Source organism: Mercenaria mercenaria, chromosome 6, assembly GCF_021730395.1.
Source record: "Mercenaria mercenaria strain notata chromosome 6, MADL_Memer_1, whole genome shotgun sequence".
Lineage (NCBI taxonomy): Eukaryota > Metazoa > Mollusca > Bivalvia > Venerida > Veneridae > Mercenaria > Mercenaria mercenaria.
The window spans coordinates 84,158,333-84,230,421 of NC_069366.1; the positions used below are offsets into that span (position 1 = coordinate 84,158,333).

At 33.0% G+C, this 72,089-nt stretch overlaps 1 protein-coding gene across 1 annotated transcript; it reads right to left on the reverse strand.

The window, feature by feature from the left end:
- Window positions 1–21,152: 21,152 nt before the first annotated feature.
- LOC123555344 (uncharacterized) lies at window positions 21,153–38,527 on the reverse strand. The gene is made up of 3 exons (XM_045345994.2): window positions 38,327–38,527; window positions 35,511–35,660; window positions 21,153–23,180 (listed from the first exon to the last, which is right to left on the reverse strand). Exons 1-3 carry the CDS (start codon window positions 38,517–38,519, stop codon window positions 22,969–22,971), a joined length of 555 nt encoding a protein of 184 aa, XP_045201929.1. The 5' UTR covers window positions 38,520–38,527; the 3' UTR covers window positions 21,153–22,968.
- Between the last annotated feature and the right edge of the window lie 33,562 nt (window positions 38,528–72,089).

The window sequence follows — 72,089 nt, forward strand, 5'->3', positions numbered from 1 at the left end:
CTGAAATCATTCGTGCTCCACCTCTGATTCATGTGGGGAAGTTGGCAGTTACTTGCGGAGAACAGGTTTGTACTTGTACAGAATCAGGAACACTGGTTAGGTTAACTGCCCGCCATTACATAACTGAAATACAGTTGCAAAATGGTGTTAAACCCAAAACAAACAAAAAATCAAAAACAATAAAATAATCCGGTTATATTCAGTCCCACATCAAGGTAACTTAACTGACCTGTTCACCCTAAAACGTGCGACATTTTATTTACTTCTATATTTGTTCATATCACCTATAATAATTTCATTTTTGACGAATGCAGTCATCATCAATTTGAATGCAAAACGATTCGTATCCCAATGCAAAAAGCATTAGATAAATTAAAATACGGAGCGACCTTTTACGACCGCCACATGCAACAAGACTGTAGTATTACACGTCTATTAAATAATTTACCATTTTAGCTGATCAGTGAATTTTTCTATTTATCTCGTTGATTATTCACAATAGCACTGCTTGTTGTCGTCAATATAAACTTCGTATCAGTGTTAACAGAGTTTGCTGAAGTAATCAGTTTTGATCTTCCGCCATAGTATGTTCTAAGGTTGCTGAATATCCGAAGCTGTAATTGTCCGTTTTTTCATTACGTGTCCAATTCTGATTACACCCAGTTGAAAAGAGATTTGTAATAAAAATTAAGTGTCAAGTTGGCAATAATATATGATAATAATAATATAAATATAAAAATAATGATAAAACAGTTGTCAGTAGTAATGCAAGTGTGTACTTTGTAATGAGCTGGCAAAGCAGTTATTTTTCAAGAGATATGGATACCTCAAAAAGTAATCCCTGAATGTAAATCAGCATAAAATATGACGTTACACTCATACAAAAGCAATCTTTGACATACATTCTCAAAATCTATATACACACTTTCTTGCCCGTATAATTACTCTTGCAGACAAGAATTGCTTAAAACGTAACAAGTTTGTAACTCTTATCAGGGAAAAATCTGTTACAGGCGTTCTCTTCGTCCCATGGCATTTTACATTATGTTAATGCTTTCCTTGCTTGAACATTATCCCCAACTACATTCATCCATCTATATTAAAGTGTTTTGGTTTATAACTATCAAAAATTACATGTGTAAAACAAGTTCTGCACAAAAGATGTTTCTTTTACATTAGCACATTATATGTTTGTTACTATTTATTCGTGCCTGAAACCAACTCCTTAACTGTTCCCTGAGATGAGAACACGGGCTCCCACTATTTCTATATACACTGGTAAAAGTAAATGTGTTTATTTGAAGCAGGCCGAAAGATCAATAAAAAAAATGAAAAGCTTTCGATTTTTATGACAAGACTGGAAATAATAGTTATATTATTATTTCATAACTAAATGCTACTTTTGTACGTTTATACAGGTATAAACCATATTGGGACTGCTTACTAATCCATGCAAAAAGTCACAATGTGGTTTATGCCCGTATAAACGCACAAAAAAGTCAATTCTTATATTTACATTTCTTACGGTAGCTTGCTACAAACAGAAACGGTTTCTTTCCATGAGCTTCACAATATCAAAATAAATGTCAAAATACTGATCAACATATAAATAGAATAGCGAAAAGGACACGCCCACGCTCGATTATAATTTGCCGTCATTCCTGGATTTTGAAAAAAAAAAGTATATCGATAAATCCAGTGAAAAATCAAACAGTCGTGTCGATTCAATTTTCACCCATCACCCAGAAAAAATAGTTGAAGCTATAATCTAAAGATCTTTTTGAAGTTATGGCGTCAGATTTTGAAAATTTTTCTAAGGACGCCAATTTGTTAAGTTTTGTTTCAAAAATGTAAATTACGCCAGGTTGCGCGTGCAATCTCACAGAAAGGACCCTGTTTAATAATGTACATGTTACACCAATCCCGTTTATACGAAAATAAACGTCTTTTTTCTTTCCATACAAAATACATGGTGAATGTAAATATTATTATATGGTTGTTATAAAAAGTGATCATAAGGTAGGTAATATAATAATTAATAAGGAAGTAGGACGTTATTTTTTTTCCCTGTAGATTAATGTATTGCCAAGAATGTTTATATTGATGTTCAAGCGCTCTAGTATCTAATTTAAAATAGGATCATTTACACTTAAAAATAATCATAAATTGGCTCTATATTTGGAAATCGGGAATAGGTAAAAATAGAACACAGTAATTATAGTTGGTGAGGTTTTAAGCGTTATAGTCAAAGAAAAACGATACCCATTGAGAACTATAAATTACATGCTAGTTTACTTTTACTTGAATGATGTGATGGTGTTTTAGAACCACCGGCCTTCCGTAAGCCAGCTGAATTGTTTTCTCACATGAAGAGTTATCCACCTCAAGCGAGGTTTTCGAACGCACATCGGTAAGGGCAAATGATTTGAATTCAGCAGCCTTAACCACCCGGGAACGGGAGGCTCCGAATAAAGTTAAAATATCGCCAGCTCTTGATAGAATAGCAAATATCTTTCCAATTTCTTTCATTTATTTAACCCTTATCATGATGGACACCATTGATTCTGCCTTTGCGACCAGTGTAGATCATGATCAGCCTGTACATCCGTGCAGTCTGATCATGATCTGCACTGGTCGCCATTCAGTCAGTATCTTTTTGGTATGCACCCCTTTTAACAGTTAATGGTACTGTCCAAATTGAAAGATGGACAAGTTCATTTATAAATTTAGCAGGGTAAGGGTTAAACAGTAGAACTAGTCAGAACCCTTTCTTAAAGCAAGTTGACATTGCCTGTTACAGTTTATCTAATACTGTACAGGTAGCATATATTCAATATAATCCCAAACAAAAGCCGTTAAACGTAGGAATACTGAATTGTTTTCTCACATGAAGAGTTATCCACCTCAAGCGAGGTTTTCGAACACACATCGGTAGGGCAAATGATTTGAATTCAGCAGCCTTAACCACCCGGGAACGGGAGGCTCCGAATAAAGGTAAAATATCGCCAGCTCTTGATAGAATAGCAAATATCTTTCCAATTTCTTTCATTTATTTAACCCTTATCATGATGGACACTATTGATTGTGCCTTTGCGACCAGTGTAGATCATGATCAGCCTGTACATCCGTGCAGTCTGATCATGATCTGCACTGTTCGCCATTCAGTCAGTATCTTTTTGGTATGCACCCCTTTTAACAGTTAATGGTACTGTCCAAATTGAAAGATGGACAAGTTCATTTATAAATTTAGCAGGGTAAGGGTTAAACAGTAGAACTAGTCAGAACCCTTTCTTAAAGCAAGTTGACATTGCCTGTTACAGTTTATCTAATACTGTACAGGTAGCATATATTCAATATAATCCCAAACAAAAGCCGTTAAACGTAGGAATACTGAATTGTTTTCTCACATGAAGAGTTATCCACCTCAAGCGAGGTTTTCGAACACACATCGGTAAGGGCAAATGATTTGAATTCAGCAGCCTTAACCACCCGGGAACGGGAGGCTCCGAATAAAGTTAAAATATCGCCAGCTCTTGATAGAATAGCAAATATCTTTCCAATTTCTTTCATTTATTTAACCCTTATCATGATGGACACTATTGATTCTGCCTTTGCGACCAGTGTAGATCACGATCAGCCTGTACATCCGTGCAGTCTGATCATGATCTGCACTGTTCGCCATTCAGTCAGTATCTTTTTGGTATGCACCCCTTTTAACAGTTAATGGTACTGTCCAAATTGAAAGATGGACAAGTTCATTTATAAATTTAGCAGGGTAAGGGTTAAACAGTAGAACTAGTCAGAACCCTTTCCTAAAGCAAGTTGACATTGCCTGTTACAGTTTATCTAATACTGTACAGGTAGCATATATTCAATATAATCCCAAACAAAAGCCGTTAAACGTAGGAATACTGAATTGTTTATATGTCTGTGGTTTTCAATAGATCTTTCGTATGGTGACTATCAGATCTGATAAAACCGTACCTCTTTATAGGTTTTATATAAGTATAAAACAACAAGTTGTGATGATAAGACGAAAAATCTTACGTAAGGTAAATCTTCCCCAGAGATCTACAGGGCGCTTTGTGTTTCATGAGATAATATAAAGTGAATATTGGATCATGGTTTGCGTTTAAAGTTTCTTTAATGACATAACCAGATCTTTAATGGTATTTTAATAAGAAGCGTCTGTTAACGCAAATGAACAATTGAAAGCCGTATCATTTGTGTATAAATCGTAGATACAACAATGTGGTGATGTTTTACATTGTAAATAAATTTCTTATTATTTTAAGAAACAAAGTTTAAAGTGGGTACACTCTAGATTTGGTTTTTTTTTGTATCTACCTCAGTAGTCTCCTGCAAATCATATACACATCGCTTATATCATTTCTCTAGCAAATTACCTACAAGAATATGATATATTTTATATAGCTTAAGAGTTACTATTTAGTTAAGTCATTTGCTTTCATCCAATTTAGTCAAATTGTTAGCATTTTTTCCAAATCAGTTGCGTTATTCGCTCCTATTAAATTAAGCGTCGGAATAACAAAATAGAAAAAGTGGAATCTCCACAGGCCGCTCAACACTACAAAAACGAGAATGTTACAGGCTCGGTTTAATTGAGCCTGATCATGGAAAGAGCAGTCAAAACAGGACAATGTTTAATTTTTTCCAGAAAACTGTGCAAAGGATATAGTGGCACACAAGCAGGAAGATCAGGGTTCGAAGTACATATAGCTGATGTGAACTCCGTTTAAGAATACGATGGGAATTCAGAAATGTTTGAGACTGTCCATATAAGACATTGAAGCATATCACCTGAATATATATATCCTATATATTCACTCAAATCAATAGGAGCGCATTTTTACATCAGGGCTATCAATGACGTGAAAGCTACAGAGTAGTCAGCCCTTGGTATACTAGTATGCAGACACTGATACACTGTGGTACCTAGGGTGCATCTGAAATTGTAGTGACGCGTCAGCATTTTTCTCAGGAAAGGAAAGAGAAAAAACTTGGAGGGTGCAGCAATTGTTCGACATGTAGTCCTGTAAAAACTGCTGTACAATATTGCTCTTGTGTGCAGAGGCATTGCATTGAATAAGGCAGATGCCCCGTAAAACAGTTTGTGGGCGACGATTACCATTATGTTTTCTAGTTGATATTTTAACCTTGTCCCTGTAAAACGTTCCAGTAATAGGCCTGCCGGATTCACAGGGCCTTTGCAAAACAGAGCCTTTGGAATTATAGAAAATTGTGTAAGGAATCCGTTGGCAACTTAAAGTTGTTTTTGTAATAACTGGTAGTTCTTGCCGTTTCTTAAGCCACTGTTCTGCTGTTAATCCGCCTTGGGGTGCGAAATAATGTCTCAGTATCTGTGAGAAACTAATTAAACTAAACATCCTTCCATCTGCTTTTTATAGATTTTTAGAAGTTTTTTTTGCAACATTGCACCTTTGGGCGTCTTGCTCTTTGGATATAGTACTATGAGGTATACACCTTACACACACCTTCGACAAGTATTGAGACATAATTTCATGACCACGATAAAGATGCCCACTGATACAAAAATTTGAGAAACTATATATCTCGAGTCTTTTGATACAATGGCTGCTACAGCAGCAATGTTATGAAAGTACTGCCTTTTAGGGCGCCCTGCATGAGATAGTTCTTAGACCCTAAATTCTCCCTAATATCGCTTATGTCACCGTTTTTGCAACTAGATTTTCTCATCTTGCTTTTAATACCAGAGACTGATCAGAATCGTGCCAAACAGTATTAAAAATTCTACATATGTTGCTTAAACATTAAAATGAGGTACATGTGAAGTTCGGATGTCTTAGATTTCTCTATTTAACAAAAAGCTTCTATGTCTATGCATCAAATCTCTCTAATTAGTTGTAACTGGTACCGCCGCCTACGGACGGAAATATGTAGTTATGCAACTTTTTCCAGGATAAATTGGTCTATCGCTCATAAATGACAGAAACTAATGCCAAAACGCTCGTAAAACTTACTTCTGACTACTTCCTAATGCATTCCCATTTATAATAACACATTTAAAGAGTGAGTAAAAATATTTAATCACGTTCATGCATTTTGATTTTTCTGCATCTTATAGCTGTCAGTCCTGAATTTCTGACAAAATTTATATTAGCCAGGAATGACTTGCAGACATTTTGAGAAATTGTAATTTCCCAAGGTTCAACAACATTTCGGAATTATACCACTTGCAATTTGTGCTGTTGAATTCTTCATTCAGGCAGTTATGCCATTTTGTTACTGTAACGCATGAAAAGTTCCATTGTTATTTTGTTGTATCATTAAGCACCTCAACGACTAACGTTTATCATATGTAGATGCATTATATGGTTTTATTTATGAAGTAAGTTTTATTCATCTGATTCCTACACTGTGTGTACCAATTTTGGTCTTAATTGTACATATAGTTTTTACTTTTTATCTTTTTATCTTAACTGGAACACGGTCTTTTACTGATGTCTATCTATTGGTTAAGTATAAAAAGGTACAATTTTCATGGTATTGCTGTGAAAAATATTTGTTTAATAGAAGTACAGTATATTTATTCTTCAATTTTAAACAAAATAATGGGTTCATTGTGATCAAATACAAGAACTTTCTTCTTTTTCTTCCAAATTTCAATACCTTGAACATAGACTAACAGACAAAAACTGCATAATTTGAAATGTTTGCAAAAAATACGGATACAAAATTAAACCGCCTTCCTTATTTTACAAAATCAAAAAACTTCCAAATGCTTCAATTCATATCAACGAAGTTTCATACTAGGTTTTTTAGTATTGTTGAAGAACATCTTAATATTAAAAATTACAAGGTCAGTAGGAGTCAATAGGAGTCAAATATGGCATCAACAAAATTATTTTCAGTCATAAGAATCATTTGTTGTTTCTGTTGTTGTTGGGTTTAAGTCACACCGACGGAGGCGGCGTCTTTGGAACGTGGATTTCCCTGTTGGATATTTATCTTAGTTTGTTTTATTAAGTCTGTTCACGAAAGAAAGGCAATGAAACGTGCAATACCTCTCACGCCCCCTAACACCGCCTGAAGATAAACTCTATTACACATCTATTGAATAGACCCCATGATCCCAAAGGACCAGAAAAAATATAACACCACTAAATCCAAGTATGATTAGACATTTTACAGCCACTACACGACACTTAAAAATCTGTTGTTGTTTCTTTCTACAAACAGCAGGCGCTCTTTTACAATGTATTTGTCCCCTAATATTAAACATTATGTTAATGTTATCCTGTGTATAAATCCAGTATGACTTTATTATCTCCATTTACCCAGTTATAGAATTTTTTGTTTATTGATATCAACAACTACATGTGTAAAACATATATCTGATTTGTTGGGTTTAACATCGCACCGACACAATTATAGGCCATATCGCGACTTTTCAGCTTTGACGGTGGAGGAAGACCTAAGGCATTATTTCATCACGGGCGGGTACCTGGGTAGAAAAACCGACTCCGTAAACCAGCTGGATGGCTTCCTCACGTAAAAAATTCAACGCCTCGAGTGAGGCTCGAATCCACATAGGTGAGGGGTAAGTGATTTTAAGTTAATCACTCGGCCACGGAGGCCACTGCATAAAAGAAGCAGCATGTAAAATCATCAAAGAAATATGAAGATTTCGCGTTATATCTCGAGATTTGAAAAAATATTTTGTGAATTCAGGTGAGACAGAAAGGGGATTCTCAAACAAGAAGCGTTCGGACGAAATGAGGTAAGACAGTAAGGGGGTTCTCAAACAAGAGGAATCAAACGAAATCAGGTTAGATAGTAAGGGGATTCTCAAACAAGGAAGAATTCAGACGAAATTAGGTAAAACAGTAATTGGATTTTCAATCAAGGAAGCATTCAGATGAAATCAGGTAAGACAGTATAAGGATTCTCAAACAATGAAGCATTCGGGCATAGTCAGGTAGGACAATAAGAGGATTCTCAGAAAAGGAAGCACTAGGACGAAATATGTCGTTATATTTTTCCTACATATTAATGTGTAGATTATATAAAATAGAAGAATAGAACTGGTTTCTACCATGTTGATCATTTATACTTATTGAATAGATATATATTTGCTCTTGACCGTTTTGGTATATTTGTAAATGATGTGCTAGTAAAGGAAATGGGACACTTAGATATAATCGGTGATGAGACTGTAAGCGTGGTAATCAAACAAATATGATATCTACAAGAATTAAATATTACATGCTTGATAGAGTAAGGTAACTAGTATTTAAAATATTGTGGTGATATTGAATATTATAAAGTACTTCAATATCTTTTGAACAATCTTAAATATGCACTGTATTACTTAAAGCTCAAAGGTTTTATTATGTAACAGATACAGAAAAATAGCGTATCTTATCACATTTACGATAAGTCTGTATGGAAAAAATCCTTGAGATCGACACTTTAATTTCAAAAGCTTTCAAAGAAACAAAATATATCTAAATGATATTGCTATTTTTGCTTTTTAAACAAATGTTTGTACACCTGGGATTCGTTCAGATGATGATGTAGGTTACCGGCTTAAACGTTTATCATTTATCTCGATTACTTTGATTATTTTTAAACTCGGTCATAAGACTGTCATATTTTTTTTAAAAATAGGAGTGATATAATAGTTGGTTTCACAAGCTCAAACATATATTTTTTGTTTTGTTTTTATTGGGTTTAAAGTCACGCCGTCCTTTTCAGCCTTTGTTGGTGACGGAAGACACCAGAGGCTTCTCCGGGCATCATTTCATTATGAACGAGCACTGGCTAGAACCACAGACCTTCCGTAAGTTAGTAATTTGTTAGACATTTTTAATAGCTATTACATACGGTGACTATCAGATCTGATAACGTAGCACCTCTTTATAGTTTTTTTGTAAGTATGTAACAACAAGTTATGATGATTAGACGATATTTCTTACGCAAGTTATATCTTCCCTAGAGATCTACAGGACGCTTTATTTTCAACAAGATAATATTACGTGAATATTGAATCATGTTTTCTGTTTAAAATTTCATTAATGACAAAAACGGATTGCTTGATGGTATTTTAACAAGCAGAGTCTGTTTAAGCTATGGTAATAATATACAGATTTTTGTTCTTTGGAAAGAAATTGGATAAATATTTGAAACCTGTATCTATTGTACATAAATCGTAGAGGAAACAACGTTGAGACGTTTTACATTGTAAATTATCATCTTATTATTAAGGACCATACTTTAAAGTGGTTATACATGCGAAATGCTACTAGACTATTATGCTGTAGACACATGGAAAGACGAATTCGTAAACTTTGTTCTAAGAAATAAGAGGGCAAACTGGATCGTCTTCAATGCACTTTTGCTCTTATCATTTACAGATCATGGCATTGTTGATAGATTTAGCACAGAAGTAGATGCAAAGCAGAATTACAGACCGATGCCACCATTTCGGTTCAACGAAACGCCTAGACGAAATGCAAAGTGTTTCGGGGACATTTATGCAGCGATTGGCACTCGTAACCGCAATAAAAGTACATAAACTTGAATATTTGCCTTGTTGTATTTTAACGAACAAGACTGATTGTCACAGTAATTTGCCCAATGCTGTGCAGCCAGTAGCCCTCATATTGTTCAAAAAATAGCCAAAAACCCTAACCGCACCTAACCTCACCTAACTTTTCCTAGCCATACACCTGGGACCAGACACCACCAAAGCCGATTTCGTTTTGGAAAATTGTTCAAGACTGTAGGTGAATGCCAGTAATTTTCCCAAGGTTAGACAGTTAATGCCCCTCGTTACATGTTGTGAAAAAACATAAAGCTAGTTGATACATGACCTAAGGTAAAACTGACGGTACATAATTACTGTGTTTATCGTTTTATCACTAAGACAAATTTTAGACGAACCTCACAGTTTTTGTTTTTTTTTAACAACTTTTATCAAATTGATCTCGAACAACTTGTCCCAGCCCTTCGTCAAGGACCAGATGCATCAAGAGCCGATTTCACTTTGGTTTTTCTACATTGTTTAGCATTCCCCCTGCATGCACCTTACACTATGCTTGCATCTTTCTGATAATGCTCCAAGTCAATTTTAGTATAATGTATCATCAGATTTCAATAATATTCATGTGCTCATATACATTTGTAAACAAAGTGTTGTTATACAGTTAGTCTGTGTAATTCAAATGAAATGTTCAGTATGATGTTATGTTGTGTACACTAGTCAGGTAAGTACATCAAATGTCAAGGTCACAGACAATGGCACTAGTATTACAAGGTGTACTTACTTTGTGTCTCGGCAACAATATGTAGGCAGTTCAGTCGATTCCAATGAAAATTTAAACAAAGGTTAAGCGTAAGGAGAATGTACATTGAGAGTCAGGTCTGTTCCTCAAAGATTAGGTCACAGACAACAGCACCTTTTTCATCCAGATTCATCATATAACATTTTGTTTCAGAAATAACTTGTAAAGAGATTTCAATGAATCATGATCACATGGTGCAATTCTGAAAAGCCTGGTTACCAAATTTGGGGTACAAGTAAGGTGGTAAGTTGGGCTGACAAGCAAGGTTAGTCTGGACTGCAGTTCAAATTGATATTTTGTCACCAAATTTGGTGTGAAGCAAATTTATGTTTAGTCCTAGCTTTGGATTGTATTGAGGCAGTTGGGATCACCATTTCTAAGGTAGAGAAGAAAACAGTTTTCTACAAAATATTTTGTTTGTTTTTGGTATAATGTCGTGTGACAACAATATTTCAGTTATGTAACAGTGGGCATTTAAACTAACTAGTTTTCGAACTCACAACCCCGCGATCCGTAGATCTACCTTCTCCCTATTCAGTTAAGCGGGCGAGTATTTCTGCCAATCACGGATATTGGACTTAACATCATCAAATGGGGTTTCAGGTCAATAATTTTAGTTCAATTGACATATTGTCACCAAACATGGTGTGTAGCAAGTTTGAGATTTTATTTAAGGCTCCTCGGTTCAGGTCCCAGCAGTTAACTTGTGTTTGTCACCATGCATTTTGTATAGCAAAGATATATGGTGACCTAGCTTGAAATTTATGTAGGGAAATTAGGAACAAGATCAAGATTGATGGTTTCTTGCCAAAAATAGCAAAGATGCTTTTTATTCAGTAACAAATAATGGACGAGATATTGCAATGAAACTTGATTGGAAGCTTTTCAGGAGAAAAAGATTAAGATTGGGGGTCTCCAAGGCCTAAGTCACTGTTGCTAAAATAGCTTCCGGCCAGTAAAGTTATTTTGGAATGACCAATTCTGACCAGTTTTCAGTGTCATTTTATATGGGATCAAGGTCACGGTCGCTGTTATTAAATAAGCGTCAAACTTGGTGTGTAGCAACTTATACGGCTACTGGAGTCTGGTCACTGTACTATAACAGAAAAAACACTGGCGCCAGATCAGAAAGAAAATGCCTCTGTACATGTTATACCCTACCCCTAGGTATTCTATAAGAACCATGGTCGTGAACGGGAAAATATACTAACCCATTTCAATCGCGTATTTCATACCTAAAACACGCAGTTCAGTAAATGCGTACTACTGATATTAAACAAGCGATAATTTATCTTCCATCGTGCACCAGTCACATTGTCTCAATATTCCATATTGCAGAGATGCTCTATATATTTTATGCTTTAGTCAACGTTACAGAAAAAACTTGCGTGAACTCCCCTAATGAACATCCGGTCTAGAGGTCACGGCAGTGTGCACATGTTAAGCGAAATGTAAACAAACAAAAACAGAATGCAGTATATTCACAGTTTTACGATGAGACTCGAAATGATGAATGAAATTCATCTTGTATATGATTTTGAATTTGAAATCATACATTGGTATACATCTATTCTGTTTATTTAATTCATTTTGCACATTTATGCTGCGTATAAACATTTTAGCGTACACGTGTAGTAAAATGACGACTGACATACATTTTCACACCAGCCAATCAGAGTGTGACTGTAATCTAGACCGGAACTTCACCAGGGAAGTTCATGCAAGTTTTTTGTGTACCTTTGAAAAAACTGTAAACTACACGTTGTTTTTCTAAGATAAGAAGTATTGAAGAAATGTGACGGGTACACAACGGAAGATAAATTACCACTTGTTTAATATCAATAGTACACATTTACTGAACTGCGTGTTTTAGGTATGAAAAACGCGATTGAAATGGGCTAGTATATTTTCCCGTTCACGACCATGGTTCTTATAGAATACCTAGGGGTAAGGTATAACAAGTACGGAGGCATTTTCTTTCTGATCTGGTACCAGTGCAGAAAAAAGACAGTTTCTGGTTAATATTCACCTGGTAAAGAGGTACTTGGTAAAGGTTTATAGTGTCTTACATTGCACTGAAGAAAAGATTCATTTATTTTTGGCTATATACTGGTTACACAAATATTACTGAAAATTGACTAGATTCTGTAACGTACAAGAAAGTGATCTAGTGATATTATATATAACCTAGTTTTTTTTTAATTAGCTCCATTTATTATACCAAGTAAGGCTTGTCCGGAGCATTACTTGAAAAAATGGCATTCCATTGATTCTTCGCAAAATGATAGAAACCATCCAATTTGACGGAAAGTGCAGTGTTAAAAGACCATAATACTACCTTACCTAGTTTTTTAATTATCTCCCTTTATCATAAAGGTTTGTCCGGCTTGCCCGGTGTATTACTTGAAAAGTGTTAATGTCATTTGATTGAAACTTCATAAAATGATAGTAGCCATATCTATTGAGACAAAGTGCAGTATTAAAGAATCGTAACTGTTCCTTAACTAGGTTTTGAAATATTTATTATAAAAACTTGAAAAATATTATTGGCATTTCATTGAACTTCACAAAATGATAGAGGCAATTGATGGAAAGTGCAGTGCCAAAGAACCATAATTCGACCTTACCTAGTTTTTGAATTATCTCCCTTTATTGTATAAAATAAGGCTTGTCCAGGGCATTACTTGAAAATTATTAATGGTATTTCATTGAAATTTTAAAAAATGATAGAGGCCAAACCGCAGCACATTGGACAAAATGGTGTCATTAAAAATACCGCTGCAGAATGGTAAGCGCTAAATCAGAATCCAAAAATTAATGAAAAAAAAACACGTCTGTCGGACGTACAGACGACAAAAATGAGTACGTAATGAAGAGGTTCTATCTTAATATAAATGATAAAAAATTCGTGCCTAGCTTCCAAAACAGGTTGTTAAACTGGTAGTTTACAAAGGCTTTTTTGATCTGCGTTACAAATACAAGTTCATTTTCGGTACGGTGGATTGTTTTTGGATCCGGCAGATTTTTTAATCGGCTAACGCTGAAATCGTTGAAGGTTCCTTGCTTTTGCCCGAATTTCTCATTAAATGGACCGAAGAACACAGTGCAGTGATGTAGCTCTATTGGAATGTCTCAAACATCTAATTTCGAGGTACCAGATTTAGTGACCCTAACTATACAACAAATTAGATAAATTCTTGGAAAAGAGCTAGTCTCATTTATGGATTACATGTACTATAGTGTAGCTTTTTCCCAATTCAGATGATGTAAAATAACGTGGAAAATCTTTCAGCAAAAATATTTGGTACTGTTTATCACATCCATACGGTGCCCCTAAAGTGACATGTTACGCACATTTTTTCCACTTAGGTAATGTGAGACTTTTTTTATTTCGTTTAAACGAAATCATTTCGTTTTAACGAAATAACTATTTCGTTTAAACGAAATCATTTCTATTTCGTTTAAATGAAATCATTTCGTTTAAACGAAATAACTATTTCGTTTAAACGAAATAACTAATTCGTTTAAACGAAATAACTAATCGAAATGATTTCGTTTAAACGAAATAACTATTTCGTTTAAATGAAATCATTTCGTTTGAACGAATTAGTTATTTCGTTTAAACGAATTAGTTATTTCGTTTAAACGAATTAGTTATTTTATGTGTTATATTATTAAACGAAATAGTTATTTCGTTTAAACAAAATGATTTCGTTTAAACGAAATGATTTTGTTTAAACGAAATAGTTATTTCGTTAAAACGAAATGATTTCGTTTAAACGAAATAAAAAAAGTCTCACATTACCTAAGTGGAAAAAAGTGCGTAACATGTCACTTTAGGGGCACCGTACATCCAACCCGACAAGCCTTACAGATTTTCTGTGGGACCTGTTTCAGTTACCCCTACCTTATTTCTAAACTAGTCAATATAATCTGGAAAGTAGATCCCTCGGAGGCACCGAGAACAATGAAACCAAGGTTGCCAGTAATTGGCCTTTTGTCAATGTCAACCTCCACAAACTAAACAACAAACCAAGTAAAAACAATGTTAGGCCTTGTTCATGATAAAGTACAGAGCAAAGCGGTTACTGGTTATGCGGCATAAACATTCTATGGATTATAAGGGGGTGGGGTTCGAAGACTGGGCATTGTATGCACATTTGTTGGTAATATTCAAACATACTGTGTTATATTATTCAACAAGATGATGTTTATCTTATTTAATAAAATATGGAATCACTGGCCACCTCATGTCAACAGTATCGAAAACGAAATTTAGTTTTCATTTTTCAGACTAGCCATAATTTCTGGTTAAAAGATATTAAATTTTAAGCCAGTCTAGATTTCGAAGCTGTATATTTCATAAAAGTAAATGTAATCAAAGTAAGTTGGACGGTTCTTTCTGCATGAAAATCAGACAAAAACAAGATGACATTTGCATCAAAACAGAAAATAAATCAAAATGTTCCTTATAAACAAAGAACTAGATCAGAATTTGAGAGCTTAAAAAGTACTAGGAAAAATGTCTTGAAAATAGCAATGCCACCAAACTGACCTTGTCAGCATAAAATTTTATTTGTGGGTATCGAAAGCCGAAATGGTACTGTTAAGAACCCTACTATAATTAGTTGCCTGAAAGATTCCACGTGGAAATGACAACAGATTATCACAAGGCCACAGAAACAGGCCATCCTACGAGAAGTGTTTACTGCATCAGTTAACTTAAATTATGTCAATTTAATTTCAAATGGCCAGAAAATTGTATGTATTTTTTTGTGTTTTTTTTTCGAATTTTTGAGGTAACGTCAGATACTTTTTAGAAAGATTGCAAATTATGAATATCTTGCTTTGATTCATTAACCTTTACCCTTCTAAAGTCCTAAATGGACTGGCCCATCATTCAATTTTCCCAGTACCACTACCTAGTCAAAGGGATGTTCACTTAAAATTTACTGACTGAAAAGCGAACAGTGCAGACCATAATCAGCCTGCACGGACATTCAAGCTGATCTTGGTCTCCACTGGTCGCAAAGGCATAATCACTTGCCGGCAACAGGCTAATGGTTGAAGTATATATGAACTAGAGACAATGTCTACGTTATTTTTAACAGCCCTCGTACACTAAAGTCTAAATGGACTGTGTACCGGTCAGTAGTATACAACTATCTACAGTACCTTTTCTATAATAGTTTACTGGTCAGTAGTAGACAACTATCTACCGCTAATACACCAGTCACACAAACGGCGCGGATAGCTACGTCTAGCCACTGATAGAAACGTAGTAATCCGTAGCGATCCGTACCTGAGCCGTCCGGATTGGTACGGATTGATACGGATTACTACTTTAAGGTACGGCTCAGCTACGGATCGATATGGACTAAGTACTACGTTTTATCCGTGGCTAGACGTAGCTATCCACGTCGTATGTGTGACTGGGGTATTAAGTGGCCATTGGTGAAATTTGAACAGGCAAGGAAAACGATTATTGTCACTCCTCTGGAAACTATTGACCAGGACAAACTCAAATCAAATCAATCAAAATTTATTTATTGTAGGAAGAAAGTTCTACGTTATTCTGCGCCGCTGCACTTTTTTCGTATACGATGACGTTATATCACTTCCGTTTATTATTTTGACGTTGTGGTTATTATAAATACGTGTCTGATAGTAGTAACTTAATCTTAAGAATATATTAAATATTTTATCTAGATCCTTAGACATTTACATATGCGCAGTCTGCATTTCTTCTACTTCTTCACGGAAGGACCAGTTAACAGAACATTGAAAAAATGGACTACTAACTTAATCTCCAGATAAATCCGATTTCAACTGGATAAGTGATCATTAGTCAATTAGGAAAAAATAAGGGACCAAAAGCTAATTGTGTTAGGTCGCTTTCAATCAGTTTTCATCCACTCAGATTACAGCACTCATAATGATATTTAATACTGTGATAGGCTGTGTTGGCTTGGATGTTTGCGCTGAAATGTTTGACGTTTTTTCCGCCTATATTTCAGAGCTAAAAGACGATCTAGCTGCCTTCTACAAAACAAGATACAGTACAATACCACTGTCACCGTTGTTCAAGGAACACAGCACTCCCCTTGTAGATTTCTACATTTTGCCTGAAATGAATTCCATTGAAATTACAAAAGAAATGTGGGGACGAGATTAAAACTCGTCGAATCATTGTCGGACGTATACAAGTCTGAAAAAGGTTGTGAAACATGTTTACGTGCTGATGCTGGATTTGGGAAAACTGCATTCTCAAAATATCTTGCTGTCATATGGTGCCAGGCTCATCATCCCAAAAAAAAGAATTTCTCAGTAGATGCCATAAACGCCATGCGTAATTTTGCTAAAGCGGAAAAAAAAAAAGAAAACTGGCCAGACATTATATAGATTTGGTGCTGGCTGAATTGTTTCTTTGCGTCACAAATCTCATCCTTATACGGCTCATCGCAAGAGAGAACTGGTAATGTTATCACAAGCCTTAGTAATTTTAGTAGTAATTTTAACATTTGTTTTGATATTTCAAAGAAAATATATCCTTGCATTAAGATTATTATTTGCACTCGGAAAAAAACACAGTCCCCACAAAGGTACGTAATGTATGGAGAATTTTGGAAGTTCGTCGAATCGTTCATAGGGTATTTCTGACGTTATCTAAAAATGTCATTTTATTCCTCGAATGTCAGATATTTTCATATTTGAGAGATGCAGACTTAGGCATTTCAGAAATATTTTCAAAATTAATTTCGTGTGATAAATATTGATTGTAAGAAAGCGTCAAAAAGGCGTCCAGAGGCTATTACGTTTAAGTACGTTACGGTTATGGAAAGGATACGCTATGAAAATGTGAATGTAAAACATGCTGTAAATGGAAATGGTGTAGCTTATGTTCAGTCACAATGTTTAGCGTAGACATGTATTTTGCAAGTTATTTGCTTAGATATTCAAGCTTCTTTCAATATGACAAAAGATACTTGCACATCTGTCCAACTGACATTTGATTCATTTTTTATAAAATTTTGTTGCCATTTTACTATAGTTTATCTGTATTCAAATGCCAAATGTGATTACTGGTGGAAAGGTCGTCACTTTAGATTTACAATGACACCCTGATCATAAAACTGGTTTGTTTGTAGAAGTCGTAGGGGCTTGTTGTCATGACACGACTCAGGAGTCCAGTTAACAGATTTTTTTGACTTAAATTGCATACATTGATATTTACTATAGAACAGAACATTCCATGTGCGCTCGTACTGTTAGTCAACATTATTGGTAATGAACAAATTACTAAATCTTGCATCTTACGATACTATGACTTGATTGTATGGGTAATATACCACTAAGATATTCTGCTCTTTGTATATAGGCTTAGCGTTTTAATTCAGGGATTTTTGGTTTACTTACCATAATTTAATTTATTTTTAGAACTTTATTGCGCAAGATCTATGTTCCCCTTTCAGCAAAACGGAACTGACGATGAATCAATTTACCATACTTCGATTGTTTTAAGCTTGTGAATAACAATAAGAGATGTATCGCTTTGGAATCGGTGCAGTGGTAAGGACAGGATGATGTTCTCAATTTAGACAGAAATTAAAATTTGACATTGCAAAAGTTTAAACACATGAACTATTAAATAAAATTTGGTGCTGGCTGAATTGTTTCTTTGTGTCACAAAACTCATCCTTCACTTCAAGCGTAGTCAGCAAATAACAGTGTCTTATGAGAATAAAAATTCAGTTACGCAAATGCACTTATAATCTGCCTGAAACGCTGTGCCCGCCGATAACTACTATGGGCCTGTCCGGCACTGTTACACGGCATAGCATGAAATGCGCCCACAGTAACATATTAGGGACGTAACGTCATCAATTGCGAAACAACATACAAAATTTATGTAAAATGCACGGACTTACTTCATTAATGTTGCATTTTATGATTAACCAATGCGTAATAACACTTTTGCCATTTTGCCCGCAATTATACTAGTTCTTGCTGGAGAACTGGACGCTTTGTACATGTTTTATTAAGCTTATAAAGATTTCCAAAGACACGTGACCTCTCTTTATCATTAATTTTATGTTAACAACGTAATATGAGCCGCGCCATGAGAAAACGAACATAGTGGCTTTGCAACCAGCATGGATCTAGACCAGCCTGCGCATCCGCGCAGTCTGGTCAGGATCCATGCTGTTCGCTAACGGTTTCTCTAATTGCAATAGGCTTTGAAAGCGGACAGCATGGATCCTGACCAGACTGCGCGGATGGCGCGGCTCATATATGGAAATTGTTACCATCAAAATGTCTTTAGCTCGGTTGTAATCTAATCAGTCATATTATATATACATTCTGTGTCAATTTCATGGAGTTTACAAGAGATATGGCCTCTAATGTGTTAGCAATAATTTTAAGAACCATGACTATCTTGACTAATCAACTAAAGAATTATAAGTAAGTTCTTTTAGATAGTATTTTCAAGCTTAATGGAGATTAGTGGAAATACTTTTTGTCTCAAGTAATTGCCGACAGCCAATGGGCGGAAGAATGACGGACAAACGAATGGTGACAAGAGATTGGGGATCAGGAATGTTCACATTTATATATATTACTTATATATGAAAAATATTGCTCAGTTTTGAAAGGGAATTAAAAATATAAACAACACACATAATCAGAGACGATTTCTCAGGTTTGTTTACAATGGTCATTCAATACATATTACCAACATACATTTCTACGAAATCTCTAAAATTTCATATAAATATACCGGTATGATCTAATTCATATTATCATTGTTCCATTGAGTGACATGATGGTGTTTATCCTGGCACTGAATGGATGACTATACAATAAACAAGTTAGTATGCAGAATTATAAAGCAACGCTAATATTTGTGTTAATATTTCTCTAGTAAACAAAAATTACGAAATTCTAACAATTGGTGCAACTCAAGAATATAATGTCATAGTATATGTTTTATCACACAAAACTAAATCAGAATATTAATACCAATTTAAAGGAGTTAATAACTTTGTCTAAAATATGTTACTAAGATATATATTTTAAAATATTCAAATAATAATCAAATCAGGAAAAAAAAAGGTGACCGCGTCGGGAATTGAATCCCGGAACGCCGCGGCAACGAATAAAGACATTTTCCCGTCGTCGTAACCAATAGTGCTATAGCTGAAGTAGTGAAGTATGATTTTAAAATATAGATATTTATAATCGAGACAGTTTACCTTGAGTGAAAGCGTGACAAACGCTTTTCGATTATCATCGTAAAAAGGAGTAAAACAGCAAATTCTCATGTGTTTCCGTAACATATAGTTTCATTGTTAAAGCCTTCTAAGAAATACAGCATATATTTCAAGATATCCGTAAAAAATTTGTTTGTTGTCGAACGATCTGGAGGCCAGTCGCTTTAAGATTCCTTTAATTTCATCGGTTAATCACATCATCCCGAAACGATACGTCTTCTGATTGGCTCGACCAACTCGACCAATATCAGGATCCGTTCCTGCCAGAAAGACTGACGCAGTCTTGACTTTCGTCTTCATTTGAGTAAATTCACTGATATTATATTAAATGAATACAGATGAAGAATCATTTAGTGCACTATACCCAACATTAACTTTGTGATCAAAACTATTTGGTGCACTATACCCTACAGTAATTTTGTGATGATAGATCATTTACTGTACACTACCTTGCAATAACTTTCTAATCAGAATCATTTAGTGCATAAAACCCTACATTAACTTTGTGATAAAAATTATTTAGTGCACTATACCCTACAGTAATTTTGTGATGATAGATCATTTAGTGCACATTACCCTGCAATAACTTTCTAATCAGAATCATATAGTGCATAAAACCCTACATTAACTTTGTGATCAAAATTATTTTGTGCACTATACCCTACATTAACTTTATGATTCAAAATCATTTAGTGCACTATAACCTACATTAACTTTGTGATGATAAATCATTTAGTGCACTGTACCCTACATTACCTTTGTGGAAAAATTAACGGACGACTGAAAGTGTACAATTTTCCGTTGATCGAAAATCTAGCTTGGAATAACTTGATTTTAAGAGAACTGTCTATAAATTCATATTCTAGCATAAAACTGATCTTCTTGACACTATTCGGGGGCCGGAGAATTATGGTTCTCGCCCTCACGTGCTGTTAAAACACCTTTCGATATGCGCGTTCTGTGGCAAAAGCATAAACGCATTACGGCCCCAAAAAGGATAATTCAAACAGAATTTCAACGTGAAAAGAAAACAACGCAGACGTCACAGCGCGTTTCGTGAAAATTTAATGACGTTGATGGATAATTTATTCGTTTATTAATTTTTACGCATTTTATGCTAGAACAGTATTAACGCTTGTTCATTTTGTGTTGTTACATCTTCAGAATCCCTCGGGAAACGTTGGTACCCCCGCTCTACCGGGCTCGGGCATCAACCAATCCCTTGGGATTCTGCAGATGTTATAACACGAAAAACATCTGTTATCCCCGGATTTAGAAAAGGATATTCATTTACTAAGTTAAGCGGAGTTCTGGTCAGTCAAATTGAACCAGGCTTTATGTTTACTATGTTGTGTACGGGCGCCAAATTTGCAAGCTGACCTTGGTCGAGATGGAATCGTTTTCTTTCATTGCATAGAAGACAAGTTTATCATTATTTAAAGTTTAAGCTCGAGCGTTTCTTCTTTTAAAATAACCAAGATTAGAAATCAAGACGGAGTTTACATTAAGGAATCATAAATAACTATAATTTATTTTTTTTCGTTTGTTGCACACATCATAATTTTATAACGAATGATGATTGTTTCTTGTTTTGTAAGAAATAATGTAAAGATAAGTTAATAAAGTAATCATTAATCTGGCAAGTACAACAGTTCTCGACCAAATAACAAAATCAAACATCAAATCAACTATAAACTAATAATTTTGTAATATTTATATTTGAGCATCTGGTAAAGTGAGCTTATTATTAATAGTAAACTTACTTTACTTGCTCATAGCTCATACATGTTTATTTGTGTCATGTTATGTGATTAAATAATGATTTCATCTGTTTAGAACTCTTCGACGACTTGAATGATTTCTGGTTGAAAAGTCATTGAAATTTAAATGTATGATAGACAAAGCCTATAAGGCCATGAGCCATACAAAAAAATACAATAATTATGTGTAAAGGAGGGAATGAAGAAATAGTGGTGAATGTAACAGAATAGGAAAGATCGCCGTGACGCATTAACATCTGTTTATCTGGCGGTGGGCAAAACAAATGTTTTAACATCATTTGTGTATGGGATCTGAAATTTTAATTTTCAATAACTTTTTCGCACATTTATGGATTTTCAAAATTCAAAAAAGTTTTAAAATACTTACAATTTTCATATTTTTGCATTCAGATATATTTTTTAAATGAATAGTCGTTCCAAATGACATTTACTGGCTGCGGGTTTATCCCGCTACCAAAGTTAAACTGTATTTATGACAATCATAGCATCTTTTTTTTTATTCCGAATTACATCCAAAGGATGTTCATGTGCTACACAAAATTGTCCCATTCATGAACAATGTGGATAAATTTTCAATGAACAAGCAGTTCTTATTCAACCTGTATCCACTCGCACTGACCATTTAGATTATATAAGATCTATCAATGAACATGCTGTTCTTATTACCTGTATCCACTTACACTGACCATTTAGATTATGTAAGATCTATCAATGATAAGGTATTCCAGCCCATGTTTACATCACAAGCTTGATCGGGCAGAGTTCATCTTTGATATGAGGCGAATTAAATTTGTGTTTCTTTCTAATTCATGTATATTCATAGACTGGCATTAAAACAGGAAATAAATCTACCAAAAACCCGCAACCATCAAACATTTCTATGCTTTGATTTTTAATAGCGGCGTAGTGATTTTCAAACTTTTGGTGAAACACTAAGTTAAGCGTTTATTATCAGTCCATTTTATTTCGAAATAATAATAAAAAGTAACCAACAAATTACCTGTTTTATAACATTTCCATTGATCCAAAAATTATTGATAAAATTTATGTTTTAAGAAAGTTTAGGCCCTTAGAAAACATCACTGTTTACAAAAAAAAAAACAAAAACAAAAAAAACATGGACGTTCGGCGTTTGCCCATCCGATCACTGTCTTATCTGTTCTAAAAATAGAATATACAGCAGAGTTGTATACAAACACGATCTCTCCTTATGCTTGTTAATAAGCTTCCAGTCCATGTTCAGTCTGTTTTTTTTTCCATTACATATCATTCATTGGAATTTAAAAAAATCACTATAATCAGTTACATTGTATAAACAACGTAACTAACATGTTCGCATTTGAATGTGAAGCATTACATTTGAGGCGCGCCCTGAGAAAATCAACATAGTGTGTTTGCGACCAGCTCAGGTCAGGATCCATGCTGTTCGCTAACAATTTCTCTATTTGTAACAGGGTTTGAAAGCGAACAGCATGGATCCTGTCCAACCTGCGCGGATGCGCAGACTGGTCTGGATCCATGCTGGTAGAAAACGCACTATGTTGGTTTTCTCATGATGCATTACATTTAAGCTTTTGACAACGTCATCAAGGGTTGATTGACAAGTAGAACTTCTTCCGCACTGACAGCTCCCTCACCTGCCGTTCTTTGATGATAAATTTCTTTCAGTAATAACAGCACCGGCAATCTGGAAACGAGTGCCGTCCAATAAGAGTATCCGAAATTAGAAGGGTCAGTGACGCCAATCAATAAAAGTAAGCTGAGCAAGGCGAGAACAGCTGAAATTATAATATAGAAAACGGGCTACTATTGACCTTACGCCAGATAGCCTGTAGCCACGCCTACCAGTTTTCAGGGGGAACAATTCATGCCAGGCCCGACAAACAAAGGAATCAAATGGCGACGGCAGAAATATTTTGCCGGACATTCTAGTTGATTTCGGCGTACGCTACCTCAATTCACACGTATTTCTAAAGTGAAAAGACAAAACACAATCGTTAATAAGTGGATGTTCTGTAGCGAAACATAAATTCTACAAAAAACAACGATACGTTGTTGTTAAAAGCCGGGAACTGCACCCGAGTATGAGGAAAACTAAACAAGGCAGGGGGCCGAGCGGAAAACACGTAAAAAAGACGGAAATCTCTGAAACCATTATAGCTGATTTTGTGGGGTTTTTTTAATTGTCCGTTTCTTTTTCATTATAGAAACGTCAAATTTCGATCTCCCGGAAATCATGTAGGGTATGACTATATTAAGCAGACTAGAACATTAATTTTTATTAATTAAGGTTGAAATCAGACTGTGGATTCTTAATCCTATTTCAAAATAATTAGATAAATTAAAATAAGGTAATTTACATGTAAAAATCGTCACTTGTGTCATTTAAGAAACGTCGGATTTCGAAATACCGGAACTCATTTAAGATGCTCATATCATTGTTCAACATTATTCAGATACATAGCATTTAATGTGTAATACTTAGACATGATGTGTTTTAAGTATAAGTAAACAAAGTTCTCTTATTAGAATTAAAACGTGTAAATGATAAATAAATAAGATATAGTCCAAAGCGATGATATAGTCCATACTCAAATTTCAAGACATATACCGGCGCATCGCAGCTTAAAACAATGTTTGAGCCTACCAAATTTCTTTATAAAGTATACAGAATGAATGTATAATTTTTTGTTTAAGAACATATCTTCTTTATACGAAATATGCTATTTTTTCTGGAATTTTAGACGAAGTTTACGCTGTCTATTAAAATGAAATTTAGAACGAAATCACACACCGAGTGCTAAGTCAAAACTTTGAGCACCTGGAAAAATGTTGATTAGACTCATTAAAAATAATCTTATATTAATCATAGTTTTTATCATGTTTATTATTTGTTGTATTATCACCCAGGTATGACTTAACATACACCAGTGGGAGATTGATGTAAACCTTAAAAAATGCATAAATCATGTTTCCGGTACATTAAGGCATAATATTTACACGTTACCATTCAAATAATATAGAACATCAAATACTTGTGTTTTATCAGTACATACCAGTTACTCTGGTAACTGATGGAATATTTTTACTATTGAATAAAGAATACTAGGCACTTTTGTTAAATAAGAAAGTTAATTTTCATAGAATTTTACACTGATTTAAATGAAATAATTAAAACGTTATAACACAATGAGTGCTAAGTCGAATTGCTTTGCTTTTAAACACTCTTATAAGATTTTTAAGATCAACTATTCTTGAGGACGTCCACAGAGCCTGATACATCGTTGACAATATTCGAGGTCCGAGAGTGAATTTGGAAAAGGGAAGCGCTCTAGTATTACACTATCTTCCCTGTGTCTGATGTAAAGGTGTCGTAACGTCACCTTTTTACCATTATGGACATTTTTCGGTGGTATTTATATTCTTTGACTGGCGAGTCCGGCACTAAGTTTGACGGACAAAATGGCGGCTAACAACAAGGCTTATCATGTCTGTTATCTGATTGGTCAGTTGGAACCTGTCAATCAACACTGGCGTAAGGTCAATTGTTACACTGAAACAAGATTATACTCTTGCCAGTTGGTATATTTATAACAAGTAAAAATATTTACAAATAAATAATAATCAATACAGGTATACGCTACCATGCGAATGTCTATTAGTTATGAATGCGATAATTTTTCTCATAAACAAGAAATGGTATTGACTGATGCAAGTAGCAGGAGAAAAGTCTCATAATTTAAGTGTTTTTCTAGATACATGTGCATGTATTAGGAACTGCGCATATGCATACAAGGTGACTATTAATATATGTTAGGATATGATCAAGTACCACAGATATCATTTTGGTCTTTATTTAAATAAGTAAGAAAAATTAATGGTTTTGTGTGACGCCATAGGGACGACTATGACGCCATCAATGACACCACCCTTTCAGTGGAATTCCAGGTTTGACGACCATTCAGAAATTGGAAAACTTATTCTCCGTGAAGTGAGCAATGAGGGTCATGTAAGAATGCTATTTTGAACTTTTACATTTGAGGTATGTATCGTCAATGTGCGCATCTGCTATAGACAGTAAAAATGCTGTGTCATGAATGAAACATTACAGTAAAATATAGATGCGCATGATGTATATTCTTGCATGATAACCATTTACGCAATAATACGAGCCGCACCATGAGAAAACCAACATAATGCGTTTGCGACCAGCATGGATCCTGGCCAGCTTGCGCTTCCGCGTAGTCCCGTCAGGATCCACCCTGTTCGCTTTCAAAGCCTATTGAAATTAGAGAAACCGATAGCGAACAGCATGGATCCAGACCAGATCTGGATCCATGCTGGTCGCAAACGCACTATGCTGGTTTTTCTCATGGCACGGCTCAAAATTATGGACTGTATGAAGGTAAATGACACGTAATGGTAATTGGCAAATTATTTATTCTCCGTGATTCTCCGTTTGTTATACGGAAAGTACGATGTTCCGTTTGGACAATCGTGACTTTTTCTTTAATACTAAACCGCGATGCACGATGGTACGATGACGAAAAACGCGATGGCGCGATGGCACGATGATGAAACAACGATGGTACGATGGTGAAAATGCGATGGCACGATGATGCAATCGCTATGGTTCGATGGTACAATGGTGAAATGTCGATGTAATATCGCGTTTTCATCATCGTATCATCGCGTTTTTACCATCGTACCATCGTGTCATCGCGTTTTTTCATCGTACCATCGTGCCATCGCGTTTTCATCATCGTACCATCGCGTTATTACCATGGTACCATCGCGTTTTCACCATCGTGCCGTCGCGTTTTCACTATCGTGCCATCGCGTTATCACCATCGTGCCATCGCGTTATCACCATCGTTCCATCGCGTTTTCACTATCGTACCATCGTGTTTTCACCACCGTACCATCGCGTTTTCACTATCGTGCAATCGCGTTATCACCATCGTACCATCGCGTTTTCACCATCGTACCATCGCCTTCCGCTGGTCATGCGCAATGGTACAGTATATGTGTCAGTAAAATACAGGCTTGATACAATCTCATTTTCACACTATGTACCTTCTACATCCTAACAAGGATAAGCTGAGTTTGAATAATACCATGTGACTATCAAACCCAGCTTTTTATTTACTTTCATGCATACATAAAATACAAAGGACATGGCCTTGAAGATTTTACAGTTTTAATGAACTGAGCAGTGAACATTTTGTAAAGCATTTTGCAAAACAGCAGAATCTAAATGGTAAATTTCTTCTCACAAAATACATTGAAATACATTCATCTATTGTTGACAAAAATACAAGTACACGGGACTACGCATGTCTAACCGGAAGGCGATGGTACGATGGTGAAAACGCGATGGTACGATGGTGAAACCACGATGGTACGATGATGATAACGCGATGGCACGATGGTGAAACCGCGATGGTACGCATATGGGAAAATTAGACCCATCGATTTTTCAAACCGTTGAAGTGAAAATATTTTATATAGCGCAAATAGTAGAGCAGCAAAACCTAATAAATGGCTTAGTTAATGAGTAACCTATCCACAAAAAGTTACAAAACATGTCATATACCAAAATGTTTGGCAGGATCTGAAGTTTATCGGACTGCCAGCATAAATTGCAAATTTTTGGTGCGGACCGAGAAATCCAAGATGGCGTCCAAGATGGCCGCCACTTAAGGATTTTATAGGTAAATTTAAAGATAAGGATGTAAATAATTTATGAAGAAAAACCCTGTAACTTAATTGTATACAAGTATTTAAACTAACAATGTTTAAAAACATATTATATATTTGAGGTCACTCAAGGTCAGTTCAAGGCCGTAGGCAAGGTCAAAAGGTCAAAAATGGTCTAATATTACTATTTTTTCTGCAATCTTTTTACATTCTCTCCAAAGTCTGTGACATAACTGGTCATTTTTCATATTAGAACAGGTTTGTATGCATGGCAATTTGTAGAGGAGTACATTTGGCTAACATAGTTACCATGGTGAAAAAAATGGTTCTAATATTTCTGTTATTAAGATCTAGTTGGTGGATTCACATACATGTGTGCTAAAACACATTTTACAAACTCCCTTTGATTTTTTGTGGTGAAAGATTTGTTATAAAAGTAATATTGTTGGGAGTGATCAGCATCATTTTCAAGGATGTATTCAAGGTCAGTTGGTCAAAATAGCAGAAAAAGAACATAAAGAAACCACTTTTTTAATATACCGTACACACGTTTTCATTCTTTTTTTAAATTGTACGAATTTTCATTTCAGAATAGACGTATGTGTTTGACAATTTCATTTGCAATTTTAATTGAGATATATTTGCAAATAGTTACACTCAATTGTTAAAAATATGTTACATTCTAGGTTAATCAAGATAAATTCTATGTCATAAATAAGGTTAAAGTGTCAAAATGACAATTATATCAGTTTTCAACTATACAAAATGACATTTATATCAATTTTTAAACTATCTAATTGTTTCGCTTCCAAAAGGACATATTCTTATATTCGCATTTTTCATTTTTAAGCTGTATCTAAGTTCCAACGCTTAAAACTGACGTAAACATTTTTCTTTTTTTAAATTTTGAAAACCTTCTGCCTGTAGCGAGACAGAAAATAAGCTAACCAAGGACTGGGTTTATACGTAGATATAATGATATAAGGCTGTTTTGTAACATTATTCTGAAATATATTTTACACTTATTTTCAATCTCTTTGGTAATGCCATTTTTGAAGCCTCTTTCAGGCTTATTAGTTATGGGTATAATATCAGACTATGTGAGAATGCGCAATAAGATAAAAAATCTGTTAAAGTAATGTATGTAATTTTAGGAAATAAGTACGATTAAAAGATAAAAACATTCCTTACAACGCAGTGTTTTTTTTTTAAATTTCATTTTTCTATTTTTCAAATCAACTTGTGGCTTCTGAAAGAAAGTATAGCAGGAAAATTCACCAAATGGGGATGTGGAGCCATTTCAATCTTGTGTGTGTTAACTTGAGTGTATGGGTGCAGATGGTAGGTGTATATTCAATTTATGTCATGTATGGGTTGACAAAAGGTTTATATGGTAGAGCTTTGACATTTTCGTTGGCTGTTGTGATGTTTCGTTTTATGAAGCCTAAAGTTAAATTTGCATTTGAAGCTATTCTAATGATACGTCCATGTTTTCAAACAACTATTTGACATATGGCTTTAAAACTTTGAACACTTGTTTGTATATATTAGTTTCTACCTCTTGGCAAGAGTACATAACTCTGTCAAGTAATTTGGCTGAATTATGGCTCTTTTTGGACTTGAAAATTTGTTCAGATTTCGTACAAGTCCATATTTAGTAAAAAAATATTTTGCATGTGTCTTTTAAACTTTGAACACATGTTTAATATAACAGTATCTACCAGTAAGCAAGAGTACATAACTCTGTCAAGTCTTTTGGCTGAATTATGGCCCGTTTTGTTCTTGGAAATTGGTTCAGATTTCGTACAAGTCCATGTTTTGCAACAGCTATTTGACCTGTGCCTTTGAAACTTTGAACACTTGTTTGTATATATTAGTCTCTATCTGTAGGCAAGAGTACTTAACTTTGTTATATACTTTGGCTGAATTATTCCCCTTTTTGGACTTGGATATTGGTTCAGTTTTCGTACATGTTTTGTCGAAACTACATGTATTTGACATGGGGCTTTGAAACTTTGAACACTTTATTATCATTATGATTTCCATATTTAGGCAAAAGTTCAACTATTTTGGCTGAATTATGGCACTTTATGGACTTGGAAATGAGTTAAATTTTTTTTATACCAGTCCATATTTTGTCAAACATGTTTGTCATATGGCTTTGAAACTTTGACCACATGTTTACCATCGTAGTTTACAAATGTAGGCAAGATCACATAACTGTGACATGTACTGTTGCTCAGTTATGGTCCTTCTTTGACACAGAAATTAGTTTACTTTTGCATGCCATTCCATATTTTGTCTAAACTGTTTAATATATGGCTTTGAAACTTTGAACACTTGCTTACCATTATGGTCACACATTGCCATATAGTACAAGACTCATCCAAATCCACAAATAGTCTTATCTATTTTTCTCCTTTTGTCTGAAAAATCTCTTGCAATATTTTGACCCCATACTTCCAAATTTTTTTTCGAATAGTCTAGCGCGTTGTCAACAGACAGCTCTTGTTGTTTTTGTGGTGTTGCATGTGGAAGGATTTGACTACATGTCCTACTCATTTACCCATTTAAACTTGTTAAGAAAGATTGTGTAAGATTGATTACAATATCAACAACAATGTGTCGGATTTGTTACTTGATAGAGATGGAAGATATATATATATAAGGACAGAGTCTTGTGGAACACCAGATGTCACAGGTACTTCACCTCCATGGCTACATACTGACTTCTATTGAGTAGGAATGCCACAGGCCACTCGAGGAATTGCATGCAAACACCTTTAGAAAAGTTTGAGTGGTTTACCTTTTCAAAAACTAAACTTAGGTCGAGGAAGATCAAGTTTGTTTATTAATGGTAATGTTTCTAGTGATTTCATCTGTCAATACTATCAGTTTAGTCAGAAAAGACGTTGTCACGAAAGCCACGTTGGTGGTCTTGAAGAATGTTGTATTACGTAAGGTGAGCAAAATCATTGGACACAACTCTTTACCAAAACTTATGGTATAAGCCGATAGTCTGCTAAGTTACTTGGGTCTCCCTCTTGGGGCTCCCTCTTTGAAAAAAAAACGCTGACTTTGTTCGAAACTGTTATGTTTCTGAAAACACTTATAGATTCTTTCGTTTCATGTGTTTACTTCAAAATTATTTTTACAACATAATGATATAATTGACAACATTTTAAACTCCACAATTGTTTTTTTTTTGACGTTATAATAAAATTTCTGCAATATGTTGTAATATAATTTAATGATTAATATGTTTGAAGAAGACATGATAACAATATTATAACAATCGGACGTAGATTGTTTACCATACCAATTACAAAATCAAAAGTTGCATAAGTCATTAAAGTAATTATGTAATTTCTATTATTACATACGATTTTCAACTTTGAAAAGGAACATCTGTCAATATTGTTGTTAACTTTTGTAAATTTCAAATCACTAAAGGCAACCGTGGTGTTAAAACGTATTATATACTTAGTATAAATAGTTCCAAATTTACGTTAAAAGTAAACAAAAAACCTTCTGACTTGCTCAGCTACTTTTGGTAATTTGTTGAACATGATATTGTCAATAAACGACTTAGGTGTGCGTTCTGCTCTAAATGGGATAGGTCTAATGGTTAATGTGTCAACCGCTCAACCCGGGTCTCTGAGTTCGAGCCCTACTGGGGTCATGACCATGCAAGCTTATATGACACCGGTAGATATACTGTTTTTTCCAGGAGATGGACTCGAGAGTGGCTGAAATAGGCTTTAAGCTTTTATCATAATCAAGCTGAAATAAATTAGTTTTTACTAATGGTACATCTAGATTCACAATGGCCTCCAGGTCATTATGGCCAGAAGGCATACCGAAACCATATATTAACTTCCTGATCTTGGCACAGCCAAACGGGCAAAATATGTATCATTTTATATGTTTAACCAGATGTACAATCTTTAATATAAACATTTATGTAACTTAAAATATTGAAAATGTGTACATGGTTTAGGTGGTTTTAGGCTACTTTTACCCTTTGACCTTGAATATGACCTTAAAAATGGCCTTGACCAGTCCCAAAAATATAATATTTTTTAAAAACATTCTTACTACAAAGTGCGGTTGTAACATGTGTATTCTTCAAAATAAAAAAGTCATGATATTCAGTTTGGAGTCTCAGAATGAAAAAAAGGTTGCAACTGAAACGGTAATTTTAGACCGTTTTTGACATTGCGTATGAGCTTGAAATGACCTTGAGTGACTTCAAAAATATAACATTTGTTTTAAACATTTCAAGTTCGAATACTTGTATGCCGTTAGGTCACATATGTTTTCTTCATTTATATTTAATAGCCTTATTTTTAACTCGACCTATAAGGACAAAAAATGGCGACCCTCTTAAAACACTGCAATGACATTGACCATGAACCAGAATATCATCTTTGTTAAAAACTGTCTTTGAGAAAAAACAACAGGTTTTCTGTTACATGCGTTTTCTTCATAGTATATCTAAATCTGCCTAATAGAGATTAAATGCCGGTGTAACATTAAATACTGACCCCGTTGAAAATTGACCGCATGGATCCTTTTTCAACGTTGAGATCCCCGTCAACATTTCAACATCAAATTTTGATCAAATGGTCCTTTTTCAATGTTGAGAATTGTCCCCGTCAACATTTCAACATTAAATTTTGATCAAAATGTCCTTTTCCAACGTTGAGAATTGATCCCACCAACATTCCAACATTTCAACATTATATTTTGATCAATGGGGTCAATTTTCAACGGGGTCAATATTTAATGTTACACCGCGCATAGTAAAGAACATTTAGGTGTTACTATAGTTACCAGAACTATCCTCATGTAAATTGCTGATGAATATGTCGAAGACCTAGGTCTAGTCTGATATAAATGGTATATTTTCGAAAGAATGAAACAATTTGTAAATAAAAACATGTAATTTTGCGCTATTTTGACCTTTTGACATTGACCTTGAAATGACATTGACCAGTTCCAAAATCATAACACTTCGTCTTACTACACACAATAGAAGAAAGTTTGTAACATTTGTTCTTTTCAAAGACAGTTTAAAAGCTTGTATAATTATGAATCCACCATATAGATCTGAAATAGCGGCTATATTGAAACACACTTAGTTCAACTATGGTAACCATGGTAACCAAATGTACTCCTCTGAAATAGTGCAAATGAAATTGTCATACACGCAGATCTACTCTGATATGAGAAATGACAAATTATGTCATTCAGTTTGGAGACAATAAAAAAAGATTGTAGCTGAAACAGTGATTTTAGACCGTTTTTGACCTTTTGACCTTGAGTATGACCTTGAAATGACCTTGAGTGACCTCTAGAATATAACAATTATTTAACACTTTCTTAGTTTAGATACTTTAATGTGGTTAAGTCACTTGTGTTTTCTTCATAAATATTTACTAGCCTTATTTTCAAATCTACGTATAAGAACTTAAAATGGCGGCCATCTTGGACGCCATCTTGGATTTCTCGGTCCGCACCAAAAATTTGCAATTTATGCCGATAGTCCAATAAACTTCAGACCCTCCCAAACATTTTGGTATATGACATATTTTGTAACTTTTGGTGGCCAGGTTGAATGCTAAAACTGAGGGTTAGCTGCTCTACTAAAAGGAGGAGCCCTTTACTTTATTTAAATTCACGGAAAAAGTACTATAGGTATTTTAGCTTTGCAAAAGATGTGATAATATTCAATGTATTGTCTTTCTTTTAAATAGTTTATTTTTAAAATGAATTTAAAAGAAAATGGTCTTTTTTTGCATATACTTTATGTCTGTTTATCTACAATTAGAAACATAGTAAAATATGGATAATTTGCTGAAATTTCTTCTGTATAACAAAGAATAAATAGATTCTTATGTGCGCTTAAAAACCTTTGCAAACGACTTAGTAATCTATATTCATTTAGCTATTGTTTCATACTAATTTGGACGCTCCATAATATGATTGGTTTACAGCCAATAGTCAATTTTAAACAGCTTGAGGATCGAAGTTAAAAATTTAAAAAAGAAACGTTGAAATTTGAGGCGGCATATTTTGGGCAAGTTAGAAGTAGAAAATCAGAATTCAGATTTTGAAAGGATGATGTTGAAATTCGCTTACATAGAATTTCGCACAGACTCGGAAATTGAAATTAAAATAAAAAGAATTCGTCGAATTTCGAGGCAGAACTGAAATTAGATCCAGCAGGATGACCGAAATTCAAATATTGTGAGGGAAGCGGTCGTCCAGTGGATAATGTGTCGGCCGCTCAACCAAGGGGTCGTGGGTTCGAGCACCAAAGGGGTCACGACCATGACTCTCATATGACACCAGTACTAGTTTTTCCAGGAAGCTGGCTGTTTAAAAGATAGTTTCACATTCAATACCAGTTTTAAATTCTGTTGCTTTGAAAATTCGAGCAGGCTTGAAATAAAGTACCGGGAATAATATATTTAGATTTTTAACAAGGAGCTGTGTTCAATAAACGCTTGATACCCCCGGTGGCATCCTTGTCGATACAAAGCAACCTAAGTCCAAAACGAGGTCAAGTTCAAGGTCAAGGTCAAACTGAAGTCAGGTGATGTTTTAAGATGAGGAATGGTCACAGGTTACATCTGCATTAGTATCAAGTCATTCTAGTAAGGGGTATTGATGCTAGACGAAACGGTCCCATTTGGTTAACCTCGTACGGACGGACGAACGACGGACGAACGAACGAACGGACGGACAGGACAATCACTATATCCCGGGGGCATAAAAACTTGAATTTCGATGTATCCAATCTTGCACGATTTTTAATCTTTGAATCTTGAGCAGATCGCATTTTCAGTATTATACTGAAATTCAGCTTTTCAAAATTTGAAGTACGATTTTCGAGATGGCTCGACACTTATTGCTTGCTCGATATTTGACTTTCTCATTTCAATATCAATCTTGGAACAGGCTGTTCATTCAATACGAGATCGAAATTTGGCTTTTGGAATATTATAAATTTCGATCATTGAGCTGGCCCGAAATTAAAAGCTATTTTGAAATTTGACGTTTTTTCGATCTTCAGGTGCAGCTTAGGATCAAAATTCGATAAGTTATGAAGTTGAATTTCGATCTTCGAGCTGGCATAAGGTTCTAAGCTAGTTGGACACCGCTCACGACATAATAATAATTGTGCAGTTATTTGATTACATAAAAACTACTTAAAATCTTTTTTTCATAATTAATTAATGTAAATTAGACTTAACAATATCCCTAAATCCATATGATCAAAAGTATTAATGTAACGGTACATTGGCGAAGAAGGGTTAGACATCGGCCGGAAATACAGAGTAGGCCGAAAACTAGCGAACAGTCTTGACAGCCGATTTACCTGGCCAAACGAATTATCGGCTTTTGTTGTGATTTTCACGATGGGTCTAATTTTCCCATATGACGGTGATAACGCGATGGCACGATGGTGAAAGCGCGATGGCACGATGGTGAAACCGCGATGGTACGATGGTGATACCGCGATGACACGATGGTGAAAACGCGATGGTACGATGGTGATAACGCGATGGCACGATGGTGAAAACGCGATGGTACGATGATGAAAACGCGATGGCACGATGGTGAAAACGCGATGGTACGATGTTGAAACCGCGATGGCACGATGGTAAAAACGCGATGGCACGATGGTGAAAACGCGATGGTACGATGGTGAAAACGCGATGGCACGATGTTACGATGATGAAAACGCGATGGTACGATGGTGAAAACGCGATGATACGATGATGAAAACGCGATATTACATCGACATTTCATCATCGTACCATCGCACCATCGCCATTTCATTATCGTGCCATCGCGTTTTCACCATCGTACCATCGTTGTTTCATCATCGCGCCATCATGCATCGCGGGTTTAGGATTAAATAATAAGTCACGATTGTCCAAACGGAACACCGTAGGAAAGTGATGTGCGCATTCATGATCAACTACACTGATGCCCGAAGACTGCCGAAACTTGCAAAAAGAAATTACGTCATCCACGGAAATTGCCCAGTGTCATTACGGATCAATAACCTTTAACCTTGTTATCCTGTCATATGAGCCGCGCCATGAGAAAACTATCATAGTGACTTTGTGACCAGCATAGATCCAGACCAGCCTGTGCATCCGCGCACTCTGGTCAGGATCTATTCTGTTCGCTAACAGTTCCTCTAAGTCCAACAGGCTTTTGAAAGTGAACAGCATGGATCCTGACCAGACTGCGTGGATGCACAGGCTGGTCTGGATCCATGCTGGTCGCAAACCCACTATGTTGGTTTTCTCATGGCGCGGTTCATTTGATTTTTACACAATGACATTTTCTTTCTTTTTCGCAGTTTACCTTTTCTTCATTCGACTTACCTACAATGATGTACACAAGAATTCCGACGAATACATGTGTTCGAACACTTTCCTTTTTCCAAGCAATGATCATAAAACATAGATTGAGAACATATACACTGAAGGCGAATGCTTCCATAGGTAGAAGGTAGTTAAATACAGGAGGAGGGACTGAAAAAGAAAATAGAAAAAGTGACAATTAAAATGCCACAACTTGATAGTTATAATACTTTTTACGAATATAAGATCTAGTAGAAATTATGAAAACAGAGAGATATCACACAGACTAGTTTGGTTTAGAGTAGATTATACAAAATAGTGATCTGAACTAACACCAGTTTTCAAGAGTTTTTTCGCGAAAATTATGGCGGTTTTTATCAAAAAAATTCACATGTTTGTATGTATGACAGTCATACAAGAGGTGCTGTTTTCGTCTGCATTCAAGGATTACATAACATTATGTTGTAACATAATGAAATGAATGAATCAGCACAATGATAAATGCTATTCAAATATTCCAAAGGAATATATAAATATAAAATCGCCCATGTACGAACATACACAGGGAACTTGGATACTCAACTAAATGAGCCGTGCAATGAGAAAACCAAATCTTGTCAAGTCTGTAAAGGAAGGCCAGGTTGATGTCGCTATAATGGATTTTAGTAAAGCTTTTGATGTAGTAGACCATAGAAGACTCCTCCACAAGCTTAAATTTTATGGTATCAGAGGCAATGCTCATCACTGGATAAAAGCCTTTCTCAGTAATAGAACGCAGAAAGTAGTTGTTGATGGTGCTATGTCGTCTGTAGCCACAGTTGATTCTGGTGTCCCCCAGGGTTCCGTTTTAGGGCCTCTTCTATTTCTTCTCTACATAAACGACCTCCCTGCCAGTGTTCGTTCGGATGTGAGACTGTTTGCTGATGACTGTATCATCTATAGAGTAATACGCTCAGCTGTGGACTCACATACCCTTCAAGCAGATCTGGACAGACTGGCAGGGTGGGAGAGGAAGTGGAGGATGGCCTTCAACGTAGACAAATGCCACATCATGCACATTACCCCACCTAGATCTAAACCAGTCATGACTGACTACTTTCTTCACAGCCAACCCTTGTCTGAGGTCAAACAAGCTACCTATCTCGGTGTGGAACTTTCATCTAATCTCTCTTGGTCTCCACACATTAGCAAAATAACAAATAAGGCCAGTCAAAATCTTGGGTTCTTAAAACGAAATCTACATTCTGCCAAACCTGAAACTAAAGCAGCAGCCTACAAATCAATAGTCAGACCTTCCTTGGAATACTGTGCTTCTGTTTGGGACCCTTATCAATTAAATGACAAGCAGAAATTAGAAAATGTACAAAAGAGGGCCGCTAGGTTTGTTACCAACAACTATTCAAAGTCGCCGGGTACTGTAACACAATTACTACAGCAATTACAATGGGAGTCCTTAGAGCGCAGAAGACAGAACATCCGTCTTAGCCTCTTCCATAAAATACATTATGGGCTTGTTGACATAATACCTTTACAATATATGGATCCACTATTAAGAACATCCAGACATCACCATCAACTAGCATATCATATACCACACTCATCAGTTGACTACATAAAGTACTCATTTTTCCCTAGGACAATAGTTGAATGGAACTCACTGCCGGTGCACTTAGTCAGTGCTGACTCAAACGCTGTGTTTAAGTCGGGACTGACTGTGTTACCACACATCCCCTAGACAGTACATATATGCTTTTATCTTTTAACAGTACTAACTCTCTTGTTTCTTCACCATGTACATAGTAGATTATGCAATGTATAGGCTTTAAGGGCTTGAGTAGGTTTTTGCACTATTTTTTATCACATTGTCAATGTCCTCCTGGGTGGATTGAGTAGCTTGGGAGGCTTGATAATCTTTCACTTTACTAACCCCCACGCATGGCCATTATAGTCCAACAGGACTGCTTGCCATTATCAAAGATGATGATGATGATGATGAACCAAAATAGTGGCTTTGCGACCAACTGTTCGCTTTCAAAACCTATTGTAATTAGAGAAACCGTAAGCGAACAACATGGATCCTGACCAGACTGCGCGGATGCGCAGGCTGGTCTGGATCAATGCTGGTCGAAAAGCCGCTATGTTGGTCTTCTCATGGTGCGGCTAAATTATTTAAAGGCTTTGTACAATTTTAAGGGTGAATATCAAAAATCGTCAATTTTGAGGTTGTCAACGTAATGGTTTTTCCTGCGAAATAATAAATTATAGATTTCAGTCGTTTGGGTGTAATACGTCCGACCAGAGAAATCTTCATGTAGTACAACTTTTTATAGAAACCTCGAAGAAGAAATATCAAATTAGGATGTTCTAAACACCGCCACCGCACCGATGCAGAAACTATTGTATAGTTTATATGGAGACTTTTCAGATTTGATGGTGCAGGAAGACCACCGTTACCCCTCCATGCAATATTTCATCACTGGCAAGCACTCTGGTAGAATCACCAACCTTCCATAAGCCAGCTCAAAGGCTTCCTCACATGCAGGATTCAACGCCCCTAGTGAGGCTCGAACCCACATCGATGAGAGGCAAGTGATTTGAAGTCAGCGACCTTAACCGCTTGGCCACGGAGGCTCTAGAATGTTTTTGTGAAAGATATGACCAAACAATGTATAAATATATTGATTCACATAAAATCCTGTGCAATTAATCATTGTTATGAAAAAAAAGAGAGCAAATTCTGGCTTTAAATACGTAATCTAACTCTATCCAACATTAAAAACAGTCCCATTGAATATATGTTGTGATCAAAGTTAGATTTTAACAAATGTACAACGCACCTATATCTGTTCCAGTTTCATTTATGTTATACAGTCCACACCGGCCATCACTGAGACAACAGTGATAAAACAGTCCACATGAATCACACGTGTCGGTCGATATCCATTTAGGTGTAAAAAATGCTATAGAATGAACAGTGAAAACAATAGAAAAGAAAGCAGACCACCAAAAAGTGTCAGATTTGTTCACCATTGTGAGTATTTATCATTTGTGTTGCGCTAACCAGTTTTGATTCGAGTGTAAAGATTATATAGTTGATTATTAGGCCAAAAAAGATCTGTCGGGTTAGGTTCTTAACCTTAGTTAGCCTGCTGGCGGCAAGTGATTCTGCCTTTGCGACCAGTGAAGTCTGATCGTTGTCTGCACTGTTCGCTATTCAGTCAGTAAATTTTCAGTAAACACCCCTCCGAATAATAAAATGGAATTGCCGAAATTGAATGAAGGACCGGTCCATTTTAGAAATTTAGCAGGGTAAAGGTTAATTTGTCATACACATAAGTTTTACCTAATTAAGCTTATAATATATAAACATCATCCAGTATATTCGAATTGCTTCATCCAACAACATAATAATTTGAGCCGCACCATGAGAAAACCAACATAGTGCATATGCGACCAGCAATAATCCAGACCAGTCTGCGCGTCCGCGCAGTTTGAGCAGGATCTATGCCGTTCGCTTCCTAAGTCTGTTGCTATTCGAGAAATCGTTAGCGAACAGCATGCGCAGTCTGGTCTGGATCCATGCTGGTCGCAAATGCGCTATGTTGGTTTTCTTACGGTGCGGCTCATTTCACAAGAATCATGTACAATAATGTGCTTTAAAAAGAAATAGCATTATGACATTTGGTTTCTCTGAAAAAATGTTTCTACATTTGATTCATGTACAAAAGAAATACAAAATGAATTGTGGTGTTAGAATGTATGGGAAAAATGATCATGCGTCCGAACACTCCTCACGTACATTAAACAAAAAAAAATATTTATCTCATACCATACCAGAATAAAATTACCTATAGCTACGTGTCATAACTTATATCTACCGTTTTGTCATCTGACATTTACATGATAGAAAAATATTTTTTGGAGCTATATCAATCTTCAACACTAGAAAATCGTTCATTAATGCTGATTGTTAGAACGCACGCTTTATCACGACAACGTGCGGTAAAAATTCACCGCTTAGTAGATTAAAACAAGCGCAGTCAATCTAGTATTGTGATCTTGGGTCCACATGCAATTCAATGAATCACATTGACCACGGAAATGTTGCACTTCACTAATTCATACTCCAATGGAAACCATTAACATAAAAAGCAACCAAGCAAAATTATAGCAGACTCGGTTTGACTGAATCTGTTCACGAGAGATATGGGTAATCCAGATACATGTACAATTTGAAAAAAAAACAACAACAACATACAATCGCTAAATAAACTTTAACGCTTTGTAATGCGCTATCGTTAACTTAATTTCAGACGTTTTGCGTTAGACAAATATTTTAGTTTCCCAGAAACGGAATTTTGGGCTCAGTTGATTTCCATGCATATGCTTTATAAATTACTTGATAGTGTTTTTATTTTGTACAAATAATTTTGAAACATAAATCAAAATCGTATTGCCCTTTAAGTCGTTATCATTCCTGTTGATAACAATAACCAAGTTACCTCAGCAAGTAATACGGCTATTATCATAAAACATACTGTTGTACAAATAAAACAATAAGTAATATTTATCAGCAAACGAATATTCATTGTTTCAAGTGATAAACGTATATTTGCTTCCTTTTTGAAAGAGTATAAGGCCTACAAAAGTGTTTGTTTCCGGATTCCGACCTATCCTAAATTTTAGCCCGACCCTAAATGTTTTTATGGCCTTGGAGAATTTTTGTAAAACCTGCACTTTTTATGCTTTAAACATGGTCAGTGATGTTGGAAATCAACATACTGATGCTTTAAAGGCATAAACCCCTTATTTGTATTCATGTTTAGACACAAAAATAATTTCCGAAAGGCCCTACTTAATAATAAAAAAATAAAAAATGTATAAAAACTGACCTACCTACTCTATTTTTCCGAGCATGTTACCGGAAACAAACATTTTGTTTACGCATAAAAGGTGTAAAATGTTCATATCATTGATCATTGACAATTAAATGATTTGAAATCATTGTTTGATTGCACTTATCTTGTCTTCCGTATTGGGATGACGCATCTAGGTGTACAAGGTCCTTTAAACCAACTGCTTCTGGAAACATCCATTCCTCAAAAATCTAAAAAAGCAACAAGAGGCTGGTGCATTTTGTTGTCGAGTTAGACGTTGTGAGTTTATCGACGTTTTTTTTTTTTTTTTTTTTTTTTTGATGATCTCTAACGTGGAAACCGACAGCAGCATTTTATATTTCCAAATTATAGTTCTGTCACTAAGTATTCATATCAGTGTACAGTTCGATCTATAGCTATAGATCTGAATGACTTCGACTTGGGTTGCGACACGCCTCGGGTATTCTCATCGCCCTAAGTATTCCGACCTTTTACGACGTTCGTGCATATAGCATAGGTATTTGTCTTGCATAAAATGACAGCCATTTCCGGAAGTAAGACATGCTAAACGTCGCTTTTGCATTGGTCGATTGCCAAGGGTCATGCACAGAGGTCACCCCGTCAAAATATCAAAATATATGCGCGTGGACTTTATCTTTTAAATTTTATTTATTCATTTTTTCTGTTGATTGACTGATTGATTTTGCTAATAGGGAGTCAATTTTCAGCATTTTCTAACAATTTGAAAATACCCGGTGGGTTTTAAGCACGGCATGTCAGCATTCCATCTACGAACACGTATTTGAACTCGGAATAAACACATATCCCAAAGGGGTCCGTAACAAAGCAAGGGTACGCAGAGTTTTTGGAACTTCATCAAATCGCTGAAAAGATCCTTTTTGATGTTGTCTGAAAGCGCCAGTATATGCCTCAGATACAAGATATTTCCGTATTTGATAGCTGTAGACCTAGACATTTCAGAAAAAAAAACAAGAAATGAATTTCGTGAAATAAATGTTGATTCTACGGAAGCGTGAACGGACCATCAGACGCTAATACGTTTTATTACGTTACATGTGCGGAAAGGATTTAGCACTCACTCTTGGAATGTTGTTTGTTTCCTATAGAATATATATCCTTGCTTTTCAAATAGCACTACACGTTAGAGAGATATTATACTAGCATAAAGAACAAAACATCATAAAAATATTACAAGTTAAAAAAATTTTGTACATGTAGGTGTCTGCTACAAATTTTCGAAGGCATGTTGCAGTGCTGTCTGATATTAGTCAAACTTGATCTGACTTTTCTGTATTTACTTTATGTAACTCAAAGGACATTCACAGACAAGAGGAAGCTAATAGCTTATCATAAAAGAGATACTTTCTTTAATACCTGAATGATTTCCTGTTTCATTTATCTTCCACGTTCAAACAAAGTAGTGTTTATTTTAGTGACATTGATACAGTGGACAAACATGATTTTCAAAGGAAGAGTTACTTACGTCAAACAGTACCCTGGCTAGCGTTCTAATCTTGGTAATATTCATTTCGTACTTGTTTTTAAGATAATGTTAAAAACATAGCTTGTTTCCCAGCACCTTAGTTGATTTATTTAACAGAAAAGTTAAGAATTACTGATGATTCTAAACATTTGACTTTGGCTACCTATGCAGGATTTTTGGATGTGAGTGTAAATCTGAGTTTATGAGAATCAGAGATTATAGACTGTTCGTGTGTACCGTGAGTCGTCACTATACCGTGAGTCGTCACTATACCATAGTTTCAACCAAACTTTAGTTGTTTGTACCCGTCTTTGTACTCATAAGGGATCACATTCAACTCAAAACCTTGTCCATTAAGATCTTACCAGTAATAAATATGTCTGGTACAGTTGGTATTCACAACAGGATCTTTATCTTTAAAATTGAAAAAAAAATCAGAGAACCCATTAGCTTTTCTTATTAAGGAGGATGAAAAAATTAAAGTTGCTGGAATTAAGAGGATTGATATTTCTTCTAAATATTTTCTTAGCTTACAACCTTGTTATGATTTAGCAAACTTAAAAGGTCGCAGTTAAGATCGCTAGAGTTCCAGTCGCTACTTTCTGATAGCAAACAATGTACATTTTGTATATTTTTATGTCACCGAAGGTGGGCATATTAAAATCGCACTATCTGTCCGTCCGTGTGTCTGTGAGTCCATGTAAATTCTTATCTGGGATGTAACTATGTTATCCATTAATGGATTTTGAAATAACTTGGCATAAATGTTCACCCTAATAAGACGCCGTGTCAAACGCAAGACTCAGATCCCTAGCTCTAAAGTCAAATTTATACTTAGAGGTTAAAGGTTAACATTGTCTGTTTCTTTCCGGTTCGTAATTCTGCCATTGATGAAGAGATTTTAAAATTACTTGGCATAAATGTTCTCAAATTTGAGATGACATGCGCAAGACCCAGACCCCTAGCTCCAAGGTCAAGGTCACATTTAGAAATCAGTAGTGTATTAGTCAATAACTCTGCCATTTATCAAGGGATTTAAAAATAATTTGACACAAATGTTAACTATATTGAGAAGGTGTGTCACGCTTATGTGTTTAAGGTTTAATGTCGCACCGACACAAGTATAGGTGATATGGCGACTTTGCAGCTTTAATTGTGGAGCCCGAGGTGTATCCCTTCGTAAAATATTTCATCAAGATCCGGCACCTGGGTAGAACCACCGACCTCCCGTAAGCCAGCTGGATCGCTTCCGCACTGGTGTAAGTAGAACTGTATTCCTCAAATAAAATTACAGGGAAATATACAAATAGGGAAGTCTGGTAATGGTAATTTTCAAATAGCTTTGGAATAAGATTGATGTATGTATTTACACTTTAGCTGACAAACTGGTTTACTTTAACCTTTAAAGGCTGGCTGGCTGCTGTTGGCAAGTGGTTTCGCCTTTGCGACCCCGGTGAGTGCAGATCTTGGTCTGCACTGTTCTCTATTCAGTCGGTAAATTTTCAGCAAACAATAAAAAATAAGAAGTGCTTCCCAAATTGAATGACCAATTCATTTTAGAAATTTAGAAGGTTAAAGTAGGAACAGCCTTTTTACTAAAGTGAAATTTTATATTCATATTTAATTTTACACCACGCTATTTTTTACTTCTTCTGTAAGCAGCATTCACAAACGAATAAAGTTGCCAGCTAGTTTTATGGTTTAGCACTGTTTTTCAACAGTTAACAGCTTTTCAGTTATGTAATGGTGAACAGTTAACCTAACCAGTGTTCCTGGATTCTATATCAGTTCCTACTGATCTCAGCAAGTAACTGCCAACTTCTTCACACGAATCAAGCGGTGGAGGGCGCATGAATTCATACAGAATGTCTGTTTTCAAATCGTCACGGTGAACATACACCTCATCCGGGGATGGAACTCAAGACCCCGCGATCTGTATAAAGTCTTCACTTTCCCTACTGTGCTAAGCAGGCAGGTGATCCCTTAAGGTGGCCTATGTTCTCAATAGTGGTTTGATCCCTTGAGGAGGTCTATGTTTCCGGTAGTGATTTGAAAGAAGACGTTATGTCTGTTATCATTTGCCCTCCACCTCTGCTTTATGTACAGAAGTTGAGCAGCTGCTTGAGGAGAACATGTTAGTATTGGTACAGAATCAGGTACACTGGTTAGGTTCACTGCTTCCTGCTGTTACATCAGATAAAGCTGGCAAAAATCTCGATAAAGAAACAATAATAGTTTGGTAAAAGTAGATAAAATCATTGCTCAAACCTCCAATTTGTTGTTAACCGCCAATGAAAGAGGATTTGATGCCCTGACTGTATGCACTACTGCACAAATGTTTGCTACTTTCGTAAAAGACTGTATGCCTGTTAGCAGCAACTGACTTATTGATTAAATATCGGCGTTTCCCTTGCTCTTGTAATATTTCTTCGGAATAATAAGTTTGAATGGGGGAGAGTCACCATACGTGTCATAACTTCTTTTTGCATGAAGGGATTCTAAAATAGCTTAGCACAAATGTTTTCAATCATGAGACGATGTGTCGCGCAAAACTTCGGACCAGTTCCTTAGCTCTAAGGTCAAGGTCACACTTAGAGGTCAAATTTAAAAAATAGAGTCGGTTCATTTTTCGTGTCCGGGTTATAACGTCTTTATGCATGAAGGGATTCTGAAATAACTTGTTGCAAATATTCACCATCATGAGTCAATGTGTAGCGCATAAGACACAGGGACCTGACTTGTCAAACATAGTACGACTAAAATCGATCGTAGGTCTGTGATATCTGTTTTCTTGGAATATGGACACATTATGCAGAAAACATACCTGCTCGTAGGCCTACAAATAAAATCTTGAACAGATTAAATTGGTAACGTGTTTTGTTACTTGTATCAATAAAAGTGTTCAGACAAAATTTGACGATACGATAAGACGTTTGATAAGACTGGCCGCTCCAAGGTCAAGACCACAAAATAAAAATAAAGGGTTGATTTATTCGTGTACATACCGTATCTTGCGTTACTTGTTCACGCATCCTACTAAGCAATCGTTGTCTCCACTGGTACTTTTAAAAAAAAAATGTTTACCATTATGAATTGGTCCAGGATGGCGGAAGCGGGGTAAAATGCAGCGCCCGTTAAGCGGTACCTCTAGCTTCTCAAGTTTCAAGTTTATTCATTTAGTCACGGCATATAACATGCATGAGACTATAACAGTATAACATAACAAATAAAACATCAGTGTGGAATGCATATAGTTGGTTGTTATAAAGTACATAATTGGAATAAGTAAGTTTTATAATAGTTGCAAATACTTATATTTACTTTAATGACTAGAAAGGTAACATTTGACAGTAAGTAGAATATACATATGGATACTACTTACAATACTCTGAATGACTAGAGAAAAAGACTATATATAGTTGTACAAGCAACATACAGGGATTTAGTCATAATAAGCGTTAACAAGTCTAAAATTATGAGGATATGCCAAAAAATGTTTTACACAGAGAATGAGTTATATGAAATAAGGTTTAACAAAGTGTAACATCTAGCTAGCTAAAACACGACATGATGTATTAACAAAACAGAGCAAGTTTAATAAGTGAAGGTTTGTCATTGCTATTCATAAGCTTCTCGAAATTGTAGGTATTTGGATTATTCAAATAATGCTGTTCCAAATATTTAGTTCTGACATTTTTTTTTTTTTGGTAACCCCGTTTATTTCAAATTGTATACATATATAGATACATATAAACACATGATGCAAACGTACATATATAGATACATATAAACACATGATGCAAACGTACAATTACATGACTTAATAATGTAAATATCAAGACATATTGTTCAACATTGTTCAACGTGTAATCTTAGTGATCTGTTATGTACGGAAACGTATATTGACCCCCCTTATATTTAAAATATATATAAGAAATGGGAAGGTTTAATCAAGTTATATGTATTGGTGAATGTGAAAGTAGTCCTTCAAATGATTATGTATATATTCAATGTATAAAGTAAGCTGTATATCTAAATATTTAGCAAATTACCAATAGCTGTTGTTTTAGTTTATATGTAAAGCACTACATAAGCGAATTTTTCCGTTAAGTTATTTATTTATTCCACATAAATAAGTAATCTGATCGAATGACATATTTTGATAATTATCCTCTACGCGTATTTATCAAAGTGTTATTTAAGTATGAAAAAACAAATATCCTGTTATTAAGATTGTTAAATATCACATGTTTTATGTATAAAAACTATTTGACAACATTTTAAAAGAAGGAACATGAAATGGCAGAAACTAGACACCATAGATTTCAGAGTAACTCTACGATGTCTGAAAAGTATTTGTAGCGTTTTTCGTGTTGTCATGTCGGCGGGGCAAAAACACGTAAACGTAAAAGTAATGTCTTTGTCGTGTTTTCGTGTAGGCGGGGAGAAAACACAAACACTCAAAAGATAAGGTATTTGTCATGTTTTCGTGTTGGTGCAAAAACACGACAAATAAAGGGCGCCAACACGACTACTCTCCCATACAACACGACATATTTATACCCGCCAACACGAAAACGCGACAGATGAATTTGTTGTGTCGGCGCCCTCTAAACGTCGAGTTTTCACTAAAATGTGTCGTTTTTGCGTTTTTGTCCCGCCGACACGACAATACGAAAACACGACAAATTAGGTTTTTGTCGAGTTTTCGTGTTTTCGCCCCGCTAACATGAAATGGCAGAAACCATCTACCATAGAAACCAATGGCAAAGGGTTTTAGAAGCATTTTCTTTCTTTTCGAACCAAGAATAATTCAGAATTTATTTATATTCACTAAAGCTGCATTAGGAGATCTGAGATTTAAAAAAAATACAATAGTATGTCTGATGTCAGCTATCGTTTTAAGAATACAAAGTGTATGTAAAACAGACCCAATTCAAAATATATTTCCTTGGGGTGCGGTGAGCCATCTTCCCTCTTGACTGCTGGAAAACGCGCGCGCAGGTGACGTAATTTTGTAATTATAAACGAATACTTAACAGATGTTTATTTACGGAGATAAAAATCATCTTTAAAGAAGGGGTTATTGGTCTTCATAAAACGTAACTTCTTTCATTTGAGATTACAAACATACGTCAATATATACATCTGTTACATACACTTTTATAACTACTCTTTTTTAATATTTAAAAGCAACGTCGCTGTTCGGCTAGCTTTCTTTTTATAAACATAAACATGTTCGATCAAAACATTTTATATGATTTTACAAGAATGATTTGTGGTAAAAGTTATAGCATATATTTAGTTTCATATCTTAGAAATTAGATATTTCATTAATATTCAAGTTATATGATGCATATATAAGGGGGGTCAATATACGTTTCCGTAATTATGTATACATATTTTTATAACTACTTCATATACTATCTTAAGTCGTATATTATCACTGACATTTGTTATCAGGCAATTTACAAATTGGGGTAATATTTTAAGAAAATATGATGAAATGTGTATGAGAAAAAAAAATATAGACAGGAAAAAAATGAGCACATATTTAACAGAAATATGCACAAGTTGTTTAAAAAAAAAAAGAAAAGAGGAAGAAAAAAGTGAAAAATGGGGGAAACTGATTTAATAAAATGAAAAATCCCTTAATAACTCTTAGTAGACAGTTATGGTTAGCTCTATTAATAAAAGATCGGAATTAACAAGTTTTTATTTTTCAATATTTTGGTATTATTAAAGATGATATTTTGGCAGGTTAGGAAATATTTTACTTTGCTTTATTTCTTAAATTCTGTTGTTAATTTTTGCTTAGTTATCTATCTTTTCGATAACTTGAGACCAATTCTTTTCGAATTCAGATATTTTATTATTTATTGCTGAAATGTATTTCAAACTTATAAGTTTATCTTTAAAATAAACTTTGAACATTGGTATAGAGAGGTACCTACAACAGTTTTCTTTAAACTTTGTTTTATAAACATAATACTTTAGAAGTAAAGCAAGATAATTTCCAGCTCGATTGGTACAGGTATCATACGAAAAAATGAATTTTTTTTTCTGTAAATTAATGTCAATATTAAATCTTTCTTTTGCCCAATTACTTAAGTCAAATAAAAACTTATTAACATGTGCACATTCAAATGTTAAATGTTCTATTGTCTCTTGTTGTTGATGACAATATGAACATAAATTGCTGTCGACTTTATTTATTTTATACAAAAATGATTTAGTTACTAGAATGTTTTGATTTATCTTAAATTGAAAATTTTTTAGTTTGACTTCCTTGATTGTTTCTATATTTTTGCAAAATAATTTAAATTCTAATTCTGAGATATGTCCTAATGTTTGGTTCCATTTATTTGGTATGTATATTTCCTTAATTCTTGTAATGGTATTATAAAAAGAGCTACTGCCCTTTTTATCTTTAACAAGTAATCTTAAGTATGGGTTAATATCTATGTTGTATTTGTGGACAGCTGTTTTATTATTTCTTATCTTTTCTTTCCACTCGTTTGGTATATTATTCATAATTCTATGTAGGTCTAAAAATGTACCATTTACTGAATATATACGTTTTAACTCATCTATCGTATAAAAATTTCCATTTTCATTTAGAAGATCTATAACATTGATAATCTTATTCTTGTACCAATTGTTATTCATATATGTTTTGAATCTGAAGTTGTGATTATTCCAAAGAGGAGAATATAAATTTTTTTGCAGGTCTGTAATATCAATAGATTCACAAAGACAGTACCAACTTTCAAGAACGTCTTTCCAAAATGGATTTTGTATTCTCCCAGCCATTAACTTGGCATAACTTGCACCTAAAGTGAAAATGTTCTTGAAAGGAAAATTTATTAAATCTTTCCAAGTATCACAATTATTCAATGAAAGTCTTCTTAACCAGCTCAACTTCAAACTATGTATAAATGTGTTAATATTTATCATCTTTAAACCACCGGAATCGACATCATTTGTTATAATTGATCTCTTTACTCTATCCGGTCCATTATTCCATAAAAATTTAAATGCTATATTATTTAATTGATTAATTAAGATTGACGGGGGATTTGGTAATGCTATAAACAATGGATGTTTTATGTCTGTTTTTTCTTTTTTGCCAACCATTAATACATTTTGATAACAAATCAACTATGATGAGAAGAGATAGAATACTCTACCGCCCCAATAGCTCAATGGTAGAGTGTAGGATTACAGTGTGAAAGGTCGGAGGTTCGATTCTCGGCCAAGACACAGTTTTTGTTGTGTTTTTTTTTCTCTATATCAAATATGTGTGTTAGTAGAGTATACCTTATCTACCTATTTACAACCTTTTTAACATAAATAAAAAGTTTAATTTACATCAAAATATGTTTATTGGTAAAATGTTTATCAATATAAACTGTAGAAGAACCTTTACGCACTTATATGTAAACATTTATAAGCAAACATGCTTACTTGTGTACCATTATTTTATACTTAATTTGTATTAAAACATGTTTGTTTGTAAAACATTTGTCAATATAATCTGTACAGGACGCTTTACTTACATATATGTAAAACATTTATAAGTAGAACATGTAGAATACAGCCTGCTAACTTGTTTACCAGTTCCCCATACTTAATTTATATTATAATATGTTTGTTCGTAAAACATTTATCAATATGATCTGTAGAGGGCATTTTACTTACTTATATGTAAACCATTTGTAATTAGAACATGTAGAGTGTACTCTGCTTGCTTGTGTAACACCTTTCACATACTTAATTTGTAATACAACATGTTCGTCTGTATAATATCTATCAATATAGTCTGTAGAGGACGCTTTGCTTTGCTTAAATATATGTATAATATTTATAAGTAAACGTGTAGAATGCACCTTACTTAGGTGCGCGCTTCTTTTCCCATACTTAACTCGTATTGAATCACGTTTGTTTGTAAATACGTTTATCAATATAAACTGTGTAGAATAATTTGTTTACATACATGTAAAACATTTATAAGTAGAACAGGTAGAATGCACTCGCTTACCGGTGTACCACTTTTCCCAAACATGTTTGTTTGTAAATACAATTTGTATACACTTTACCATGTTACTTATAGGTAAAACGTTTATAAATAGAACTTATAGAAGGTATCTGCTTACTTGTGTAATACGTTTTCGATACTTAATTTGCATTACAACATGTTTGCTTGTATAACATTTATTAGTACAATCTGTCGAGGATATTTCATTTATACATATGTTAAACATTTATAAGTAGAACAAGAAGAATGTACCCTGCTTACTTGTGTATTACTTTTCCCATACATGTTTGTTTGTAAAACATTTATCAATAAAATTTGTAGAGAACGCTTTACCTATATACATGTAAAACATGTACAAGTAAAACAAATGTAGAATGTACCCTACATACTTATATGCCGCATTTCAATTTTCTTACGTTACTTACTTACAAGTAAAACATTAATCAAGACAGGAGGTTATATGCCACATTATATTTATATGTGTATTTTATTCAAGAGAATGCTAATTCTGTATTTAAACATGCTTGTTTTTAAAATCATACGATAGTATAAATAGTAGAGTACATTGTACTTTCTAAAATGACAGATTTTTGTTTGTAAAACATTTATAAGTGCAAAATTCAGTGTACATGTTATTTGCTAAATTATTTGTTTTGTACTTTCAAGACATATTTGTAGAAACTATTTTATTACAAAGGCAAATCATACTGCTCAAATACAACTTTTTTCTGAAATACAAACAATATCTTTCATGTATCAGATTCAACATTCGATATACTAATTATAATGATACACCAAATTTGTCAGACATTTTTGGCGGAATTCTTAGACGAAATAATGATCTGACTTGTTGCTTTGATTTCGGTTTTTTAAATATTCCATCAGAAAAGTGGATTCACCATATTTCGACATTCATTTCTGACATATGCAAAATCGGAAATTTTGTTAGTTTGTTCCCCCCTAGATTTACTCAAATTTTAATAAGAAAAATAACTCACATTTCATTGTTCCAGTCGTTCAAGTAAATCCAGTTTTATAAATTATATTGCATAAGTAAGTTTACCTTTTTCAAGAATGTATTCAGTCAGTATATACTGTAACACTGACACACTTTCCTACTTTTAGTTTAGACTCAATTACCCAGTAATTCTGTCATTCACAAATATTATTGTAACAACATTTAGTTCTGACATTTACAAATAATTGACATTCCATAACGTAATGATATTCGTCACCGAGACAGTTATTCGAACAAAAACCACACAGTCGCTGTTCTCTTTCAATACCTAAGAACCTGCCTTTTTCAATAGGTAATCTATGATTTGTAGTACGAAACTTACAAAGTGATAAGGCTAAATTTGTAGGTAATATATCAAGATACTCTTCAAAGCAATGTTTCTGCTTAAAAATACGGTACACGAAGCATTTTGAAGAGTCATTAACAGTGCTATTCCAGGACTGCAAGAACTGATCATATAACCTTGTTTTTACTAGAGCCTTGAAATGAAATACATTGTTAACTTTTTGATTTATGAAATATGCAGACAATCCTAGTTCGTTCAAACAATTTCTAACATATACAATCCATGGAGAGCTAAAAGTACCTGCATTATGTAAAGTTAACATTGTTCTATACAGGATTCCACAAATCTTGTCATTCTTTGCATTCAATATCTTACTCCAGTAACATAATAATCTTGCTTTAATAAGCAAAGTTATGGGTTTAATACCCAGTTCACCATATAACATAACATTTGGTGTAGAAGATTTAAGTCTAAACAAAAATTTACAATACTTAAGTTGAAACTGTTCAATTATCTTAATATTTTCAAAACCCCGTACTTCCGATGCATATAGTAATATTGGCTTACTGTTGCATCAAACAAATGCAGTTGTAAAGAGAACGGCAAGTTCAGTTTACGGACTTTGGCAATCAGAGCAAACATTTCTAGTAAGATAGAAATACGGTTTATAGACGTGCATTTTATTACACATAAAATGCAGAATGCGCGTTATTGTAGAGGCTATACACCAGTAATACATTTTCCATATGGTTCTAAAGTCTGTCCCATCCCAAAGGTTAACAACAACTTTTATGCACACTGACAAAACTGCCAAAGCTATCGTCCAATTATATACCGTAGGTTTAAATAATCTATAGTAAAAGTCACCCACATATTTGAGCCACGCCATGAGAAAACCAACATAGTGCATTTGCGACCAGCATGGATCCAGACCAGCTTGCGCTTCCGCGCAATCTGTTCAGGATCCATGCTGTTCGTTAACGGTTTCTCTAATAGTAATATGTTTTGAAAGCGAACAGCATATGGGTCCTGACCAGACTGCGCGGATTCGCAGGCTGGTCTGGACCCATGCTGGTCGCAAATGCACTATGTGGTTTTCTCATGGTGCGGCTCATTTTTTTTCCAACGACAGTCCACTGTTATGAAAAATTGGCTGTCATTGGCGATTACGCTCTTAAAAGGAGATTACACGAAATTTTACGTGAAAAAAAACATGGCTTTAGTGTAAATTCGCCACATTTTAGATCCATTTTATTATATATCATCGCAAACTACAATGAATAAGTTGTTAAAATATGAAATTAGAAGATTTGGCGGATGTACAGACAGACACGGACAGACGGACGGGAGTAAACCAATAGTTCCATCCTGTCGAACCTCATCGACTTTTTGAAGTCGTCAGGAAACATTTCTTCGCTTGACTTTCTTAGGGAATCTACAGAGGGCAATTTCGTGCATGCCATGCTAAGACGCTGTGTCTACTTTAGGTTTCTAATCAATCTGTATTTTATGAGAGTATAATGTCTGTAAAACCAACACGGAGTACTTAGTAGTCACAGACCCCCCACCCCCGTCACAATGGATTAGTACATGCATAGCACGAGGGGCTCGATATTAAATGACATTATGTACATGGGGACTGATCGATAGAGACACTTCGGTATGTATTTTTATTTCATTTACGCCCTTTTAATTAAGGTGGAATAGCACTTTGTAATTTTTTTACAACCTGCATATAATTTTGATATCATATTAAAGTAGAAGTTATCACCGGCATGAATGTGTAACTATTATCTTGGTAACTAGTGAAGCATTTTGGCTATAACGTCGCAAAAAATTACCATGCACGTCTGTTTTTGTGCCATGTTAAAAAGCGATAAAAAAATTGAAGACGATTTCTTACCTTCGGCCAACCAATTGTTTGTTTTGGTCGGTCACAACAGGAAGAGGCGTTGGAAGGGAATGGGGGCGGGGGGGGGGGGTCAAGTCGTTTATATGGGCAGTAGTTGAATTCATTAAAGAATTTTAATTAATGAAACTGAAGATTTTCGTCAGGGTACCGGATTTATTAACAATACCATAGGGTTGGAGTTAGGGAGGTAACCGCAGCTTTCAAATACGGGAGTCCGGGGAGTGAGTGTTCTGCTTTCTCATTACCTGTTGTTAGACCATAATCGCTATTTTTGCGAAATTTAAGTTTAATTATGATCGTTCGTTTTCTTATTTCCTGATTTGTGCATTCCATTTCTCTGACCACCTCCATCTACAGTATCATTCATAGGTGTATACTATTCATTCTTTGCACCCGTGAGTTCTTAGACATTGTAACTTTCACGAAAAACCATTCATATATACATTTATAAAAACATATATATTCATTCTTCTCTACACATCTTCTCTTGATGTTTCTTTACTTACTTTACTTAGTGGTACTGCTTTTGTTTTTACTCTCTTCTTGTCTAGTTAGTTATGTATAATTCATATGAAAATTTTGTCAAAACATTTATTTTTCTTCGTTCTTATTTGTTTTCTTTTTCTCTTTCTTATTCATTTTTATCTCCCTTCATGTCTTATCAAAAAGTGTAATAGCCTTGCAATGTTCGCATTTTTATATCATGTGTTATTATTTTTTCTTTAGTCTATATCTGTTATTACATATGTGACTTAATAACAATATTTTCTCCTTAAATGTAATCCAACGCTTTCCCGCACTTTCGTCACACATGAGTTGTTTAGGGTTTTGGTACACGGATTACAAATAACATTTATTCTTTCACTACTTGTATATGATTTTATCTTATTTTAATATCTGTTCACTGTACTACATACTGTTTATGCCACTAAGAATTAATTTGTTCGTAATACATTATTTTTATTCATGTCTTTCACTTCACGGTGCCGTGAAAACTACTCAGTAAGCAGTACTCACGGCGCCCATGGTTGAACACTACTCAGTGAGCAGTACTCACGATGCCGTGAACACTACTCAGTGAGTAGAACTCACGGTACCGTGAACACTACTCAGTGAGCGATATTCACGGTACTATGAACACTACTCAGTGAGTAGAACTCACGGTACCGTGAACACTACTCAGTGAGCAGTACTCATGGTACCGTGAACACTACTCACGCTGCCGAGAACACTACTCAGTGAGCAGTACTCACGGCGCCGTGAACTCTACTCAGTGAGCAGTACTCACGGCGCCGTGGACACTACTCAGTGAGCAGTACTCAGGGAACTTTGAACACTACTCAGTGAGCAGTACTCACGGCACCGTGAACACTACTCAGTGAGTAGTACTGACGGAACTGTGAACACTACTCAGTGAGCAGAACTCATGGTGCCGTGAACACTACTCAGTGAGCAGTACTCATGGTGCCGTGAACACTACTCAGTGAGCAGTACTCACGAAACCGTGAACACTACTCTGTGAGTAGTACTCATGGTGCCGTGAACACTACTCAGTGAGCAGTTTGAACGGTGCCATGAACATTACCCATCAAGTAGTACTCACAGTGGCGTGAACACTACTAGATGATCAATGTTCTGTGAAAAGTACTCAGAGCTGTGATCACTCCTACTGATCATTAGCAATGATCACCGAGAAATTGTAACCCCAGCACACTTAGAGTCCTTCCCATTGAACATTTCTCACCACACTAAAAAAGGGACACCGTTGTAAAAACATGTGACCGTGCGACCACATACACGCATCACAGGATGGATGCCCCTTTCTCTAACGAAAAAGGGGTGACATTTTTGTCAGCCTACCATATCATCTTTTGGGATAGGTTATCGACTTTTAAACAATAGGCTTGAAGAAATAGTTTATATATGGCATCTTTACTACGTTTAAGCAGAGTAATAGTGTCAGTTTGTTTTCGGTTTTGACATTTAAAACCGAATATGGTTATATAATTTCTGGAAAATTTGACGATATTTATTTTTTTTCAGCCCCTGTAAAACTGATTTATTAGACTTTAAATTTTTTAGCGACATCGTCAAAACGTTTTCAAGACGTTTTTTAATGTGCTATCAATGTGCATTATTTCAATATATTTGTATGCAAATCTTTGCTTGAGGCAATATGCACACAATAAACAAATATAGCATATTGAAAACCTGCCTTTGGATAAAACGATTATCCGTGTCTATGATAACAAATATAAAAAAATGTACTAATATTATAGAATTTAGAACAATGACCGTAAATGAACCAAATATGTAGCTACTTCATAATGGATAAAAAATTCCTATCATACAAAACATGAAATAAAACAAGAAAGTGACCACAACATTTCTTTTTCATACCTGCATAACTGGAGGAAGAAATATTTATCTAATAATATTAGGTTATTTAACATTGTTCTGTACAAAACGGAGATATATTTGGACGAGTACCCAGCTAAGAAAACCAGATTGGACGAGCCGCTAGGCGAGTTCAATATGGTTTTCTCAGCTGGGTACGAGTCCAAATATATCTCGTATTGTACAGTACAATGTTAAATAACCTTTTTATTCTATATCTATTTTATCTTACTATAATAATAGTTTAAATCAAAAATGTTTCACTGAATATTGTATTCCTGCCTTTTCCAGTTTTTTTTTTCAGCTTGGTAGGAGTGCAAATATATATTATACAGAACAATGTTAGACCTTAATTAAATAACCTTTTTATTTTATATTTATTTCACTTCATACGTAATATACGTAATTCACTGAATGTTGTTTTTTCTGCGTATCATCATTAAAAAAAAGTATATGGTGCAACCTCCCTACAACAGCCATTTGGCGATTTGGGTGGTAATAATACTTGACTGAGATATTATATGCCAAAAAAACATTGTCAGCAAGTTTGGTGAAGATCGGATGAAAACTGTTCGACTTAAAAGAGCGGACAAGGCTAAATTCACCGTTTTTCGAGTAATTCAAGGACTATAACCAAAGAGTCCCTGGTACAATTTGGCTGGTTATCGAAATTGGCCGATATGTAATGCTCACAAACATTGTCAGCAATGAAGATCCGACCTAAACTGAATTATAGAGCAGACATGTTTTGGATGCTGACCGCCCGTCCGTTGCCATTCATAATCTTCTCCACTTTGTTTCTTAACCGTTAAATAAAAACTGCTGAGGTAGCTATTCAGACAGTCAGGGCTGATACCAATTTCTAGGTTTCGTCCGGAACGGCTTCTTTAAGCGACTTTTCAAATATTCCAACATCTGATGATCCTTTTTACTGTATTTTTAAGTTTTTGATTATTAACGAACGTTTTAATATCTAAATCAGATAGCATTGTTATCCCTGGAATCGTTTTTTTTTGTTTGTTTTTGTTTTTAAAAACCACAAAAAACTCAAATTAAATCCAGATCTCAAGACGCATAATCAAACCCTGTACATAGAGCGCCTACTTCATCCGATTTACATTCGGAACATTTTCACGCGTTTCGGGCTTTATCGTATGTTTAACATGGGACTGTTGAACCGTTCAAATACAGAAAATACAGCATTTTTGTGTACGCGCTTGCCTCCAGATACAGAAAATACAGGATTTTTGTACGCACGTGCATCCAAATACCGTAATAGGGGATGAAAATCCCCGAGACGGTAACGTCCGTATATAGTTATTCGTCTTTGTTGTCTGCAAGTTTCAAGTTTATTCAAAAGTCAAGGCCCTTATGGGCATCTGACATAAACATTACAAACAATGTAACATACAACATGGCATATGAAACAAGATGTAATTATTGTAAACTGTGTACAAGGAGGATGAGAAATTTTATTAAGGTAGTGGACCCGGAATCTTAATTGGTAAACTATAAACCCTCTAAATAATCTACAAACCGAGAAAAATAAGCAAACACTCGGTTGTTACCCAGTTTGATTCCGGATCCATCACCCCAACACTAGCAAATTATCTAAGACTAGACATCATATTTTATAGAAAAATCTGCCAATTTAAGTAAAGTTGAGGATGAGAAATGTTGTTAAGGTAGTATGCCCGGAAACACAATTGGCAAACTATAAACTAAATATTCGGCACCCAAAGAAGAACAAGCAAACATATACTGAGGCAATTATTTCGATGTTTTCCGGTTCCGGTTTACACAACTCAGACTGGTTGTCTGCAAGAACATCCGAGCATCCCGAATCAGTCACAGAAATTCGTAAACCGCGCCAACATGATTGTTTTTCGTAATGAAAACCACGCTGGATAACCGGCTATCTTGACGCCCGCTGGAAATGTAACCCAGCTGGAAATGTAACCCAGCTGTAAATCGGTAGGTAAAGTTTTTCATTTATTTCTATTAAAACGAAGCCAATTCTTGCAAATCAACTTGACAGTTTTGTCAAGGAATGACCATGACTTACATTTGCAATTTCTGGGCCGAAAACGATCGTTATGTTTTGAGATATTCGCTAACAAAATCTTCAGTTTGAAAAATCGAGCAAAAATCTGAAGTGTTGCGCAGATTGTTTTGTTTATGAACAACCTGTGAAAACATTTATCATCTGTTTTAACAGATGTGTCCTTTCGAAACACCTGTGTAAAGTTTCCGGGTTCTACGTTATTCCTGAAAAAGTATATTAGCTGTTAAATAGGCATGGTCGGAAAAAAAGACTGTCGAAAACGGCTGCTTGTGCTGTCGTTGAACTCGGATGTTAGCATTTATAGACTTTCCATTAACTCCGATGATTTAGAATACATTTGTATGTAAAAAGTATTACTGGCAGTGATTTGACGGAAACGTAATTATTTTCCAATATGCCACTTTCATTTCAAGAGGCTTTGGGGCTATATTCCTTCACACCCGGGCTGAATTTTAACCTAGTTCACGCGTTCTTGCCATTTTTCCGCCATGCGAAACCATATATATATATTTTATTTGCAGTTACACCGAAATAGTGCATATTGCCATTTTGCCAGCTTTTGATGGTAGAGGTGCCTCCGGGCTACTACAGAAATAGAGAAAAGTGGAAACTTCACAGGCCGCTCAACACGGCAAAAACGAAAATGTTGCTGGCTCGGTTTGATTGAGCATGTTCGTGGACGGTAGTGGAAATCATGCTACCGTCCAGGGCCCTTTCCCCGGCTTGAGCAAACTAAACATGCAAAAAATTAAAAAAAAGAAATTTTAGGCCCAATCCGCAGATTTTTTAAAACGGCGGTGAACAGGGAAACCCTTTCAATGAAAACAGTGTTGAGGCGTTTTAATTCCATGGGGAGGGGCGTTGGTCCCCAATAAAATAAGGGGTTTCCCCCCAAACGAGAAAACAATGGGCCAAAAAACTAAACGTAGTTAGAAAAATTTTTGGCGAAAAAAACCCTTGACCCCCCCTGCCCCCTTGGGCCCCATTCAAAAAAATCCAATGCCGGACACTTAAAACCCCCCCGGGTTTTAAATCAAAGATAAAAGCTGAAAATTTTTAAAAATCTTTAGTAAACCCAAATTTAACCCCCTTTTGGGTTTTTAAACCCAAAAAAAAGTTTTTTAGTTTTTGGGGTCCGGATGACCAATGCCGGAAAAATTTTTTAAAACCCCAAAGGTTTTTTTAAAACCCAGCAATTAACCCCAAACCCCAAACTTAAAAATACTAACTCGCGAAGCAAAAACCCTTCAGGTTTTTGCCCCGTCAACCCTAAAAGTCTTCGGTTGCATCGGTACACTTGCCCCCCAAAAAATCTAACGACACCGGGTGGGTTTTCTTTAACAATTTTTATCAATCAATACCGTTTGTAAAGGGGAAAAACCGGGTTTGGTCGTTTTATTGGATTTTTTTTCATTCAAAAAACCGATATTTTACATTTGTATTTAAAAAATTCTTTTTAAACTTCCTTGTGATCGATTTACTTTTCCCAGTTTTTTTTAAATTTTAAAATTTTGGTTTCCATGGGAAAATTTCAAGTGCTTTTTTTAAAAAATGGTTATGGGGGAAAAACCCCCAAATTTTAAACCTTTTAAAAAGCCTCCCATTTTTTCCAAAGGAGGGCCCAGCCACGCCACATTCCGCCACTTGGAAAAACTTTGGCAAAACTTTGGCAGTTTTTTTTTTAAAAAAAATTGAAATTGTATTTGATCTTTTTTTAAAATAAATAATATATTATTAGGGTACACTAGAAATTTAAAAAATTTTAATTAACTTTTAATTAAAAAGTTTGCTTTTAGCATTTTACCGGAAAAGGGTTCACCCAAATTTGGTAAAATTTCTGATGTAATTTACCCATCAAAAGCATAAAGGGTTCTTTGTAGATGTTAAATTTCGTTAAAAAGGATGAATGTCAAACTTTGGCCCTTTTTTTTAGATAATTTTAAAATTTTTTTCTTTTTTCTTAGATATTAACTGATCATTTGTAAAAGTCCTCATTTCCTCGGGCTGCTATATTTACATTATAAAAATATATAAAAAAAATAAAGCATCATCCTGAGGCCTAAAATTTTCCGCCACCTAAAAAAAAAATGTGATTTTGGGTTTTTAAGTGGGTTTACCCTTTTCACCTATAGGGCTCGCCCCCTTTTAAATAAAATTTTAATATTATTATTTAATTTCCTTTTTTTTCTGACTATAAACAAAACCTTCAAAAGCAAAAATCTAGTACATCTATTTATTTTTTGGGGTTAGGGTTTTAAAAAAATCTTTAAAAATCTACGAAAATTTCCGGGTCTTAATTGAAATATTTTTAAATAGTTAAAAACCGGGCCATATTTTTATAGTTAAATTTTTTCCCCCGGCACCACGACGGTCAAAATACTTTTTCTTTTGTTGTAATCAAAAGGGTTTGTTTATAATATATCCAAAGAAAAACCCCTTTCCCTTTTTTTTACTTTTTCTGTTTTTTTCTATTTTCCTGCCCTTTTTTTTAAGTTTAAGAATTTTTTCAGCTAAAAAATCAAAGTCGTTTTGTTGTAAACTTCAGAAGCAGATAAATTGTAAACCCCAAAACCCTTTTGTTCTAGCTAATTGTGTTTCTTGTTTTAAAAAAAACTTTTTTTATTTTTTGTAATTTCTTCAGTTTAATAGAAATTTTTTCCCGCCCAATTAGCGGTTTTTTCCCTTTTAGAAATTAGCAGTAATTATTTGGGTTTACAGTGATTGTTTTCCCTTGTTTAGTAAAATTTTTAAAATTACAGAGTAAAAATTATTTATTATTTTTTTAAATTTTATCTTTAAATTTTAAATCATTAAATTTTAAATTAAAATATCTTTTGTAAAAAAACCTTTTTAAGTTTCCCTTAAAACCTTCGAAATTTTATATTGGGGATGTATCAACATTATTAAATCATGCCCTACAAGTTTTTTTTCTTAAAAATTTTTTTGCTTCAAAAATTTTATTTAATTGGTTCAGTATTACATTAAATTAACCCCCTTGTTTAACTGTTTTTTTCCAACTAAAAAGTCCATTTAAATTTTTATTTTCTTCAACTTTAGCATTAAGCCCCGTAATATTTTTTTGAAATTTTTTTTGAAAAATATTACTTAAGTCTCATATTTTAAAATTGGGGACGGTTGCCCAAAAATTACAACCCAAATTTTCGAATTTGTTTTTTAAAGTCATTTTTTTTAGAATTTAGCTCTTTTTTAAAGTCCTCTAACCCTGTGTCATGATCATAAACCTCTTTGTGAAGCTCCCTTTTTCCAGTTCAGTTTTATATTCGAAAGTTTTTTTTAAAAATTAATTCAAATAAATCTTTATGCTTATTTTCAGTTTCAGTATTTAGTTTTTTTATTTCTTTTCCCTTGTTTTCTAAGATACATATTTTGTAACTTTTTCTAAAGCTTAAAATAATTTTTGGTCTTTTAGTTTTTCATTTTTAAATTTCCTTACTATCTTTTAATTCTTGAATTTGGGGGGAATAAAATTTTTTAAATTAATCGAAATACTTTTTTTTGTTACCCATCTTCAAATCAGATTTCTCTTCAAGTTTTTTAAAAAATTTAAACCCATGCTTTCTTTTTCTTTTTAAAATTTTTAAACCTTGTAATTCAACTTTTAAATTTAAAAAAATTCCCTTTTTAAAAATTTTTTGTTAATTCTTAAATTTATTCTTTACTTCTGCTTCTAGTGTTTTTTTTTATATTTTGAATCTTCAAGTTTATAGTCTTTCTATTACACTTTGAATTTTTTTCTATAAAAAAACCGGGTTTTTGGAATACATCGGGGGATTTATTTTGGATTTCCTGGGTTGTTATTTTTTCCCCCCCCAAAATATCTAATGCCTGTTCATTGAAATTATCAATTTCCCTTTAAATTTTGGGGAAAATATGATAAAAGTTCCCTTCCTTTCTAATTTTTTTTTTTGTTTTTTAGTAGCATAACCCACTTAAAAAAATTATAAATTTAACTTTACTTATATTTTCCCGGTTCACTTTTTTTTTTTAAATTTTTTAAAAAAAACCCCCAAATCAAAAATTTCCCTGTAAATTTTTTTTTCCCAAAAAAATTTCCCTTTGGGTTTGTCAATAAAATAAAAAAAATCATTTTTTTGATTTTTTTCATTAACAAAAGAGTTAGGGTTAATATTTTTTTCATTAAAACGTATCATTTTCTCGTTTACCGGGACTTTAAAATTTAAAAAATAATGTGAACAGTTAATTCGAATTCTTTTGGTTTTTTAAGAAAGGACTGACAAAAATTTAAATAACAAAAACATTTTTTTGTGTCGTCCTTGAAAAAGTATTTTGTTATTTCATTTTAAATTTTTTTTTATTTTTCAAAAACCAAAAATCATAAAAAAATTCTACTTTTTGTTTTTTGATTAAAGGGATTCTCAAAAGGGTTTAAATTTGGTTGGAACAGCCGAAAAATTAAAAATTTTTCCCTTTTGGGTTCTACTTTAATTTTTTTTGCAATTTGGCTTAAGTTTTTAAATTTAAAACCCTTGATATTTAGATTTTTTCCCTGGGTTTTTTTTAGCATACAAGTATAAATTTTTTTCATAATAAAATAAGGGGTTTTTTCAAAGTAAATGCATTAATGTTTTTGGTTTTTCCAATCCAGAAATCCACATTTTTAAAAATTCAAAACATGAACTGGCTTAAAAGGTTTATTGTTTTAAATTGTTTAAAGTTATTGGATTTATCATTTTTTTGTATCATTTTTTGGGAAATTTTCCCCTTTATTAATTTTTACATTATTTTCCCATTATTTTACAAAACCTTACATTATCTTACTTTATTATTTAAATCAATCAAAACTTAATGAAATAAGAATAAAAAAAAAATTTTATTTGGGACAAAAGATGAGAGCTTTTTGAGAAGAAAAAAATTGAGAGAAAAAATTAAAAGCTACAAATCGGGAAAGTACACTGAAATTTATAACCCCAATTACTAAAGGGAAATAGAAAGTAAAAAAGAAAAATTTTCAAGTCTTTAAAAGATTCCCTGGAATTAAGGAGCAATTAGCGTTACAGGGGGAAATAAAAAGAAAAGCAAACATACCGGGGTTTTCCCCCACACTTTTCCAAAAACCCAAAACCCAAATTTAACAAAAGTCTCCTGAAGATGAAGCCCTTTTGGGGGAATTTGAAAATTGGGGAGAAAAATTTTAAAACATAAAAAAATTTGGATGCGGGTTTGGGATACTGATGTTTTAAAAGAATATGGTTTTTCCCCAAACCGTCTGAAATTTTTTGATTTTTTTTACTGCAGATGAATCAAATCCTGAAAAAAATTATAGAAGCCCCAGTCCAAAATACAATAGGTAAGGGTTCCAACAAAAATTGTGAAGCTAAAGGGTCTGATAACTAAAAAAATCAAGATCAAAAGACCCAAAAAACGAGAAAAAAAAAAAAATTAAAAAAAACCCCGGGCGAACTGAAAAAGTCAAAAAACGGTTGATAAATACTTTTAATTTAGTTTCCTAAATATGGAAGGAATAAAAATTCAAAATCATTAAATTTTTCACCAAATGGCAATATGAAATTTTAAATTATTAACTTAAATAAATTTTAAAGGGTTTCAAAAAATTTTTAATTTGCAAAAGGTTTAGAATAACGGGAAAAAGGAAGTAAAAACATTAAAGAAGATAAGGGATTTGATTAAATTTGATTAAAAAAAAGATATAAAAATTTAATAAAAAGCATTCAATTCATTTTCAAAAAAAAAAAAAAAAAAAAAAATTAAAAAAAAAAAAAAAAAAAAAAAAAAAAAAAAAAAAATTAACAAAAAAAAAAAAAAAAAAAAAAAAATGGATTACCTTTAAATTTAAAAGATTTTATAAAAATTTAAAAAGGGAATTAGGGGTTGAAGGGTTTAAATAAACGTTTGTCCATGAAAATCCAAAAAAATTTGGTTGAGCCTTGGGGGTTAAATTTGGGGTTTTAAAAAGGGATGCGGGAAATAAAATGAAGAAAAAAAAATAAAGGGGTATTAGAATAATTGAGAACTTTTAAAAATAAATTCCCCTTTTACCAGAAAACATGAAAATTTTTTAAAAAAAATTTTTTTTTCTTGAATTTAAATTTTTTTTAATAAAAAAGGAAACAAAAAATAGAAATTAAATTCTGAAACAGTTAAAGTTGATAAAAAATAAACCCGATTGATTTTACAATCAGATTTAGTCGTTTTTTAATTTTAGAAAAAAATAAACCTTATGTTTTTGGTTTTTGGATAGAAATAACACTATGACCTACTTTTGGGCATAATATTAGGGGATGAAAAAGTTTAATAAAAGAATTCGTTAAAATTAATGGTAAAAAAGGGAAAGAATCAATTACAAAGGGTTTCCCTTACGTTACCAGATATTAAAAATTTATTGGGGAAAAACATTAATAAGTAATGGAAATTATGTTTTTGATAAATCAAAATGCCCCCTTTAAATTTTGGAATTTGTTTTAAAGTATTTTTAAGTTTTTTGATTTCAGTTACAGAAAATTTTTTAAGTTGGATTTGGAAACATCAAATTTTTTCATACTTTGCTTGGATTTGAAAAAAAAAATTGGGAAAAATACTGAAGGGGAACTACAACACCAAATATAACTAACTCTGTGGATACATTTCCCTTTTTGTGTTCTTATTGATATTTCACTTGTTAAAGGTAATTTAAAGTGTTTATTATCAATTCTTTAAGTACTGCAGATTAACAAAAGTTTAAATTCCTTTTAAAAAATAACCCAAAGATTTGGGAAATTTTTCGAAATTAATAAAAAAATATTATAAATTCAATTAGAATATTTTTTTTCAGAGGGATTTGGTAAATTTTTAAATTTTAAATGAGGGGGAAACAATTTTTAAAACACAAATTTTTAAAAAAAATTTAAAATTAAAACTAAATTTTTAAATTTTTATAAAAAAATTTATAAATTTTAGATTTTATTAATGTAAAAAAAAGTTTATAAACAAAAATAAAGGAAATTTATTTTTTTTGGATGCTAAACTAAGAAAAAAACCCAACAGGGAAAACGGGTATCTTTGAAAACTTTAAAAAAATTTTGTTTTCATGGGGAATTGGGCATTTTCCCTTTTAAGCAAAATGGAAAAATAGTTTTTAAAAACAGCGGGAAAAAAGAAAGCACTAAAAAGGGGAAAACCAAAAAAGGGTTGGAACAAAGTTGGAAATTTAGCTGAATAAAATTTTTAAAAAAATTTTTAAAAAAAACCTGCTCCGGCATTGGTATTTAATTTTTAAAGGGAATTACAAAAAAGGGATTAAAAAAGAAAAAAAATTTAAAAATTTAAAAAAAAAAAGGGGGGGGTTATTAATAAAAGGGACTAAAAAATTTTATTCAGGATCTGGAACACATAAACAAAATTAAAAATTTAAATTTTAAAAAACTAAAGTTTTCATTTAAAAAAAAATTTTAAAATAAAAAAATAAAATAATAAAAATTTTTAATACTTTTTTAAAGAACAAAAAAATTATTTGAAAGAAAATGAATTAACTCCTATTTTTTTTAGTTACAGTTTTAAAATATCTGTCCGGGGAAAATAATGTTAAAGCAAAAAAAAAAAAACGGATATCATTTTTCAATTAATGATAGAATTCATTTTTGGGGGGGGGGTTTAAGGGTTTATTTTAAAGAAAGTTTTAAATAAATAAACTTTTTAATGGTAATAATTAAGCTGGGGGAGATCAAATTGCTCTAATTAATAATGCAGCTTAAATTAAATTTGGGGATCATTTTGTGGTTAAACAAAAGGGAAAAAATTTGTTTATGTTTGGGTAAAAAATTTAAAAAAGGGTATTTAAATGAAAAGGGAGTTTTTTTTTGAATTTTTCTGATTTTTAACCCAAATTTCAACGGGAAAACAAATGAATTTATTTATTTAGATACTACTGCTACTGCTGCAACTGCGGATAATTCGGGGTTTTGTTTTTTAGAATAGGTTTAAATCCAAGGGGGTGCTGGGGAAAATACTAAAATTCCATTAAATAATTCCCCCTTTTTTTCGGGGTTTTAAGAAACAAATTTTTTAAACCCCCAAGTAAAAATTCAAAAAACACGGGCAGCTGACAGATGATGATAAATTTAAATTTTTTAGAGCAAAATGCTGCTGATCCAGGTGGGGTTTTTTTTAAACAAAATTAATTCTAGGGTTCCACTTTGGGTTTTTTTAATGAATTTAGCCCTTAAATTTAAATTTTTGAAAGATTTAAAAAAGCAAGAGGGTTTCATACCTTGGGAAAAAATGTTGACGAAAATCAACTGATACACAACAGATTTTAAAAAATTTTTAAAAATAACGGCTGGTGTAAAAAAACCCCAAAACAAATAATTTGTTTATTTAAAACCCCTGATAAAAAAAATTCACAAAAACAAAATTCCACTTTTATTAGATACTTTTTAAATTTAATGCAGCAAATAAATTGATTAAAAAATTGAAACTTTGATTCTTGTCGTCTTAAAGTTGGTAATGGGTTTTTTACCCCAAAACAGAATATAAAAAGTAAAATAAAGAATTTTATGATGATGTAATTAATTATTTTTATAAAAAAAATTAAAAAAACTACTGGAAGTTTTTTTTAAATAGTTTTAAATTTTCGATTTTTGTAGGGGATTGTTCTTTTTAAAAATTTGGAATAAAAAAAGGGAAAATTTAATAAAAAAGGAAGATCCTAAGAAATTTTAAAATTAAACAATTAAGTTAACTACACTTCCCACGGCAAGATATGAAAATTCCCGCAATTGTATTAAAATTTAATGGGGAAAACGTTAAAAATTAAATACTATTGGAAATAAACTTGTTATTGTTTAAAAAAAAATAAATAAAAATTTATATATAATGAAAATCAAATTATTTTGAATATAAAGTTAACCTAAAAAGATGGACAAAAAAAAAATTTAGAAACAAGCTTTAAAATAATAAAATTCCACTTACTTTTAGATTAAAACATAAAACAATTACGTGGAAATTTCCCCTTTTTAATTTTTTTTTAAAACAAAAAACCAAAAAATTTAATTTAAAATTAAAAAAGTTTTGCAAAAAATTTGGGGGAAATTAAAAATTTAAAATTTTCCAAAAAAACAAATGTCCAGTCAAGGTCAAAAGGGTTTGGACTTTTGGGAAAGCTTTGGCTGGTTTGTTAGGAAAAAAAATTTTTCCCAAATTGGCAGCAAAAATAGCCCCAAAAAAAAATTACCCCCCTCTGGGGCTTTTGGAGCCCTTTCTACGGGCCATACGGTTTAGAAAAATACTTGGAAAGGGTTTATGATCGGCCCCAAAGGGGTTTCCTCTCTTCCCCCCAGGGGGAAAAAATTTCTTAGTAATGATAAGAGAAATATGATACACCATATTTTTACCCCAAATCAAAGAAAGCAATTAGAAGGATTGGAGTAAAAAAATTAACAAAAAACCCAAAAAAAAATGGCGGTTTTTTGTATTTTGGCCAAAGTCTGGGAAAACCTTTGATTCCCTTCTTTTTTTAAGGGGAAAAAGGGAAACTACAGATTATTCACAACGGAGCCCTTTTCAGACGAACTCCTATAGTAAAAAAAAAAAAAAAAAAATTTAAAAACAAACCAATATCTAATTTTGGGAAATTTAAAAACAAGGGTTTTAAAAAACAATTAAAAAAAAAAAAACTTTAGGGGTTTTTTAATTGGGAAAAAAATTTTTAAAAAAAATTTTAAAGGACGAGTGTGGAATTAAAAATTTGGACGACTCTTTTGGGTTTCCGGGAACCTTTGGGGTTTGTAATTTAAATTTACTTTGTACTTTGTCCATTTGGACTTCCTCCCCCCAAAAAGAATTTAATTAAGTATATCCCAAATTTGAAAAAATACAACAATGTTCAAATCAAAAAAAAACCCAAGTAAAATTTTGTGGTTATTTTTGGGTTTATTTTTCATTTAAAAATTTACAAGATAAATACCGTTGAAAGATTTTTTAAAAAAAATAAAAAAAAAATTTAATTAATGTAAAAAAAAAATTAAAAAAAACTATTTAAAAATTTTTTAAAAATTTAAGGACATGTAAATTAAAAGGAAAAATTTAATATAATGGGAAAATTTAAAAATTTATAAATAAAAAAAGTAAAAAAAAATAGAAAAAAATTAATAAGAAAACCCCCATTGTTTTTAACAAGTTATCCCCAAGTTTCCTGATATTTGGGTTTAAATTTCAAGGGAAAAAAACTTTTAAAAGCAGCCCCTGGTTTGTTCAAAATGAAATTAAAAAAAACAATTAAAAAAAAATTGCATTTTAAATTTTCTTGTTGAGAAATTTAAAATTAGATAAAGGAAAAGCAAAATTTAAAATTTTAAAAAATAAAGAAAATGTAATTCTTAAAAGGGTTAAAATTAAAAAATATTAAAAAAAATAAAATCTTTTTCTTTTAATTATGCAAATGGAATAAAAAAAAATGATGTTTTTTATATTTTTTTCTTTAAACGTTTAAAAATTTTCAGTTAAAAATTTAGGTTTCCCTAAATTTTTAGAGTTAATTAAAAAAAAAAAGGGCTAATGTATCAATACCATTATAAAAGAATTTTTTTTATCGACAAAACATGATAAAGATGTTTTATTTATAACATAACTGGAAAGATTGGTTTATTAAAACCCAATAACTTTAAAGGTGATTAATTTTTGGGGGTTGGAAATTAAAAAAAAAGTTTCTTTAAAATTTTTATGAACTATTGTTTTCTTAACAACAAGTTTTTTTTTTTCCCTTTTCAAATTTTTTTAAAATTAACTTTGTTTTTCTAAAAAAAATTTAATTTTTCATTTTTTCTTTTTTAAAACCGACAAATTCAACAAAGGGAAAAGCCAGCGTTCATCTTTAAAAATTTTTTCCCAATTTTCTTTTTTTTATTATCAAAATTAAAAAAATTTTTAATTACTATCGAATCCCCCTATTTTCAAATTTAAATTTTTTGTCCTTATTTAAAAATAAAAAAAAATGAAAAAAAAAACTTTGGTTTTTTTTTCATAAAATTTAAAGAAATCAGTGTCAGTGAATAGTAATTTACAATTTCCCTCGTACTTTTCTTTTTAAAGTAATTTTAAAAAAGAAAAATCATACCAATTAATTTTTTATAAATCTAGAATGCCATTCCCAAAATTAAAAAGGTTGTTTAATAACAAACTTTTTTTTTTTTACAAGGAAAACCAAAAAAATTCTTGTTAAAATCGTTGAACTAACAAATGAAGGTTTGGCTATGTTTTTTTAATAAAAATTTTTTTTATCATGATTTAAATTTTAAAATTAAACCCCTTTTTGGTTTTTTTTCTCCCTCGTTTACCGAATTCAGAATTTTCATTAACTTAAAAAAGTCCCTTTTTAAATGAATTTTTTGCTTTAGTCTTTTTTGGTATTAAAATCAAATATTTTTTTAACCAAAGGGCTTTCCCCAAAAGTTAATTTTTTTGGATTTTTGTTACTTTTTTTAAACCCCTTAAAAAGGGATATTTTTTTCAAGATTTTTTAAAAAAAAACTCCCTAAATTTTGGGTTTTTTATTAAATTGGAAAATAATTTTTTTTACATTACTTTTTTCCCCATTTCCAAAAATTTTGTTTTTAAATTTTTTTTTTCTTTTTAATCAGGGAAAACCATTGATCTGGGATTTTTAAATTTTTTTAGGGGCTAAAGGATAAAACTTTTGGGGGTTTTTTTTAAATTTTTTTTGGTATTTCCCAAAATCACATTAAAAATTAAAAATTACTTTTTCCCTTTTTCAAATTTAATTTTTTTTAAATTGTTTTTTTTGGGAAAAAATTTAAATTTTTCCCGAGGGGAAAAGGGTTTACAAAATTGGCCCCAACCCTAAAGGGTTTTTTGGGGGTCGAAAGGGACATAAGTATTTGCTGTCAAGTTTAGGAAATTTTAATCCTTCATATAAATTTTTTGTTTGTTTACTGATTTTGTTTAAATATAAAATTTTTCCTCCCCTCAGTCCCTTTTCCCAAAAAAAAGATACAAAAGATTTTTTTAAATTTAAAACTAACTTAAAATTTCCCGTCATTTTTTTTAAAATTGCAACCCAAGCTAAACCAGGGCTATAAAAAAATACAAGGGTCTAAAATTTTTGTTCTCTAAAAAAGTTTTTTTTTAAAATTTTCGAATACATTACTAAAAAATAAATACTCCCGTTTTTAAATATAGATCATGATATTCTCCCTTGTTTTTAAATTTTTAAAATTTTCCAAATATTTTTAGCATGTTTTAATTGTTGTCAGATATGTGGGGTTTCCCTTTAAAATTTTAATTTTTTAAAAATCTTCTTTTGAAGGAAAATTTTTTGTTTCTTTGAATTTTTTTAAAAGAATCCCTGTAATCATAAAGGGTAAACACCCCCTTTTTCTTTAATAATTCAACTTTTTTCCAAATTTAAATTTTAGTTGATGTGTTTTAAATTTTTTTGGAATTTTTTTTTTACTAAGTTATCCCAAAGTTTTAGACATAAAAAATTTGGGAAAGAATCAAAAAAGACCCCAAGGGCAGAAATCAAAAAAGCCATATTTCTTTCCATAATGGAAAAGGGAAAAACATTAATTTTTTTTTAAAATTTTCCCCATTTGTTTTATTTTAAAAAAGACCGTATAAAACCCCTTTAAAATTTTGAAAAATAACAAGGGAAATTTTTTTTGGGTTATTTTTAAAAAATTTTATTTCATCGAGGAGCCTTTCCCCCTAAAAATTTTTCCCGTTTCTGGGCAAAGGTTTTTTTACTTTGATTGGAAATCTTCCCATTAAATTCCTTTTTTTACAGATTACAAAACTTTTTGGTTTTTTTAAAAAAAATTTCCCTCTTTTTTTGAATTCTTGTTTTTGTTTTAAAATGCTCTTTTTTAAAAATTTTTTTTAACATATTTCCCCTTTTCCCCAAGCATTTTTTCAAAAAATTGTAAACTGCATTAGGGCCTCTAAAAAACTGGGGGGTTTAGTTTTATTTTTTCGTCATTTAAAAACAAACAAAATTTTATAGCCTAACCACAAAACTTATGTTTTTTTTTGGGGTTTATTTAAAAAAAATTTTAGTTGTTTGGGAAAAACCCTTTTAAAAAATTTTTTTTTAAAATTTATTTTAAAATTTACATAAATTTTCAAAAGGTAAAAACTAAAAAAATTTTTGATAATTTTTTTTAAAATTTAAATTTTCTGCCCCCCTTTTTTTGGGATTTTTTACGGGCCCTTTAATTTTCCATTAAACCAAAAAAATTTGGAAAATTTGTTATTTTTAAAATTTTCTTGATTAAAGGGTTTTCAGACAAGATCTACAAAAATTTTTCTTTTTTGTAATTTTTTTTTTTTTTATTCCCTTTCTAAATTTTTAAAATCTTTTTCCAAACCCAAAAGTTGGGCCCAAAATTCTTTTGGGGGGGACAGTCATTCCTCAATTTTTTTTTTCATTTTTTTTTTCATAGTAATTTGCAACATGTCCCCAGTGTTCTTTGTATTGATAAATTTTTATATGTACAATGGATAAATAAAAATTTTTCAAAAACCAAAATATTTAAAAAGATATTTTTATTTAAAACTTCAATTTAGGGGATTTGAAATTTTAAAGTAACAGGGAAATTTTTTTAAAAACCAATTTTAAAACAAGGAAACGTTTATATGTTTTTTTTTAATTTGAAACTCTTTGAGGTTTTTTTCAAAAGGGAAAATTTTTAAGCTAAATGACACCATTTTAAAACATTTGTTATCATATTCCCCTTTTTATTTTTTAATCCTTTCCCTTGGAAATTTGTAATGGGTTTTGGGAATTCTAAATAACTTGAAGAGCCAATGGACTATAAATTATATCTAATTTTTATAATGAGTATCAACTTACTCTAAACCCCCAGCCACTTTCTTTAGAAATCCAATTTCCAATTCTAAATTTTTTAAATTTTAAACAAAAGCTTGATGTAAAGTTTTTTTTTTTTTTCGTTTTTTTGGGTTAAAAAATTTTAAAACCTTTGTTTGAAAATAAGCCCATTTTTATATTGTATCAGTTTTTTATCCATTTTTTAAAAAGTTATTTTTAAAACAAGTTTATTTTTTTACCTTTTAAAATTTTAAGTTCAGGGTTTAATATTTCTAAGAGTCGTTTTTTGTTTAAAAATAATTGATTTTTTTTTTGGGGCTTGTCTATATTAATTTTTAATTTTAAAAATTTCTTATAAAAAATTTTTTTTGTTTAATTTTCTCCATTTCCCTCATAATTTTAATTTAGAAAAAAAAAATTTGTGTAGCAAAAAAAAGGGTTAAAAAAAAAATTTTAAAAAAAAAAATTTAAAAAAAAATAAAGTTTTAAATTATCTTTTAAAAAAGAAATAAAATATTTTTAAAATTTTTATCTTTTTTCCATTAGTTTTTTTTATATTCCACATTTTTCTCGGTTTTCTCCTTTGCAGCACATTGTTTTTAACCCAGGAAAAAATTTTCCAAGGTCTTTAGGGCGCTGCATAATTGCTTTTTTAAAATGTTTTTTTTTTTCAAATTTGTTTCA

What these genes read in the sequence shown, in the direction of transcription:
- LOC123555344 (XM_045345994.2), bottom strand. Translation starts at nt 38,519, where the DNA reads ATGGTGAACAAATCTGACACTTTTTGGTGGTCTGCTTTCTTTTCTATT. An exon ending in TGAAACTGGAACAGATATAG is followed by an intron (nt 35,661 to 38,326) that starts GTGCGTTGTACA and finishes TTTCTTTTTCAG; the next exon opens with TCCCTCCTCCTGTATTTAAC. An exon ending in TCTTGTGTACATCATTGTAG is followed by an intron (nt 23,181 to 35,510) that starts GTAAGTCGAATG and finishes TTATAATTTCAG; the next exon opens with CTGTTCTCGCCTTGCTCAGC.